The 72,089-nt window shown below is 40.4% G+C and overlaps 3 protein-coding genes and 1 pseudogene across 3 annotated transcripts; 3 read left to right on the forward strand and 1 right to left on the reverse strand.

Annotated features, from left to right (window-relative positions):
- Positions 1-285: 285 nt before the first annotated feature.
- LOC131219902 (probable beta-D-xylosidase 5) lies at positions 286-5,198 on the forward strand. The gene is made up of 6 exons (XM_058214895.1): positions 286-911; positions 1,675-1,980; positions 2,228-2,397; positions 2,897-2,997; positions 3,104-3,445; positions 3,882-5,198. Exons 1-6 carry the CDS (start codon positions 297-299, stop codon positions 4,910-4,912), a joined length of 2,565 nt encoding a protein of 854 aa, XP_058070878.1. The 5' UTR covers positions 286-296; the 3' UTR covers positions 4,913-5,198.
- Positions 5,199-9,761: 4,563 nt separating this feature from the next.
- On the reverse strand, positions 9,762-10,106 carry LOC131221790 (acid phosphatase 1-like). Its single transcript, XM_058217093.1, has one exon. It carries the CDS (start codon positions 10,104-10,106, stop codon positions 9,762-9,764), a length of 345 nt encoding a protein of 114 aa, XP_058073076.1.
- Positions 10,107-12,004: 1,898 nt separating this feature from the next.
- LOC131221792 (probable beta-D-xylosidase 2) lies at positions 12,005-17,450 on the forward strand (annotated as a pseudogene).
- Positions 17,451-63,773: 46,323 nt separating this feature from the next.
- On the forward strand, positions 63,774-68,766 carry LOC131221796 (F-box/LRR-repeat protein At3g48880-like). The gene is made up of 3 exons (XM_058217099.1): positions 63,774-64,087; positions 64,319-64,408; positions 68,298-68,766. The coding sequence occupies exons 1-3, from the start codon at positions 63,774-63,776 to the stop codon at positions 68,764-68,766; spliced, it is 873 nt and encodes a 290-aa protein (XP_058073082.1).
- Positions 68,767-72,089: the final 3,323 nt, after the last annotated feature.

Genomic DNA, 72,089 nt, shown 5'->3' on the forward strand with positions numbered 1-72,089 from the left:
CATCCCATTGGTTTTAGTGGAGAATCAGACTAATGACATGGGTGGTTCTGATCAACGGACCATCTCTGCTTGTGGGGTTCATTGAGCAGTAAGTGAATTAAGCTTTTGACTGGGATCTGTTGGAGTCGTTTGTTTTGGACCATGTCTACATTAATCTCTTATCACCGTTTTTTTTTTTTTTAAGACAGAGGCCGTTTTTCTGTTTTGTGTTCTTATAGTAAATTGTTATTGTAGGTAAGCTTGAGATTTATTTTTATAGAAAAAGCTTTTAGAAAAAGTGGCATGTCCATGCATGCATGCATGCTTATAAATACATGAACTTACTCCTTGTAAAGCCATATCGAATTCTCTCTTTCTCCTCTCACTTGCTCCACATGAAAATGGCAGCCATTACTCTCTTTTCTCTTCTTCTTTCTGTTTTAATCATCTCTACAAATTCTAGAAACATACCTCCAATCCATTCTCATTCTCTAGCACCATCAGATTCTCTTTCTCCTCCACAAGACTGGACGACCACCGAGGCCCATCGTCATCATCATAACCCTCATCGTGACCTTGCTAGCAGTAATTTCACCCATGTTTGTGACTCTTCAAGATTCGCTTCTTTAGGTCTTCACATGGCCGAATTTGCATATTGTGATAAATCACTTCCATATAGTATCAGAGCAAAGGACTTGGTTGATAGCATGACAATTTCGGAGAAGGTGGCTCAACTAGGGAACAAGGCATATGGGGTGGCTAGGCTTGGACTTCCAATGTATGAATGGTGGTCAGAAGCTCTCCATGGTGTGGCCAACACAGGCCCAGGTACCCATTTCGATAATAATAGCATCCCGGGGGCCACGAGCTTTCCAACCGTTATTCTCACGGCGGCGTCATTTAATGAGTCACTATGGAAAACCATAGGGCAGGTAAATATGTTAAGAAAATTTTTTTTTTGTAATCTTAGAAATAATATTGGTTAATACAAAGGTGTATTATAAGATTCTCAATTTCATTGGACCCAGCAATGGTGGGGCCAGGGCTGGCCATGGGCTGATCAGTTTAGCCGCGATTAGCATGAGCCTAGCACAACAAAAGGAGATTGAAAATTAAATAATTGATTGGGCTCGAACCCGACCCAACCAGCTTGAAAAGTGATAAAATCTTTATTTTCCACTTGATTGTTCTTAATATTTCTATTGATCAAGTAGATCACACATGCACAAAGAAACGGAGAACTTAGAGGTATGGAACCAATGGTCTACATTGAAGATGGATAAGTTTCCTAACCAAGAATTGGAATGGCATATTGATGGGACATAAGACATACATTTTAAGTCAGGTTGGGTCGGGCATGGCCAGGCCATGTCTGCAGACACCCAAGCCAGACCACGGGCCAAGCTAGTAGGACCAAGCCCAGTCCATAAGTTGGCGGGCTTGTTAGATGAGACCTTAATTTGATGGTCAGCAATATCTGATATCGGGTGTGAGATTTTATGTACGTACCTCCCATCACTTTTGAACTGTTTGGATAACTAGAAAGTGGGTCCCACATGTACAGTTTGTTGGGCTGAACAAATGGAAGATGGAGCACTACATATTTCATGAAATATAAAATAATGAACGTTTCCCAAATAAGCTACTGGAGTTCTTATGCTAATGACTTTGTTCTTCTTTCCTTGCATATTGAAGGTTGTTTCTACAGAGGCAAGGGCCATGTACAATTTAGGTTTAGCTGGATTGACATTCTGGAGTCCTAACATCAATGTTGTTAGGGACCCCAGGTGGGGTAGAATCACAGAGACCCCAGGTGAAGACCCGTTCGTGGTGGGCCGCTATGCTGTGAATTACGTTAGGGGCTTGCAAGACGTCGCGGGGCACAAAAATCCTAAGGACTTGAACTCTAGGCCACTGAAGATTGCTGCATCCTGCAAGCATTACGCTGCTTACGACGTCGACAACTGGTTAGGCATCGACAGATACCACTTCGATGCAAGGGTAATCACTACTCAATCTAAGCTCTTCCCTTCACTAGTTGGTCCATATCATGAAAATAAGGCATGCCGTTCAATAAGTGGGCTGCTGTCGAATGATAAAAGATAGGCAAGAAAAAGAAACCAATTGCCCTAATTCAATGTGGCCCACTGATGAGCTGACTTGGCCTGGGCAAGTTCATGATGTGGTATCCTTGATTAATGTCCCGAATCTTCCTCATACATGTATCTTTTAAATATTTTTTCTGAAGGTGACTGAGCAAGACATGGTGGAGACGTTCCTTCGTCCATTCGAGATGTGTGTGAAGGAAGGAGACGTTAGCAGCGTCATGTGCTCTTACAACCGTGTCAACGGCATCCCCACATGCGCCGACCCAAAACTTCTATCTCAAACGATAAGAGGAGAATGGGATCTTCATGGGTAATGTTGTTTTATTTATTTATTTTTAAACTTAAAAAAAACAAGAAGCTATGTTGGTATTTTCTTATTTCAATCATATAAATGAAAATGGTTTTGAAGTATCTACATACAGCAACGAAAATCAATAATTAATTTTTTTCCACTTAGTTAATTTAACTTGTAAATTTCTACTAGCGATTTTGTTAATCATTTCCCGATATATTTTGCATTTCTTCGCATGATCCAATCATTGTGATTTTTTCAAGAGCATTGCCCATTGTTGTATGGAATGAATGGAAAATCCAGATCGAAGATTGGGTCACCCAAAATGCTCAAATCAACTAGTTGAATCGTGGGTTCAAGCACATTTTACCGTTAAAAAAAATCTGTAAAGGAAAAAAATTAGTTGCATCGGGGATTCGAGCCCAACGCGCGCACACACACACACACACATTTATATAAAATAGTTACACTGTAACCTACCATGCAACTAATATTTAAATCTTAAAAATTTTCACAGGTACATTGTTGCCGATTGTGATTCAATCGAGGTCATTCATCATGGCCATAAATGGCTCAACGACACAGCAGAGGATGCAGTTGCTCAAGTACTCCAAGCTGGCAAGCTCCCAATCTCAATAACTCAAATTGCATTCAAGATCTTTTTTTAATTATATATATTAATTTTCGCTTTTGGTTCTTTGCATTTTTTTTAAAAAAATTTCAGGGATGGATTTGGACTGTGGAACCTACTATACTAACTTCACCGAATCAGCAATCTTGAAAGGAAAGGCCAGAGAGAGTGATGTGGACAAGGCATTGAGGAATCTCTACGTCGTGCTAATGAGGCTTGGATTCTTTGATGGAAGCCCAACATTTGCTTCGCTTGGAAGAGATGATGTGTGTTCAATGGAGAACATGGACTTGGCAGCTGAATCTGCAAGGGAAGGGATTGTTTTGCTCAAGAATGAGGGTGAAACTTTACCTTTGAGATCCAACAAGTACAAAAAGCTTGTCCTGGTGGGCCCACATGCTAATGCAACTGCAGCCATGATTGGAAACTATGCCGGTAATTTTATTTTATTTTTAATTTTTCGTTTCCATGATTTAGATCTTTCCCAACAAGAATTTCCCATGTTCCATGTAGTCCAAACATCAGGAGACTATTTCAGTGAAATTGAATTGTCATGAGCTATCCCTCCAAAAACCCTAGTTCCTTTGGGATTTCCTTCTTGGTCAATGATAACTAATTGGTCAATTACCAATGAAGTGTCCATCACTGTAGGGTTGTGATGGGCCTGATTGGGCTAGTTTAGGTCTATCTTCACTTGGTCCCATTAATTACCATCCAGTCCATTAAAAGCTTGGAAAATTCCCTAGCAAACCATCCGTATTAGGAGGGATATTTTGTTCTTCCCGTACTAACCAACCTTGCTATAATACCATAGTGTGGAATGCACCACTAACGCATCACACATTCATATGTTGGTTTGGTATTACTACAGGCATTCCATGCCACTATGTGACTCCCCTGGACGCCTTCTCTGCACTGGCAACAGTTCATCACGAGATGGGGTGTGTTGATGTGGCATGCAAGAACCAGTCCTTCATCAATCAAGCAGTGGCAGCCTCAAAGGAAGCAGATGCAACCATCATTTTTGCTGGGTTAGATCTATCCATCGAGGCCGAAAGCTTGGACCGGACTAATCTCCTCCTTCCAGGTTACCAGACTCAGCTGATCCTTGATGTTGCCGATGCTGCCGCAGGCCCAGTCGTACTCATCATACTTTCTGCTGGAGGCGTAGACATCACGTTCGCTAAGACCAACCCTAAGATTAATGCCATCATCTGGGCTGGGTACCCTGGCCAAGAAGGCGGTCGGGCAATCGCTGATGTTGTATTTGGGCATTACAATCCAGGGGGGAGGCTACCGATCACTTGGTACACTGCAGACTATGTAACCAAGCTTCCAATGACATCCATGCAAATGAGACCAGTTGATAACTTGGGCTACCCTGGGAGGACCTACAAATTCTTCGATGGTCCGGTGGTCTACCCATTTGGCTATGGGCTCAGTTACACTCAGTTCAAGTACAAGCTCACATCTGCGCCATCATCCGTTACAAAGAAGTTGAAGGCGCACCAACATTGCCATGACATTAGCTTAAAACCCAATGCATTTGTGCCATCATGCCCGTCTGTGTTGGTGGAAGAGACAAGATGTGGCGATGCAATCAACGTTGAGATTGAAGTGAGTAACGTAGGGCATCAAGATGGGTCCCACGTCATCTTGGTCTACTCTAAGCCGCCTGCCGATTTGGTTGGAGGCCCTGCTAAGCAAGTGGTAGAGTTCAAACGGGTGTTCGTACCTACTGGTGTGACCAAGACGGTGAAGTTCTCGATTGACGTCTGTAAGAGCTTGAGTGTGGTGACAGATACAGCTTACCTTGTTTTGCCAGCAGGGGAGCACACGATCATGGTTGGTGATGGAGATGAAGCTGTATCATTCCCAGTCCATGTTAACCTGTACTCTTAGTTATGAAGGGAAATGTGAATATACTCCTCACAAACAACTTCCCCTACCCTAGCATTGCATATGCAAATCTATAGTTGAATATTGTTGAGAGAAAAGGTCTTCTTGTTAGGGTACTAAACAAATAAAGGCCTCTTTTGCTAACATACATCTTCTCCACTTACCTTTATGTGCATCACCTATTGACAACGTGGCTAATGTATAAGACCTCTGATATGAATAGATGATGATTTATTTTTTAACTAACATTAAAGTATTTTGAGTCGATTTTCTTTAAACTCCATCATGGCCACCTCATGATGATCCCAATCTTAGTTATCCACTGTATATTTAAAAAGAACACTCAAATAATTGGTAAAAGCTAAGTAATCAACTCGTTGAAATCATCCTATCTAATAGACTATTTGAAAGCGGTTAATTGTAATCAACCTATGTATCAGCCTAGCACATTCTGTTAGAGGGAGTTTTGTACTCTCATTACGGATTCCTAACTTGGATAAAGGAGGAGGGTTATATCAGATTGGCAATTGGTTTGAAACTTATACTATGGCTTTTACCATGAATCTGAAAACCTAACATTCCCATCTCACATTAAAGCATTCCCTGTATGTAACGTGCGACAATAAAACCTGGGTGTAGTGACAAATGGGCAAAAGTTGGCTAGAGTGTCTGGAAGTGACTCGTCGCAACAATAGCCATTTGTTAAGAAAAACAAACAAGGATTAATTTCCACACCACTCTAAATGCGAGTGGGTAAAGAAGCTAGCCTAGGAGAATTGTATTTATCTTGCTACATGGAATTTAAAAACACTGATGGGTAAGAGACATGTAGTAAGTAGATACAAAGAAATGAAGAGAGTAAACATAGGGGGCCAATCAGGAGAGAAAGTGAAAATGAGTCCGAGAGAAATTGATGGATAAAAACTTTGATATATAGGAGGAGAAAATAATAAAATGGGATAAAGATTGTGGTAGAAAAAATATAAATAAAAAAGTTGTAGATGATAGGAAAGAAAGTGATAGAATTTATTAATAAAATTTGTATTAGGAGAGGAGACGATCAATGTTATTATTATATTTGCATATTAGGCCTTATTTCTTTTGTTTCCTTCATCCCGGCCTGCATGGCTGATTTCTCTTGATTTTGCTCCTCTTTTTTTTTTTTTTTTCAAAAGCATGGCCATGCCCCTAAATCTTTGTTAATAAGAATAGATGATGTACAAGCTACACTTTCGAGTGGGCTCCACACAAAAGAGCAGGCCTCACCTATCATATCGGGAAATCAGAAAAACTAAAAATAGAGAAAAAAACTAAGAAGAAAGCTAAAGCTACCCTTTCTTCGTATCACAACAGGGCTTTCCAGCATGACATTTGATGCCAAGCAGCCACTCAGAAGGTAGAAATAATTTCCAGAACATCGCCGCCTTGCGAACCAGCAGTAAGGGGACATTTCCCAACTCCTCCGCTGCACATGCTACAATCATACCCACAGCCAGATGCTGCCACCCTTCCTGCATTTACAAGCTATTACCTTTACAACAAACCAGTAGCCTTATCCTCTGAAACAACTAGTCCAAATCTGGCTAGCCATTCCACCCAAACGACTGACCTTAGAACAAAATCTGCTATATTCAAACAATTCAGATGACCCACTCTCAATGGCCCACACCTGTATGCAGCCTGCACCGATCGTCACCAACATTATAATTGATGCCAAGCAGCCACACATTAGCCAAATATCACTTCTAAAACATAGCCACCTCACGAACCATCAGCAAGAAGAAAAAACCCGACCCCACAATGCCCAGAGATAGACACCCCTTGGATAGCCTCACTATATATTTTCCAGCATCTGCCCCAGAAAGAAACTACCTTCACTTCACTTTCCGTTCCAGAAACCTACTTCTTGTAAAGATCTAAAGCTGAAGCTGATTTGAAGTTGAGGCAGCACAAAAAAATCACAGATTGAACCACGGACAGCAGAGAACGTAGCATCTGCATGCGAGGACAATAGCCATATCATATGATTGCCCTTGACTTGCCATACATCGTAGAGGCACCAACATTCCAATAATGTTATTGTGGTCTTTAGGAGTGGTGCGCGCTCGTGCACAGAAAAAGGAAGAAAAGCCCAACAATGTTATTGTGTAGAAATTAAGCCAGCAAGCTTTTAATGTAGCAATCGGGATGGATCGGGCCTTAACAAATTTCAAATCCAAATAATTTAGCACACTTGTTTTATGCAACTACAAAAAAGATCTCAACTTTGTGGGGGTAAATCTATCCGCTCATAAGGAGAAAACATATATGTTAACCATATGTACCAAGTATCAGCCCATGAAAGCTATGATAAGCTAGACCAATGTGATGACATAAAACCATTACGGTGTGGCCTGCTTGATATTTGTCTTAGGGTGATTTTTGTATTTGCACTACATCCTGGTGCATTACATCTAATTAATAAGATAATATCACAACACAAATTCAGTTATTAGAGGTCTCTTTAGATTGAATTGCAATTCAATTGAATTGCATTTCTTATCGACCTTAATCAGTTTCCTCTCGACGATCGGCTACAGCTCTATCACATTGTCGACGGAGAGCACAGGGCACTCCTTCTTGAGCTTCTTCGAGTCCCATACGATATCAACGCCTATGAATGTGATCTTCGGACAATAGAGCTGGCGGACATCGCGCACCCACATCTGGTCATCAATGTCACTTTCGGCGACGGTGGTGAGGATCTGACGGTCGCCAATCTGGATTGTGTAGTCCATCTCGCACGGCCCTAGGAGGGGGCGGATCGAGACCACTATGGCTAATGCTTCTTCAACAGAGAGAGAGAGAGAGAGAGAGAGAGAGAGAGAGAGTGAGAGAGAGATTTCTTAGCTGTACTGAGGATTGAAAAAAAAAAGAAGGGGAGAAGGGTGAGAAAGATTGGGGATTTTGGGGATTCCAGGAATTTCTTCAAAATGCATGTTGGAAATATTGGCATTTTCTAGATTTGGCTGGGGAGAGAGAGGGTTGAGATTGGGAGAGGGAGATCGAAAGAGAGGGAGAGGGGGAGGGACAGGGAGAGGGAGATCGAGAGAGGGAGACGGAAATGGACGCGAAATAGGGTTTGAGAGCTTTTGGCGTAAGAAAAGGCTGAAAACGAATCGGTAATCCGTGGCAGATATTAACCAATGTGCCTCTCGAGCTTTGTGGTGTCCACTCAGAGGTTACTAATCGAATCCATTATGTTCATCTGTTTCAAAATAAAATAATAAAACAATAATAAAAGAAATAAGAAGATCCAACACTCAATTGGGACACACCAACAAAATAGTGGAAATACTGTATAATAGTAAGGAATTTGAGTACGGTTCATTACCATGTAGAATCAGGAACGGCTTAAAGCCGTTTCTGAACCAAAATCCTAACCGTTCCAGTTAAGCGATTTTGGTGTAGTACATTAGCACTAGCATTGGCGCCGGCGCCAATGAGGGCCCTGGCTTCAAAGTTAATGTTTGCGAGTGAGCACTGGGCTGTTGATGCGAGTGGCCCCACTAGATCAGCGGTGCCCAACAAGTGCTGGGCTGCATGGCACACATCATGGCTTAGGAAAGACATGACAAGGAGCACCCAAAAGAGGAAACGAGCCAATTGGAGCCATGCTTGAACCAAAATCATGAGAAAGATGTGGAGAGGAGTGGGCTTTTTATTGTGGTGGGATGGTGGGCTTTTATCAATGCGGCCCACTATGTAATAAATACTGACCTTTCATTTGGCGTGCCCTAAACTCAAAAGTCAAACTGGATTGAAGGGGAGTTTCACTACTATGGATATAAACATCTAATTGGTGTGGCTTTTGGCATGTGGCCTATCCACAGAAGGGCCCATTAAATAAACGGTAGTGATGTCGTAGTATGCCACGTGTATGAAGATTGATTACTTTATAACGTAGCACTGAATACTTTATCATACAAAATGATGTTTAAAGAGAAACGTTCACACATACTATGTTGCATGGGAAGTCTAGCATACAAAGCCATTTTTGAAGGTAACGTGCTACTTGTTTATAACATCCAAGTCGTGCAGATGGTGGCAAGCTTTATGAAGAGCATCTTGGGCAGAAACCATGATGTTTCACCGTACAGATGGGCTGCACCGTCAAAATCAATGGAAAGCCTACAATCCAACTCAATGTACTTTTGTTGTCTAGATAATCAATAGATTACTCCAATTTCTGCATAGGTGATCTGTATGGTAGGATCCAATGCTTTCACGGTTCTGACATTCCAACGAAATGACGAATTCATAGAAAATAAAAACCTTATACGAGAACACTTTTCATACCCCTACGCTTCAGGAAAAAAAAGAGAGGCCTGGGTGGGGATTTCTAAAGTGGTCCACTGGTGCAGCATCAAGAAGGGGTATTTGTCTCCTAATTCATGACACATTGCATGTGATGTGATCAATCTAAACCAGCCATCCAGTAGATCCTCGGTGGGGATGCCCGACTGGTGAAAATTACTCCAACTGTTATTCAATTTTCAAAAAATAATAATTCAAATGAAATACTTTTGTTATGAATTAAATCACTTGCACCGAAAATGTAAATCATGTGGCATGATCATTGGATTGGTCAAATAGAGCCCGCTAGCTAGGTGGACGGTTCAAATTTATATGAGAATTTTCCTTCTAGCTTGGCATGCTTCCAATTTTATTTTATTTTATTTTGCCTTGTTCCTCACCACGAAAACTAGACACCTTTCGAATTAGCTAGGTTTATCTAACCATCACGTGGTTCACCAGTTGAATTAACAGCTCATGGATACTGTTTTATGTGCTAGGGTTATAAGATTATTTTTTAGACCATCCCACCATCATCACCATTATCATGGAATAAGGAATTATCGTACAGCTCAGCCCCAAATCCTTGTTGAGCATAGTACAGTATGTTAGAGAGCACGGTTTCATCAACGACGAACACCCATATCTCCTTTCCATCACCTCCTAGCGTAAGATTAGCAGCGTAGGTCGCTGCGGTGTCAGCAACCTCGTTGGAGTCCTCACCGTATAGATGACACAACATGTAGTGGCCCACGTAGTCCTTGCAAGATTGTGGGACCGTTATCCAATCGCTGATATTGTTAGTCTCCACCGCTAGCCTCCAGCTCGTGCATGAGATCCCATGGACACGGAGATCCCCCATCCAGTGAGTGGACGGTGGAGATGAATTGGGAGGGCTAGTCCACCCCTTCCCATGTCTGAAGCGTGGGAAGTTGCTAGGAAAGTAATTTAAATCCACAATTGGTGGACCTTTAATCTACAGCTAAAAATGAAAATAGTCAATCATCCCATTAAAAAATCAATGTTATATTGGATGATGATCACCCCAGCAATTTGGGTAGTTTAATTTAGGAACGAATTGGCTATTCTCCCTGATGGTCGGTGCTCTGTAGGCCCCACCATGATGTATGTGTTTCATCCAAACCATTCATATATTTTTTTTCATATCATTTTATGATATGAGACCAAAAATGAGGTGTATTCCAATCACAAGTGGACCACATTACAGGAAACAGTGTTTAATGAGCGTCAACCATTAAAAACCTTTTAGGGGTCATAAAAGTTTTAGATCAAGCTGATTTTTGTTTTTGCCCTTCATCTGGGCCTGTATGACCTAATCAACAGATTAGATGTCAAATAAACAATACAGTGGGTCTTATGCGATTTTTAATGGTGGATATCCAATAACTATTGTTTTCCTACGGTGTGGTCTACCTGAGATTTATATCCCTCTCAATTTTGGGATCAAGCCTAAAATGATCTTTAATAATGGATGAAGGGAATGGATGAAACACACATCATGTTGGGGCCCACAGAACACCAACCACTAGGCACCGAGCTGATGGCAGGGGGAGTAGCCAATCTGTTTCCTTTAATTTATGCTCATATGTATGGGTACAGTTTCCGTGGGGACCGTCTATCAACATCATGATACGCTAGTGTATCAAATAACTCACGTGGATTTTTCTCCGCATTTTCATCCACATGGGTTTCGTCAATTTAAAAGGCTAAATCACCCGAGCTTGGTTCCCCTGTGCACACCATTAAAACAAAACATAGCCTGCCTGGTGATATTAAATCTAGAAACTCAAGTTGAAGTGGAGAGTTCCATCAAAAGAGATATTGGGGCCCACCATTACGTCATTTTGATTCTTATGTGGCCCACTGTTGCATCATGCCATTCTCATGTGGCCCACAATTCCATGAAATTTTAGTGAGAATTCAGCTGCGGAATGGTATGAGGATATTATACGAGGATTGCTCACGATATTTAGGTGAGTTGGATGATGAGACAAGCTAAATTTAAAAAGACAGACAGCTAGAAAACTATTAGAATAGTATGTATGATCGAGTTAGATATTTGGGGTAGATTGGGAATGTTCATGGTGGGCCCACTTTAAGAACAATGCAGATCACATTTAAGGTGGGTAATTAGGATTAGCATGATAAAATTAAGGAAAGCTCTCCTCACCTGTACGTGTGTACTCGCTCCTGCAAGTGCCAGCATGGTGGCCACCTATCATGGGTAGTTATTCCCAATGTCATATATGAACCATCCATATATTGTTCTGGTTGCATGAGCCAAAAAAGGAACTTACACCGAGTGTTGTATATGTATAGGATTGAAAGGAAAATTTTCGATGGATCACATTCAACTCTAAAAATCATTTGTCTAAAACATCCCATTGGTTTTAGTGGAGCATCAGACCAATAACATCGATGGTTCTGATCAACGGACCATCTCTGCTTGTGGGGTTCATTGAAAAGTAAGTGAATTCAACTTTTGACTAGTCTGTTGGAGTCGTTTGTTTTGGACCATATCTACATTAATCTCTTATCACTGTTTGTTTTTAGCCGGAGGCTGTTTTTCTGGTTTGTGTTCGAATAGTAAATTGTTATTGTAGTTAGGGATAAGATTTATTTTTAGAGAAAAAGCATATAGAAAAATGGCATGTCCATGCACGCATGCATGCCATGAACTTACTCCTTCTAAAGCCATATCGAATTCTCTCTTTCTCCTCTCACTTGCTCCACATGAAAATGGCAGCCATTACTCTCTTTTCTCTTCTTTTATCTATTTTACTCATCTCTACAAATTCTAGAAACATACCTCCATTCCATTCTCATTCTCTAGCATCATATTCTCTTCCTCCACAAGACTCGACGACCACCGAGGCCCGTCATCATCATCGTAACGACCTTGCTAGCAGTAATTTCACCCATGTTTGTGACTCTTCAAGATTCACTTCTTTAGGCCTTCACATGGCCGAATTTGCATTTTGTGATAAATCCCTACCATATAGTATTAGAGCAAAGGACTTGGTTGATAGCGTGACAATTTTGGAGAAAGTGGCTCAACTAGGTAACAAGGCATATGGGGTTGCTAGGCTTGGACTTCCCATGTATGAATGGTGGTCAGAGTCTCTCCATGGTGTGGCCAACACTAGCCCAGGTATCCATTTTGATAATAATATATAGCATCCCGGGGGCTACAAGCTTTCCAACAGTTTTCTCACAGCAGCGTCATTTAATGAGTCACTATGGAAAACCATAGGGCAGGTAAATATGTTAAGATTTATTATTTTTTTATTTTGTTTGTAATCTTAGAAATAATATTGGTTTTTAATTAATTAATTTATTTTTTATTTTTTAAACAACTCTCGTATTAGATTTAAGATATGAAACGGGATGTACAACCTATACCTATCAAGGCAGCCCAGCAACAAAAAAGAACAGGCCACCAAACGAAACAACACCTATGTACATCGAACAAAGGAGAACAAAAAGGAAGGGAAATGGAGAGATCTGAGAAGTGTTTCGCAGCGTTCCAAGCCCAACCTTATTGAAAAAAAATCAAACCCCTATTCTCCCTGTGGAGGGAACCTAAGTGACCATGAAGAACTGACGCCTGTGTCCCACACCCTTCCTTTGCCAAACTGTCAGCCGGTCTATTACCTTCACGAAAAATGTGATTGAAGGAAAAGAAGCCAGATTTCTTCAAAGAGATGATTCTGTCTACCCAAGGTTTCCATTTCCATGGGCACCTTGTATTGCCCAGGAGAATGCCTTTAGCCAACTTTGAATCCGAAAAATAATATTGGTTAATATAAAGGTGTATTATAAGATGTTCGATTTCGTTTAGCCGCGATTAGGTCACTCATTGAACACACATTAGTTTAGCCGCGATTAGCATGAGCCTAACACAACAAAAGGAGATTGAACGTGAAATAATTGATTGGGCTCTGCCCGATCAGGTCATGCATCAGACACCCAAGCCAGACTCCCAGAACTTGGTCGGGCTTGTTAGATCGGGCCTTAATTGGATGGTCAGCAATATCTGATATCTGGGGAGATTTTGTGCATCTCCTATCACTTATGAATTGTTTGGATAACTAGAAAGTGGGTCCCACATGTACAATTTTTTGGGCTGAACAAAACCTAGATGGAGGACTATATATTTCATGAAATATAAAATAACTAACATTTCCCAAATAAGCTACTGGAGTTCTTATGCTAATGATGTTGTTCTTCTTTCCATGCATGTTGAAGGTTGTTTCTACGGAGGCAAGGGCCATGTACAATCTAGGGTTAGCTGGATTAACATTCTGGAGTCCTAACATCAATGTTGTTAGGGACCCCAGATGGGTTAGAATCACAGAGACCCTAAGTGAAGATCCGTTCGTCGTCGGCCGCTATGCTGTGAATTATGTTAGGGGCTTGCAAGATGTCAAGGGCTTCAAAAATCCCAAGGACTTGAACTCTAGGCCACTCAAGGTTGCTACATCTTGCAAGCATTATGCTGCTTACGATGTTGACAACTGGTTAGGCGTCGACCGATACCACTTTGATGCAAGGGTAATTACTACTCAGTCGAAGCTCTTCCCTTCACTAGTTGGACCATATCATGAAAATAATGCAGGACGTTCAATAAGTGGGCCGCAATTGAATGATAAAAGATAGGCAAGAAAAAGAAACCAATTGCCCTAATTCAATGTGGCCCACTGATGAGAAGACTCGGCCTGGGCAAGTTCAAGATGGGGTATTCCTGATTATTGTCCTGGATTGTGCTATGTTTTTCCCCATAAATATATCTTTTAAATATTTTTTTTTTCTGAAGGTGACTGAGCAAGACATGGTGGAGACGTTCCTCTACCCATTCGAAATGTGTGTGAAGGAAGGAGATGTTAGCAGCATCATGTTCTCTTACAACCATGTCAATGGCATCCCCACATGCACCGACCCAAAACTCTTATCTCAAACTATAAGAGGAGAATGGGATCTTCATGGGTAATAATCTTTTCCTTTTTTTTTCTCTTGAAAAAAAGAAGAAGCTATGTTGGTATTTTCTCATTTCAATCACATAAATGAAAATGGTTTTGAAGTATCCACATATAGCTACGTAAATCAATATTTTAAAATTTCCCACTAACTTAAGTTAATTTAACTTGTAATTTTCTACTTCCTATATATTTTTAATCATTTCTTGATATATTTGGCATTTCTTCGCATGATCCGATCATTGTAAGTTTTTTTTTTTTTCCACAGTGTTTACCATTATTGTATGGAATGAATGGAAAATCCAGAATGATGATTGGATCGTTCAACATGTTCAAATCAGCCATATTATGCGTAAAGGGAACCGCATGCCCCCAGCTCTTGGCACATATGGTATAAGCTGGGAGTGATCCAGCATTTCCGCCAGGCCCTGAACCTCTCCTTCAGCCATATTATGCATGAAGGGAACTCAATGGCAGATGCCCCGGCTAGGATGGCTAGCGAAGGAAGCCCAAATAGATTGTTTACTTCTCACCCCGCTCTTCCGAGGCTAGTGCGGGGTGCTCTCACCTTGGATAATGCCAGCATAGGGGCCATCAGGAGGGAGTAAGAGGAGCAGTTTTTTCTGGTTCTCTTCTGGGATTAAGGGGGCTTCTTTGTCTTGTTCTGTTAGTGCTTTCAGGTTTTTTTTTGCAGCTAGAGTTATATGATAGGAATGGTTAGCTCTTTTTTTTGCTGGACCCTCCTGAAAGGCTTTAAATTTCAGTTGGTAATGAAAATTTTAAGGTTTTTGATATATGTATAAAATAAAATAAAATAAATAAATAAAACATGTTCAAATCAGTTGAATTGTGGGTTCAAGCCCAACTTACCTACTAAAAAATAAAAGGAAAAAAAAAAAAAAAAAACTAGTTGCACCTTAGCCTACCATGCAACTAACTAGTCTTAGAACATTTCTCATGCACGTAAAATGGACTGTTGTTAAGGAAATCTATTCTACTCATTAGTACACAATACACTGCATTAATGCTTATTAAACCGGCAATGTAGATGATATTTTAATCTCAAAAATTTTCACAGGTACATTGTTTCTGATTGTGATTCAATCCAGGTCATTCATCATGGCCACAAATGGCTTGACGACACAGCTGAGGATGCAGTCGCGCAAGTACTCCAAGCTGGCAAGCTCCTAATCTCAATAACCCAACTCGTATTCGAGCATTTTTCTCTCTTAATCGTATATTAATTTTCTTTTTTTGAATTTTTGTTTATTTTCAGGGATGGATTTAGACTGTGGAACCTACTATACCAATTTCACAGAATCAGCAATCTTGAAAGGAAAGGTCAGAGAGAGTGATGTGGACAAGGCATTGAGGAATCTCTACGTCGTGCTAATGAGGCTCGGATTCTTTGATGGAAGCCCTACCTACGCATCGCTTGGAAGAGATGATGTCTGTTCAATGGAGAACATGGATCTGGCAGCTGAATCTGCAAGGGAAGGGATTGTTTTGCTCAAGAATGAAGGTGACACCTTGCCTTTTAGATCCAACAAGTACAAGAATCTTGTCCTGGTTGGCCCACATGCTAATGCTACCATGGCCATGATCGGAAACTATGCAGGTAAATTTATTTTTTTTTGACATGATTTTGATCCTCCTCAACTAGAATTTCCCATGTTCCCTTGTGGTCCACTTAGTATACTATAGGATCTAATGAGACTATTTTAGTGAAATTCGACCGTCTCGGTCCAAAAACCCTAGTTACTTTTGGATTTACTTCTCAATCAATGACAACTAATTAGGTAATTACCAATGTGATGTCCATAACTATACAGCTGTAACGTGCCCAATTGGTTAGTTTAGGTCCATCTTCACTTGGGCCATTACCAACTATACACATTGCTTGTAGCTCGGCCCACTCAACCCATTAGAAGCTTAGAAATTTCCCTACCAAACCATCCATATTAAGAGTATTTTGTTCTTTTTGTACAAACCTTACTATAATGCTATAGGGTGGAATGCACTACTAATGCATTATACATTAATATGTTGATTTGGTTTTATTACAGGCATTCCATGCCACTATGTGACTCCCCTGGATGCCTTCTCTACATTGGCAACCGTTCATCATGAAATGGGGTGTGGCGACGTTGCATGCAAGAACTAATTCTTCATCAATAAGGCAGTGGCAGCCTCAAAGGAAGCAGATGCAACCATCATTTTTGCGGGGTTAGATCTATCCATCGAGGCCGAAAGCTGGGACCGGACTAATCTCCTCCTTCCAGGTTACCAGACTCAGCTTATCACTGATGTCGCCAATGCTGCCACAGGTCTAGTCATACTCATCATACTTTCTGCTGGAGGCATCGACATCACATTCGCAAAGACCAACCCCAAGATTAATGCTATCATCTGGGTTGGGTACCCTGGCCAAGAAGGTGGTCGGGCAATCACAGATGTTGTCTTTGGACATTACAATCCAGGGGGGAGGCTACCAATCACTTGGTACACTGCAGATTACGTAACCAAGCTTCCCATGACATCCATGCAAATGAGACTAGTTGATAACTTGGGCTACCCTAGGAGGACCTACAAATTCTTTGATGGTTCGGTGGTCTACCCATTTGGCTATGGGCTCAATTACACTTAGTTCAAGTACAAGCTAACATCTACACCATCATCTGTTACAAAGAAGTTGAAGGCATACCAACATTGCCATGACATTAGCTTAAAACCCAATGCATTTGTGCCATCATGCCCGTCTATGTTGGTTGAAGAGACAAGATGTGGCGATGCAATCAATGTTGAGATTGAAGTGAGTAATGTGGGGGCATCAAGATGGGTCCAACATCATCTTGGTCTACTCAAAGCCGCCTGCCGATTTGGTTGGAGCTCCTGTTAAGCAAGTGATGGAGTTCAAACGGGTGTTCGTACCTACTGGTGTGACCAAGATGGTGAAGTTCTCTATCGACTTCTATAAGAGCTTGAGTGTGGTGACACATACAGCTTACCTGGTTTTGCCAGTAGGGGTGCACACAATAATGGTTGGTGATGGAGATGAAACTGTATCATTCCCGGTCCACATTAGCCTGTACTCTTAGTCATGAAGCGGAATGAGAAGATACTTCTCACAAACAATTTCCCCTTCTCGTGCATTGCATATGCAAATCTATTGTTGAATATTGTTGAGAGAAAAGGTCTTGTTATGGTACTAAACAAATAAAGGCTCTTTTTCTCACATACATCTTCTCCACTTACCTTTATGTGCAAATTGTTGAGAGAAAAGATCTTGGGTGAGTCTCGCCTCGCGGTACGAATGCTGTAGCACTGTCGATGGGACCTCGGTGCGAAGCCGTCCAGGTGCGCAGGTGGGGGATACCATTCACGCTTCATCAAGCATGCAGCCGGCTGCAGGGACCAAGATCTGGCTAATCAGGCCATCTCAGGGCTAATTGGCCGTCGTCGTCCCAGCGAGGTAGTGCTTCCCTACCTACGGGATTCACCATCACCCTCTCAATCGCAACAGTCTTCTGCCTGGTCCCAGTCGGATTCCCATCAGGCCCACATCCCCTTGCCGAGTCAGGTCGCCAGCATCCAAGCTAACAGGGGTAAGAACCTGTATCATTTGTTCTGCCTGAGGTCCGTTGCCATTGCTGTTTGGGCTCACCTCCACTGTATTTTTGATGTCCCTCTAATCCTATCCCACACTATTCAGCAGTGAGTCTCCTTTTGGTCTTCGAAAGCCTCCTCTTCATCGCGCCTCAAGCACTTGCTTGGGTTGACCCCTGCGCTCATTTCATGGGAGCTGTGGATTAGTCGTAACGCCTCACGCTTCGATGGGATTAGAATGTCGGCCCGTCAGGTTATTGCCAGGGTCATAGGCTGGTTGCGGGAAATTGGAAATTCGTTGCTTACCTCTATATCGCCTTCTTTTACAGAGTCAGCTTCAATCAACACTTTGCACCTTCGGACTGACAGAGACACAACTAGCGACAAACCTCGTCTTGTCAAGTGGCTGCCACCCCCATTGGGGTGGATCAAACTGAATATTGACAGCTCTTCTCGAGGTAATCCAGGTAATAGCAGCGGAGGGGGAGTTTGTAAAGACTCCCAGGGCCACTTCATTTTCGCTTTTCACAGGTGGTATGGGACCACTACAAACACAACGGTGGAGGCTCAAGCCATGTTGGATGGGATAATCCTTTAGAACCGCCTAGGCCTCTCGAACATCGTAGTTGAATCGGACTCGAAGATCGTTGTGGAAGCTGCAACCAACCCTGCTAGCCATTGTCCATGGAACATTTCATATCATATGGGGACCATCCACCATTTCAGCCATGTTATGGCCCTTTCCTTCTCGCATATCTACCGTGAAGGGAATGTCGTGGCAGACGCGCTAGCCAGAGCAGCCTCTGAAGGATGCGCTAACTCTCTTTACCTCTCTACCTCGGAGCTGCCAAGGTGCATTAGGGGCTGCTTAGTCCCAGATAGGGCCAGCCTGGGAAACCTGAGACTTTGAGAGCGGGCGGTTCTAGTCTCCCTGGCCGTCCCTCTCTTGGTGTCCCCTGTGTGTCTCGTTTCTCGTTTGTCTAGTCTGTATGTGAGTATATGATAGGCAGCCTCCCAAGATTTTTGTGGGAGGAGGTCCGAAGGGCTGTACAGGTTTTTGGTGATATTAATAGATCGATGGCATTGCCTTTTGCTTTTAAAAAAAAAGGTCTTGTTATGGTACTAAACAAATAAAGGCTCTTTTTCTCACATGCATCTTCTCCACTCACCTTTATGTGCATCAACTATTGACACGTGGCTGATGTATAAGACATCTTATATGAATAAATGATAATTTATTTTTTAACTAACATTAAAGTTTTTAGAGTGGATTGTCTTTAAACTCCATCATGGCCACCTCATGATGATCCCCAATCTTTGTTATCCGCTACATATTTAAAAAGAATACTCATATAATTGTTAAAAACTAAGTAATCAACTTGGTGAAGTCAATCTATCTAATAAACTATTTGAAAGCGCTTGATTGTAATCAACCTAGTAAGAGCCTATCACATTCCGCTAGAGGTAGTTTTTGTACTCTCATTACGGATTCCTAACTTAGAGAAAGGAGGGTTATGTCAGGTTGGCAGCCGGTGTCAAACTTATGCTATGGTTTTCATCATGAATATGAAAATGTGACTTTAATCTCATTCAAAAGCATTCCCTGTAAGTGACCTGCTACATTAAAACCCGGGTGTAGTGAGAAATAGGCAAATGTTAGCTAGGCTTTTTGGAAGCGACGCGTCATAACAATGTCCAATTGTTAATAGAGTGGCTGATGGGCTGGCTCACTTGGGTAGTGAAAACCAATTGGACAGGGACTTCGAGCAGCTTCAGGACCTGCTTATGATCAAAGGGGAGCTTCTTCTCGACCGAACGGACGTAGGTATAGTCAGATAATCAAAATGAGGATTTGTCCAGAATTCAATCTTCAATACGATAGGCTGCCTCCTTAAACTTTTTGTATTGGAGGTCCAGCCCAAATTGTATGTCTTCTATAAAGCAGCTCTTTAATTAGATTAATGAAACAAGAGCTTCCTTTTTTAAAAAATAATGTAGGCAAGGGTTTCCACAGTATCTGGACATGATCAGCCAGTAAAAGAGGCAAATGTTGGCTAGAGTGTTTGAAAGCAACATGTCTCAACAATGCCTAGTTGTTAAGAGAAGCAACCAAGGGTTTCCACACCACTCTGGACATGAGCAGGTAAAGAAGCTAGTTAAGGAGAATTAGATTCATCTTGCTACATGGAATATAAGAACAACGTAGATAAGAAGAAACGAAGAGAGTAAACATAGGTTGTAGTTAGGAGACCAAGTGAAAAGGAGCCTTAGAGAAATTAACAGATAAAAACTTTGATAAGTAGGAAAAGAAAACAATAGAAATGAAATAAGGATTGTGGTAGATAAAAATATAAAATAAAATTGTATTTGTTAACGAAGAAAGTGATAGAATTTTATTAATAAAACTTGTGTTAGGAGAGGAGATAATCAATATTATCGGTATATATGTAAATTAGGGCTTTTTTTATTGTTACCCTCATCCTGGCCTGTCTATATGGCTAATTTCTCTGGATCCATAATGTTTGCCCTTGACTTGCCATACATCATAGAGATACTGTTCACATCCCAAGTATAGGGTTATGATGTAGTAATAATCTCGGTAAGACCGAGGTCAAATCCATAGGGACTGAACCGTGCACGTAATCTAAAAGTAACTTGAACTAGAACTAGGGGAAGATGTAATCTAAATCAGGAAATTTTAAAGGAATAATGGTGAAACATTTTTAACTAAAATTTGTAAAATTCAAAGGTGGGAAACTAGGGTGCTAAGGATCTACTTGAAGAGATCAGGGAGATCTATGTTTGATTTATGAACACAACTGGAATTAGAGTCTCATCTTCATCTAGTTGGAGGATATAACCATAAACATCAAATCTGAACTTCTTTTGATCCAGTTTTCAAGATGAAAGGTAAGAGGATTAGAAATGATTCCATTACAAAACCATGCCCATGAGACAAAGCAAACAAGAAAATTTAACCAATCTACAACTAATCTAAGAGAGTTATGAATGTTAGGAACGATTCCATCATCCAACCATGCCCATGAGACGATGGTGAACAACAGGGCTTCCCATCTTCACAATCTCACTAATGCAAAGAACATACCCAAAGCTATAGCAGATTCATTGTAATTTAAGTCACAACAAACAATTAAAAACTAAAGGCATTCCTTATAATCAAACTAGAATCAAAATCAGTTTAGTTTAAACATGAATCAAAAGGCATAAATAAAAAGTCTCCCATCATACTACAATCTTCACCTCTTAGCCCTAGCTAAGAGGCTTAGCCCATCATAGACATGGTAGGGCTAAAGTCTCTAAAAAAAATAACATCAAAAGGAAGAAAAAAAACCGATGAAGAAGGAAGGAGTGGCCGCCACAATCTCCCTCTCTCTTTCTTGCTTTCGTTCTCCACATCTGACCGTCAAAAGATCCAAGGATATCTCTCCCTCTCACGTTCTTCGCCTTTTATAAGGACAAGGGGTGGTGGAATGAAGTTGGTCGAGTGAAGTCGGTCGTTGCGGCTTACGCAGCAACCGTGCGCAACGAAAAAATGCAAATAGACTTGCGTTTTGATCAGTTTTTTGGCCCATGGATGCTTCACGTGCGAGATCTGAGATGTTCAGACTTCTTGTCCCTGGCCGGCACCACCTTGGTGATGTTTTGGACGGTTTAGATCGTCAAACCGATCATGATCTTCGCCACCGAACGGCCATGAAGATCTGATTTTTCCAGACGTGCGTAGACCTTACGCAGGTTGTGTTGAGGTGTTCGGTGGGCCCACTGATGTTTTCATGGAAATCCACCCCGCCATTAGATTTCTGGTGAAAAATAAGTAGGAAAGGAGTAGTTTTGGTCGAGTTTTGGTGCGGCCCACTATATCATCTTACTTCGCCGTTCATCCTGCATTTTTCATCGATCTACATGCGTTCACATGCATGGGGCCAAAAGGAAAGCATGTACAGGGTCATGGACACCCTCCGGAGTAGATGGACAGTTCATATAGTCCTTTGGGACGATGGGTGTGGCCCACTGAAAATGTCTGGCCGAACGTGGTGCGTCCGCTGGACGCCCTGCGCGAGAAGGGTCGGGTCAAACGACTTTGACCAGGACGCTCAGTTCGGTGTGGCTCGATCGTGTACATGCTGTGCACACGCATCACGTTTTTGGGTCCCATGGTGATGTATATGAGAAATCCGCTTTGTCCATCCTCCCTCTCATCCACTTTAAGGGTTTGAGACCAAAATTGAAGCATATCCAGATATCAGGTGGGCCCCAAAGTGATTTATTGGCTAATCTATCCATTAAGCCACTTCCGCAAGGATCCAATGACCGAAATTCTACATGTACGGTTAATTTAGGGTCCTTAGGCCAGATATAAAGTTTCAAGCGGAACGGATGGTGGGAACCTTGTGATCTTGTATTCTAAACAATTTTCAGGTCTCTTTGGCATGAATTGCTTGATTTTCTCGGATCTCTTGCATGTAAATTCTTCGATCTCAGTTCCCTAAGATCCGTCCCTTGTCTTGTTAATTCTGGAGCATCAAATCCATGCATTTAACACCCTTTTTCAGTCCAAGCTCATAAATTCACCTTGCAGCACAAACATAATTAAAATAGAGTGTTAAACATTATCATGTATGTAAAATCAGGTAATAACTGGGGTCTAATATGTTATATTTGACCCTCAATAGATACCAACCTTCTAATAATGTTATAGTGGTATTTTAGGAGTGATATGAACATTAAAAAAAAAAAGCCTAACAAATATTGTGCAGAAATCATGCCACCAGCTTTTGATGAGATAACCAAAATGGATTAGTCCTAAAAAAATTTTAAACCCTGATAATCTAAAACACTTGTTTTATTCAGCTACATAAAACGCTCAAGCTTTGTGGTTAAATCCATCCACACACGAGGTGAAAATCATTATGTTAACTGTACCTCCGATTTTAGATTGCTACTACTGCTCTTATAATGGCCCTGTCTGTAGGCACTGCTATTGGCTTTGCTTAGACAGGAAGATAGGATTTCTCAATTGCTGCTACTGTAGCATGCACAAAAGGAAGGATGTTGCTGGCTTCAGCCAGTCACACAGAGAGAAGCTGCCGAAAATTTTCTTTTGCAAAAGAAGTCACTGGAATTGATTTTTTTTATTTATTTCCTTGCTATAATCAGATATAGGAAAGCCAATTTATAGGCATTTGGAGTCATTGTGAAATTACAAAAATATCTAATCTAGATGCATCTAGAATTCATTAGGTGCATGTAACAAAACTTGGGAATTCCAAAAGCTTGAAACGGTGGAGTTGGAAGATAATGCTGGAAACGTTCAGGGTAGTCCAAACATTTGTTTGGGTTTGACGTTTCCAACACTCCCCTTCAAACCAAAACAGGCTTCATTCCAAGCATCGATCTTAGTCATCTGAATGAATCTGTCGATAGTGCCTTGGTGAAAATATCTGCCACCTATTCAATAGTATAACAATACTCCAATTTCACTGTTTTTTGCTTTACTTGATTTCTTAAGAAGTGATACCTAGTATCAATGTGCTTGCTCCTTTCATGCTGCATCAGATTTTTGGCAAGTTCAATTGTCGATTTGTTATCCACATATATAACGGTGGATTCCTCCTATGGATGTTTTAGCTCCTTTAGCAGGTTCTTTAACCATATTGCTTCACAGACTGTGGATGATACTGCCACATACTCTGCTTCACATGTGGACAAAGCAACCACACTTTGCTTCTTTGAGTTCCATGTGAAGGCAGTCAACCCGAGATAGAATACATAGCCAGTGGTGCTTGTCCTTTCATCTTGGTCACCTCCCCAATCACTGTCTGAGTATCCATATAATATTACTTCATCATTATATGGATAGAAGAGACCAAATTTCATGGTTCCTTTGACATACCTGAAGATTCTTTTTGTAGCAAGCTAGTGTGACTCTTTTGGTGCTTCCATGTACCTACTTAGAAGGTGTTGTGGACAATATCTGCCTAGTGATTGTGAGGTATCTGAGACTTTCAATCAAACTCTTGAATAGAGTCGAGTCCACGCTTCTTCCTTCTCATTCTTTTGTCAACTTCAGGCCCGTTGCTATAGGCGTATTTATGGTATTGCAGTCAGTCATCTTGAATTTTTTAAGAAGTTCCTTTGCATACTTCTTTTGAGATATATAGATGTCATCAGCTTGTTGCTTCACCTCGATGCCGAGAAAGAAGGACATAAGTCCTGCATCAGTCATTTCGAATTCCTGAAACATGGCATGCTTGAATTCTTGGAACATCTGCTGAATGTTTTTTGTAAACAGCATATCATCAACATATAGGCATACTATGAGGATGTCGCCATGAACATTTTTCTTGATGTAGACTACATGCTCATATGGACATTAGACGAATCTATTTTCTTGAAGATAGTTGTTGATGCATGCATTCCAGGCACGTAGAGCTTGCTTCAACCCATAGAGAGCTTTCTTCAGTCAACACACCTTATGTTCCTCCCCTTACATGACAAAGCCTTCAGGCCGGTCAACGTAGACTTCTTCTTTTAGTACTCCATATAAGAATGCAGATTTCACATCTAGTTGGTAGATCATCCAACTATGATGAGTTACAAGGGAGATAATCATCCTCACAATGTCAAGGCGAGCAACTGGGGTAAAAACTTCTTCATAGTCTACATCATATTTCTGTTTGTAGCCGTTTGCTACGAGCCTTGCCTTATATCGTTCAATACTACCATCGGCATTCCGCTTGATTTATGCACCCATTTGAGACCGATGGTCCTTTGGCCTTTAGGGAGTGAGATCAGCTCCCATGTGTGATTCTTCTCGATGGCATAGATCTTTTCTTTCATTACCTTTCTCCAACATTCTTCATTCACGGCCTCCTTAAATGTGAGAGGCTCATGGTCCGCATATAGGCAGAGCAAATTCACTTCCTTAGTTTCTGTGTAGATGTTGTTGAGGCTTCTCATTTTGATAGGAGCCAAGGGTGAAGGAGAATTAGATGAAGATGTGCTGGCTAAATTCTAATATGATGAAGTACTTCTAGGGGAGATGGAACGTACTCCCGGATTTCTACGATCTGAAGGGGGTGATGTGGGTGTCTGCTACTGATTCACATGCCTTTCTTCTTCATATTCTTCAGCCTCGACCTGATTTTCTTTGGCCGAATCTTCTTAGTTCTACTTCCAGGCTTCTTCCTCGCAGAACACCACATCTCTACTTACCACCACCTTGTTAGTTAGTGGGTTGTAGAGCTTGTACGCCTTCAATTCTTCACTGTAGCCAATGAAGATGCACTTCTCACTATGATTATTAAGTTTTTTCCTTCTCGTTTCTGGAACTTGAGCATAGGCGACACACCCAAAGATCTTAAGGTGCACCACGCTCGGCTTGTATGACTCCATGCTTCCTACGGTGTCTTGAATTTGACACTCTTGGTTGGACACTTATTGAGCAAATAGGCAGTACACGCAACTGCCTTTGCCTATAAAATCTTTGGTAGACTTTTCTCCTTCAGCATGGTCCTTATCATGTCGAGAATGGTACTGTTTTTTCGTTCCACAATTTCATTCTGCTGTGATGTGTAGGCTACAGTGTGTTGTTGCTTAATTCCTTGATCCTTGCAATACTCTCGAAAGGGATTTGAGGTGTACTCTCCACTTCTGTCAGATCTAAGGGTTTTGATTTTAAGACTACTTTCTTTTTCAATAAGGGTTTTAAAATTTTTAAAAATAGTAAAAGCAGCAGACTTCTCTTTGATTACATACACCCATAATTTTCTACTGAAGTCTTTAATAAAGGTAATAAAGTATTTATTACCTCCAAGAGACATTGGCTCCAATGGTCCATATATGTCAGTGTGAACCAACTGCAATGGTTCTCTTACTCTTCGGGATACTCCACTTGGAAAGGAGTTCCTTTATTATTTTTCAAGTGTACACGCCTCACACACTTGTTCTGGAACTTTAATGGTAGGCAAGCCATGCACCATGCTTGATGACAACAGAAGTTTCAGGTCGCTAAAATTTAGATAGCCAAAGTGAAGATGCCACATCCAAGAATCATTCTTTGCTTTTTCATAAAAATACTTCTCGAGCATTGTATTTATATGGAGTGGAAACATACGATTCTTCACCATCTGAACTTTCACAATCAAATGTCCATACATATCTTTTATGAAAAGAGAAGAATTCTTCATGTGTATGACATACCCTTTTTCGAGGAGTTGTCTGAGACTCAGTATATTACTTTTCATGTTGGGCATGTAGTACACATTGGAGATGTAGTTTAGAACACTATTCTTCTGAAATATTTTGATTTTGCCTTTACTTTTCACTAGCGTCTTTGACGAGTCACCGAATGTTACATCACCATGAACTCCTTCTATAAGTTCCTCAAATAGACTTTTATTCGTGCACATGTGATTGCTCGCACCTGTGTCGAGATACCATACATTTGGTCGATCACAGCCTTTCTCTTGTGCAAGGAGCACTGTGGAGTCTTCCTGGTCATGACTCGATGCTTCAACATAGTTGGATCGTTCATCGTGATCCACTGGCTTGCTCTAACAATCTGAGGCATAATGGCCGAATTCGTTACAATTCCAGCATTGAATATTTCTCATATTTCTGCGACCGCGTGCGGATCGGCCTCTACCATTTCCTCTACCACGGAAATTGGTAAAATTTTATTGATTTTGTCGATTGCTTACATTTTATCCACATCATCTTCCTCTTATATGATTGTTAGTGCCACAGCCCCCACGATGTGCATGGCCACCACTTTGTTCATTTAGAGTTAGCTTAGACTCTAAGGCATGTTCAAGCATCGTTCTTGCACTCTTTTGTATTTGTTGCTCATACACTTACAACAATCCCATCAACTCTTCAATGAACAGTTTTTCCAAGTCCTTTGAATATTCTTCGATCGCCACAACCACCTGCTCAAACTTGGTTGTCAATGCCTTTTCCATGACATGTATGTCTTTGAATTTTTCACCATTTCTTTTTAAATTGTTAATAATAATAAGTAGATGTGAGAAGTAGTCAGAAATACTTTCACCTTCTTTCATATGCGCCACCTTGAACTCGGCTCTTAGTGTTTGAAGGCGAACCCGCTTCACTTGATCAACACCTTTGAAGATGGTGCTAAGGGTATCCCAAGCTTGCTTGCTTGATGTCACTTCGGCGATCTTTTCAAAAGTTGAATCATCCAACCCATGATAGATAAGGAATAGGGCCTTCTTGTCTTTCTTCTTTTGATCTTTGAGGGTGGCCTTTTGCTTGTTGGTATATGCCGCTTTTTGCTCTGTTGTGGGTTCTACATACCCATCGGTGATGATCTCCCATAGATCTTGAGATCCGAACAAGGGTTTCATTTGGATGCACCAATTTTCGTAGTTATCCTTAGACAACTTGAGTATTTGGGGCTGTATTGTACTTGTCATTTAAAAATATTTCAATCCAAATAAATATTTGAATGATATATGCTGCTAGAACTTGCAAGAGTTCAAAGAAAGTCCACCACTTGAGATGATGAAAAGAGAAAAAGTGACAGATTTTAGAAATCTAAAAATCTGGATAGTTTGATGATGGTGATGAATATGAATTCTTAAGGCTGATATATTAACAACCTGCTTCTGTTGGAAGATGCTGCTTCTTTTGGAAGATACTGAGACTGATAGTGATGGGAAAAATGATGAAGAAAAATTCAGCCTCCTTCTCATGGTTGAAATTTTTTGCTATTTGTTGGGTATTTGAGACGCAAAACAAGGAGTAGAAGTTGCTGGTGTAGGGGACCCGCTTCTTACTGATAAGGCTCAAAGATCAGAAAGCTCTGATACCAATTTGTAGGCATTGTTATTGGCTTTGCTTAGACAGGAAGATAGGATTTCTCAATTGCTAGCTGTAGCATGCACAACAGGAAGGATGTTGCTGGGTTCAGCCAGTCACAGAGAGAGAAGCTGCCGGAAATTTTCTTTTGCAAAAGAAGTTGCTAGAATTGATTTTTTTTATTTCTTTGCTATAATTGGATATAAGAAAGCCAATTTATAGGCATTTGGAGTCATTGTGAAATTACAAAAATATCCAATCTACATGCATCTAGCATTCATTAGGTGCATGTAACAGAACTTGGGAATTCCAAAAGCTTGAAACGGTGGAGCTGGAAGATAATGCTAGAAACGTTTAAGGTAGTCCAAACGTCTGTTTGGGTTTGACGTTTCCAACACTATCTTCAGGCCTTATCTAGCGGGGTCGCGTGATTGGCTGGCTGATCAGAAACCATTGTTGTGGATGGCTGATGCTAGCAGTGTTCTGGCTAGGCTGATGTTTGCTTGGGTGTGTGCTGCAAGGCTAGTGGATGATGGTAGTTGGTTGAGTCTGATGGTTGATGCGTGATGCAGTCTTCTATGGCTAGCTAGCGGCTTGATGATATGTGGCTGTCAGCTGTGTAGCAGGGTCGTGCGGTTTTCCGAGTTGATTCAGTTGATGTCTCTAGGTGAAATTCAGATGTTCTATCGTCTTGATGTCTGAAGCAGTTCTTAGGGCCAATTTCAGTTTCGACGCCCTGTTAGCTTCTCTTCTTTCTAGCAGGAGAAGCTGATCTGAAGCATTGTCTTCTCAAGGGTGGCTACAGCCTCCTGTTCTTTTTTCTTCTATTTTCTATTTGCTGATTAGGCAATATGATAGGTAAGGCCCAGGAGCCCACCTGAAAGTTCCGTTGTACATCCTTGGCTCTATTTATCAAAGATACAGCGGGTGTGTCCCCACTATTTTTATTTTTTATTTTTTTTTTTATTTATTTTTTTATTTTTTAAGGTAGACCAACAGGACAACATAAAACTACGCCTAAATCCTCCAAGTTCACACGGTATGGCCTGCCTGATATTTAAGTAAGGCTGATTTTTGTATTTCGAGTTCATCCTGGGGACTTATATCTAATCAACAAGTTTGATAAAAGATACACAAATTGGTGACCCCAAACACAAACCTATGGTTTGCATTCTGTCTCCATTGTTTCCTATGGTGTGGCCCACCTGAGTTGTGGATCTCACTAATCTTTTGCTCCAGGTCCTAGAACCAATGATAGAACCGATGGGCAGAAGGTATTTTTCATATACAACGAAGTGGATCACAAGCTTGGGTGCTTTACCATTCCGGTCCAAAATTTGCTTATTAAATCCCAAAGGATATGAAATTCTATTAACATAAAGTAGTGTTTTTTTTTCTTTCACGAATGGCAGTTGCCGGTCGTTAAAGGTTCTCAATGATTTCCTTTGCCCGTTTCATGCCGTTTCGGGTCTCAAAGCAAATAGGGGAAAGAGTAGCCTACATACTTCCTCCAACATGGCTAAGGGGCGTATCAAGCCGTAGAAATGCAGTTACAGATCAACAGGTCAGCCTACATATACCTTGGTGTGTCGATATACATTTAAAGGTAGAGTAAGGTTCTCTTTCTTTCAACCTGTTGGACTGGATGCTAGGGAGGATTTTTGGGTCGAAAGTGACACAGGGAGGGACATGATGAGGTCGATCACCACGTTCCTCAGGGATAACTACTCCGAATTCATGGAGCTCTCTGGACTCCTCACACGACTAATAAATTTGAAATAAATTGATTGATTATTTTTAAAAAAAAATGAAATTACAATCCTTTAAATAGTGTACTCAAACCTAGGACTCAAGCTCCAACTCAAACTCCCTAAAAACGTGACTTACTATAAATAACATTCCTACTAGACTTCATGCAGGTTTTCGGCCAAAAAATAATAAGTTTCCAAATTGGCCTAACCACGTTATTCTCCTAATTTTTCTTAACCCTTTTCATTTGGGCACGACTCCTACAACTCAAAGGATCAAAAGTTATTATCAAACTAAAACTTACCAATTATAGTAAAAGAGATAATAAAATGGACTTTTGACCATCGATCAGATGAAATCTCACAAATCCAGCATGGGCAACCTAGCATAGCGGGGTTGGTAGGCTAAAGTAGCCTCTCCTACCCAAAATCATATATGATATATCCAAAAATTCATTGTGATTTGCGAGATATGACTGTTTTAAGGTTTTGACGGCCATGATCATTTCCACCTCTGATCGAGCCTTCTCTGATCCATCTTTGCCATGAAAGTGTCTGCGACCCACTGTACATCAAAAAGGGAGGTGCCTGAACCAAGCTGGTAAAGCCACCCTTATTAACCATGTGCTTGGTAGTGTTCCCATTCTTACCCTAGCGGTAGTAGAAATGCCAAAGACGGCCCCGTTGGATATTAAGAGATATTTTTGTTGAGTTCTTCTGGAGGTGGAACAACGATAAGAAGAACCTTCACTGGATCAATTGGGATCAAATATCTTTAAAGCAAAGAGTGGCTAGGGAATCAAAAGGCTTCATGATGTGATGAAACGGCTGGCCTGGGGTGTCGAGTATGCCGTTTATCCCAACTTGTGGAGGGAATTTATGAGGGCAAAATATGAATCAGATTTCTCAGGGAAGTCCTAAGATCACATGTTTGGAGCAGGAGAGCTAGCGACAGAGGTATTGAAGTTCATCTCCTCTTTGTTTGATATCACCTTGTTGGAGGGTCAATTGGTAACATATTGAGTTACCCAATGGTGAAGTGTGGCAACCACGATAGGTGGTTTGGGCCAGCCTTGCAGCCTTGTCCCATGCTTTGTTTTGTGGGAGATTTGGCTCCCCTAAAAGGGAAGGCGATTTGAGGGTGTTTAAGAGGACGTGAGGAAAATCATTCATCAGGTTTGTAGGTAGCTACACATCATCTTTCCCCTCCTTCCTAAAGCTTCTCAAAATCCTCGTTCCCTTAGGTCCTTCCTTCAAACTCTCTTGGATCACAAGAAATCGCAAGGTGCATAAAGGGCTCATACGGAAGTATGATTGGACTTTCCAAGCAGCTGGGAGGGATCTTTCAGCGGGAGTAGTTTTTTTCCTCGCAGATCTCGTCGTGATTGCCTTCCTTTAGCCGCCCAGTAGAACAAACACAACCCCCCCCCCCCCACAAAAAAAAAAAAAAGAACTCCTAAGGTGATTATAGTACAATGGGCTAAGCAAAGGAGGGGTGGATGAAGGTCAATGTAGACTGATCAACGTGTGGCCACCCAAGGCCTTCGGGAAGAGGGGGAGTGTGTAGAGGAGCGCAAGGTGATTTTCTTTTTGCCTTCTCGTCTAGCTATGTTTCGGGGTCAAATGTTCAGGTTGAGGCAAAACCCTTGGCTGAGGGCCTTGCCCTATGTGTGGCTCCACATGGTCTTCCTTGATTATAGTGGAGAGCGATTTGCAGACAGTTGTTGATTTGTTCAACAAAGATAGCCATTGCCATTGGCATTTGTGGTATTGGAGAGCTAGTGTGGGTTTATTAAGGCAAGCAACCCAAGTCCAGATTGTTTATGCCCCAAGGAAGGCCAATGTAGTTGCTGATGGCCTAGAGCGGTTGGGAAGTTCCTCCCAACCAAAATGGTTATTCCAAACCTCCTTAGACCTTCCTCCAACTTACAGAGGAGCCCTCTTCCTTAATCGTGTTGACCTGGGATCTCTTAGGGAGGATAGAAGGCATTTATTGATTTTTATTTTTATTTTGAGGGGTATACAATAGGTAGGAGGGCTGGAGTCTCTAGTCCACCTGAATTGCTTTGTATAACTATACAGTTTTTCCCTCTTTTAATATATTTTCCTTCTCTGTAAGAAAAAAAAAATTTGGTGTTGCCAACATTTCAAATTCGTAAATATCACAACACAAATTTAGTAATTAGAAATCTCTTTAGATTGAATTGCAATTCAATTCGATTGCATTTCTATCGAGTCTTCCCAATCCAAATCTAACAAAAAAAAGAAAAAAAAAGAAAATGAACATACACAAGACCAACAATCACCCTAGAGATGTTCACTAAGAATGCTTTACCTTAACATACAACACATTCTTCCCCTCCAAATGTGTCACTTGTTCATAACATCCCCAATGGAACAAATGGTAGGATGCATAATAAAGATCATCTGGGCCGAATATCAGGATGGTCCATTCATGGATCAGGCATGCTACACCATGAAAATAAATGGACAGTTGATATTTGACGCAGATGTTGAACCCAAGGGATACATCAGAAAATGGCAACGTTGTATGTTAAAGTTCCTATACAACTAATGTTGTATGCATACATTTATTAAAACCATCCACGCAGAGAGGGTGGGCCATTGGACATGCCATATTGCAACCGTCTTGATCATGGTGCATTGGCATGAGCATCAGCGTCTGTGTTGGCATCAGTGTCAACATCGCTAGCAATATCAGTCTTCGCGCTTGGGAAGGCCCTGGCTTCAAAGTTAATATCCACGAGTGAGCTCTGGGGTGTTGGTGCGAGTGGACCCACTACTTCATCGCCAACATCAGCCTCCTCCGCTCCTGTGAGGCCTCAAAGTTAACGTCAGCGAATGAGCTCTGGGCTGTTGGTGTGAGTGGACCCACTAGATCAGTGTCAACAACAGCCTTCGCGCCTGTGAGGGCTCTAGCTTCAAAGTAGTCAGCGAGTGAGCTTTGGGGTGTTGGTGCAAGTAGACCGACTAGATCAGCGCCGACATCAGCCTCCGTGCCTATGAGGGCCCTGCCTTCAAAGTTAATGTCCATGAGTGTGCTCTAGGGTGTTGGTGCGAGTAGACCCACTAGATCAGCGCGAACATCAACCTCCCCGCCTGTGAGGGCCCTGGCTTCAAAGTTAACATCTGTGAGTGAGCTCTGGGGTGTTGGAGTGAGTGGACCCACTAAATCAGCGCCAACAACAGCCTTCGCGCCTGTGAGGGCTCTGGCTTCAAAGTTAATGTCAATGAGTGAGCTTTGGGGTGTTGGTGCGAGTAGACGCACTAGATCAGCGCCAACATCAACCTCCGCACCTGTGAGGGCCTTGGCTTCAAAGTTAATATCCGTGAGCGAGCTCTAGGTTGTTGGTGCGAGTAGACCCACTAGATCAGTGCCAACATCAACCTCCGCACCTGTGAGGGCCCTGGCTTCAAAGTTAACATCCGTGAGTGAGCTCTGGGGTGTTGGCGCGAGCGAACCCACTAGATCAGCACCAACAACAGCCTTCGCGCCTGTGAGGGCTCTGGCTTCAAAGTTAATGTCAGCAAGTGAGCTTTGGGGTGTTGGTGCGAGTAGACCCACTAGATCAGCGCCGGCATCAACCTCAGTGCCTATGAGAGCCCTGCCTTTAAAGTTAATGTCCACGAGTGAGCTCTGGGGTGTTGGTGCGAGTAGACCCACTAGATCAGTGCCAACATCAACCTCCGTGCCTGTGAGGGCCCTGGCTTCAAAGTTAGTGTCCACGAGTGTTGGTGCAAGTAGACCCACTAGATCAGCACTAACATCAACCTCAGTGCCTGTGAGGTCCCTGGCTTTAAAGTTAATATCCGCGAGCGAGCTCTGGGGTGTTGGTGCGAGTAGACCCACTAGATCAATGCCAACATCAACCTCCACGCCCGTGAGGGCCCTAGCTTCAAAGTTAACATCCGTGAGTGAGCTCTGGAGTGTTGGCGTGAGTAGACCCACTAGATCAGCGCCACCATCAGCCTCCATGCCTGTGAGGGCCCTGGCTTCAAAGTTAACAACTGTGAGTGAGCTTTGGGGTGTTGGTGTGAGTGGACCCACTAGATCAGCGCCAACATCAACCTCCGCCTCTGAGGGCCCTGGCTTCAAAACTAACGTCCACAGGTGACCCTTGGGGTGCTGGTGCGAGTGGACCCATTAGCTCAGCGACTCTGGCTCTAAAATTAAAATCAAGTCTGCGAGTGAGCTCTGGGGTGTTGGTGCAAGACCCACTAGATTACCGGTTCCCAACAAGTGCCGAGCTGCATGGCACCCATCATGACTCAGGAAAACCATGACAAGGAGCACATAAAACAGGAAACGAGCCATTGAAGCCATGCTTGAACTAAAATCCTGAGAAAGATGTGGATACGAGTGGGCTTTTTATAATGGAGGGATGGTGGGTTTTCATCAATGGGGTCCACCATTTAATACTGACCTTTCATTTGGCGTGCCCTAAACCCAAAAGTCAAACTGGTGAGGTGATTGGAGGACGGTCTGGATTATGAAGTGGAATTTCACTACCATGTATATAATCATTTAATTGGTGAGGATTTTGGCATATTGCCTATCCACGGCAGGGCCCATTGAATAAACGGTAGTAACGTCGTACGTGTATGCCGCATGTGTGAAGATCTAGTCCTTGATAACGTAGCACTGATGTTTAAGAGAAACGTTCGTATACTATGTTGGATGGGAACTCTAGCATACAGAGATATTTTTGAAGTTAACGTACCACTTGTTTATAACATCCAAGCCGTACAAACGGTGGCAAGCTTCATGAAGAGCAACTTGGGGGAAAACCATGACGTTTCACTGTCCAGATGGGCTACACCATCAAAATCAATGGAAAGCATTAAATCCAGCTCAATGTACTTTTGTCGTCCAGATAATCAATAGATTGCTCCAATCTTTTGCATAGGTGATCTTTATGGTAGTACCTACTGATTTCACGGTTCTGATACTCTAACGAAATGACAAATTTACATAAAATAAAAAACCTTGTATGTGAACATTTTTGATACCCAATATTTCATAGTAAAAAAGTGTGCTTGTGTAGGGATTTCTAATGTGGTCCATCAAGAAGGGGTATTTGTCTCCCAATTCATGACATGTGGCATGTGGTGTGGTCAATCCAAACCATCCATCTTGTAGATCCTCAGTGGGGATGCCCGGCAGGTGAAAATTGGACCAACTCTTATTCAATTTTCTAAAAATAAGAATTCAAATGAAATACTTTTATTATCAATTAAATCACTTGCTCCCATAATGTAAATCATGTTGCATGATCATTAGATTAGTAGATAGAGCCTAAACATGAATTTATATCTAAATTTTCCTTCTAGCTTGCCTAAACATGAAAGCTAGACACCCTTAAAATTAGGCTGCCATAGGTCACCAGCTGAATTGAAGGTTTATGGATCCTTGCTCTTGCTCGGGTGGTGGACTCTCAGGAGTTTCAACAATCGGTCAAGGGTTTAGTATCCATAGGTGGTGAAATTCCACTAGCGTGAGTGTGTGGGTGAAGTGTGCGTGTTCTTTTTTTCATTTTTTTTTTTTTTTTTTAAAGGGCTATAAAACTATTTTTTAAAGCATCCCATTGTGATGGTGGGGTTAACTTAAAGAAATCCGTTGAATGGCATATAAACAACAACATAGTCCCACGAGGTAGGGTTGCCAAGTTGAAATGATTTATTAACGAGGGACAGAGATTCTACACTCCCAAAACTTGAGTTGCCAGCATTGCAAATCCCGCTTATTAGAACCTGTTATAAGTTATTTAGACTACAAATACACATGTAATTCAACCATGTGCTCCATTTACAAATATCATAAAACAATACTAACCCAAGACCAGTAATGGCATTCACAAGCAAATGCCAACCAAGCATATACCAACATAGCTGGTGGGAACTTCCCATCAGGTCAAGCTGTGTGGGCTCCACCGGAATGTGTGTCAGACATTAACACCGTGCATTTGTATAGGTTCCCATTAGGCTATGGGATATTCAAAAATCAGTTGTATACGGAACTTAGGTGGGTCATATTATTTAAAAAAAACATGTGAAGACGTACCTAAAACATATAAAGCACTTGCTGGGGCTCACCTGAGTTTTGAATGAGGCTGAAACTTGATTTGGCTCCTCATACAAGTGGGACACACACAATGGATGCATTGGATTTGTGAACCACATCTCGGTAGGGCCAATTAATAATCGTGAAGGTTTTAATGGGTGGGTAACCCCTCTCAATTGTTGTATGTAGTGTGCACCCACGCACACTCGGGCGTGCATGTGCACGGGCGCGGGTGTGTGTGTACACATGCCATTGAAGTCTCATCGAATGTGCCATCGAACTATCAAGAAGAGTTACACAAAGTCATGTATCTATGAAATTTATTTCTGATTCCGATTGTGATTCTCATAGAAGCTATAAATATGGGTGTAATCAGGATTAGAGTGTATCTAAGAGCTTTCTAATTCATTTCGAAGGTTTTCAATGGTTTATAAGAAGAGATTCGAGGCTTGTTTGAATCGGATATTCTCTTTATCTCTTGTCATTTTTGCTTTCATAATGATATCGGTTACTTTGTGCAGTAGTTTTTTCTGAAAGGATTTTCACACATTAAATTTGGAATCTTTGTGATTGAATTTGATTGTGTGGTTATAATACTTAACTTGATTCATCTTTGTATGCTTACCGTGTCCCCCAACACACATAAAAAAACAAAAAACAAAAAACAGGTGAATGTTTATCTCAACTTCATTCCATTCAACAACGCATTATTTGTGTGGTGATTTAAAAATCATGAAGTCAGTATGAATCTTTTCGCCCAATCGAATTTAAATCGTGCGTTGTGATTTAAAAATCATGAAGTCAGTTGGAATCTTTTCGTGGAATCGAATTTGGATCATGTGGGCCACCATTACATCACTTTGATTCTCATGTGGCCCACCATTACAGCACGAAGCTTCCTGTCCGACCGTTACAGCGAAAATTTAATGACTATGCAGCGGCTGAAACGCGTGGGAATACTAATATTCAAGGATTACATCCGATCAGGACAGGAATCCTCTACGTTTTAAGTACCTGCCTAAAACACCCAAACTCTGTGGGGGCCACCATATCGTTTTGTAAAAATCCACTCCGTTCATTAGGTGAGAACCTTTATTTGAAACATACTTACCAAAGATCAGCCTGGTAAACATACAGATGGGGTACGTTATTTGAAGCAATGTAAAATTACTCCTGAAAACTCTAATTTCAAACGGTGTGGCCCACCTGCATTTTGGATCTAGCTGATTATTTTAAAATATTTCTCTCTTCATCCTGAAGAGTTACAACTGTCAGGTTTGATGAAAGATACACACCATGGTGATCCCACGTGTAAACCTATGATTGGTATCCTATTCCCATTGTTTCCAATGGTGTGACTCATCTGAGTTGTAGATCTAGCTGATATTTATACCCAATGGCTAGAACCGAGGATATAACCTGATGGACGGAGTAAATTTCACACATACAACCAATGGGCCCCACAAAGCTTTGGGTGTTTTAGAGCTGCATGTATAAAACCGGTGCTCCACATGATTTGGGTTCCGTTCATGGCGGACATTTGCACACGTGGCTGGCGTGGGCAGATAAATTTGGACACGGCTTGGGTGGATCTCTGACTGTGGAGCCCAACGTGTTGTATGTGTCTTATATCGATGCCGTCCATCCATTTTTCAATATCTTTTTAGGTCATGAGCCTAAAAATGTAGTGGATCCAAGTCTCAGGTGGACCACACCAAAGTGGTGATTGAACACCCACCATTAAAAACTTCTTGCGGCCACCCGAATGTTTATTTTCCATCAAATCACTTGAGAAGGTCACTGAGTCCTGGATGAAGGGACCATACAAATATCAGCTTGATCCAAAAAATTTGCAGTCCCAAAACGATTTTAATGGTGGGCGTTCACTAACCACACTTTCTTGTGATGTGGTTCACCTTAGATTTGAATCTGCTGCATTTTTGAACTTATGCCCTAAAATAATCCTCTGACATGAATGGACACGTGGACATAAGACACATACATCATGGTGGGACCCACACTCAGTGATCCACAATGGATCCGGGGGATCCGGGGGACCGAGCTAGATTACTTGCCACTGCCTGTCTCATGAACTTCCGGCTGCTGGAAGCTATGTGGGGCCCGCTGTGATGTTTGTGAGAAATCCACCAGGTCCATCCATTTTGCTATAAAAAGCCCACCGTGATGTTTGTGAGAAATCCACCGGTCCATCCGTTTTGCTAGAAAATTTTAGGACGGACTAAAAAATGAGGCAGGTCCAAAAGTCAAGTGAGCTGCATCACTTCCGGTCAAGGGTTCGAGTACCCATAGGTTGTGAAATTCCACTAGCGTGAGTGTGTAGGGGTGTGTGTGCGTGTGTATAAAATAAATAAATAAATAAATAAATAAATAAAAAGAGAAGTGAGCTGCATCACGGGAACAGTCTAAAACATTCGCAAGGCATAGAACTTTTGGACCATGTTAATACTTTTGTTTTTTCCCTTCATCCTAATAAGAATGACCTTACGAAAATAAATGCAATGTAAACATCCAATGGTCCCGGGGAAATTTCTGCCTAGGAAAAACGGATGGATGGGGTGGATTTCTCATAAACATCCCAATGGCCCCACCTAGCTTATGAGTCCAAGAACTTTCTGTGACACCCTGTCACAGGCAATTCCATTGGATATATTAAAACAAAATTCACAGCTATAAAGTTACCAACATTCTCATTGGATGACTAGTTCAGATTGTAAGGCATAGGAACGTATGTTATGGGATACTACGCCAAACAACAAATTTATCTAAAAGCACGAGCGATTAAAGGTTGGTGTATCAATGTATATCAATGAATTTAACACTCCAAGAAAAAGGATAGAGAGCGTGGATTTCACCACTCCTGTCCAAATTTTCCTTTGGACAATAATAGTCTTTTATTTTGTGGCTGCAAACAGAGTTAAAAGGGACAGATTGGTGGGACCCACCACATCATGGGAACTATGTCTCATGATTGTAAATAATGAAAAAGGAATAGCACCCAAAAAAAAAAAAGAAAACACTAAAAATGTCCAAACCCAAATCTCAAGGGATATGAAATTCTATTAACATAAAGTGGAGTAGAGCGATGTCCAAACCCAGCACCCAGATCCATAACTCAACTGGCGGACTGAGTGGAGATACCTCGTTTCAACACTTGAGATCTTGGCATCGATCCCTAGCGGGGGTGGCTAACATGGAGTGTGTGTACTGACATGGGGTGGCTAACATGGAGTTGTCAACATTAAAATCCTCCTAAGGCCCAATGTATTGTTTATTTGACATCCAATTTGTTGATCATGTCATACAGACCTATGAAGGGACAAAACAAAGATCACCTTGATACAAAACTTTTATGGGCCCCAAAGAGTTTTTAATGGTCAATGTTCATTCAACAGTGTTTCTTGTCATGTGGTCCAGTTGAGATTGTAATATACCTCATTTTTGGTCTCATATACTAAAATTATCTATAAAAATAGGCGGACGGCATGGATGAAACACATACATCATAGTGAGGCCCACAGAGCACTGACCACCAGCCACCGGGCTAGCGGGGGAGCAGCCAATCCGTTTCCGCTATGCCCCCGAACCCAAAAGTAAAAGTTCTCAAGTGATCCTAGCCACTGAAGGGGTGTTCTGTTACCATCGATGACCAATGGGAAAAAGAAATTCTCCCATAGATGGATATGATTATCTGATTAACGAACAATGGGCATATCCACAGCTGGGCCCATTAAATAAACGGTAGGGATGTGGAAAATTGAGTGCCTGATAACGGACGCGGATCTCCTGCAAAAGCCTTTAGCACAAAGTTCCTGTGCTAGGATGCTAGGTGAGCCCACCGTAATGTCTGTGAGAAATCTACCCCGTTCATCTGCTTTGAGAGATCATTTTAAGACATATAGCCGAAAATTAGGTGGATAAAAAATCCAAGTTAGCCATATGAGAGGGAAAACTGGGGAAAGAGTTTCCTATGGTTGAAACCTTCCTGGGCTCCAATTTGATGTTTATATTCCATCCAAACAGTTTATAAGGTCATTCCCACTGGGATGAAGTGAAAAGATGAAAAAATTAGTCTCATACGAAATTTTTGTGACCATAAAAATGTTTCAAGAATGCTCACTGAATCCCCACAGCTTCCTCTTGTGCATCCCACCTGAGTATTGGATCCACCTCTTTTCATTCACCTGTCCTAAAATGATCTCTCAAAGCGGATGGACGGGGTGGATATCTCACAAACGTCAAGGTGGACCCCACCTACATCCCAGCGCACCAACTTCCTTTGGCAGGAAATCCGCGTCCCCTGATAACTTAACGCTGAATCCTAAATCAAACCAAAGAGAAATTCACCACTGCGTAGGCCACCTTTTAGCCGGCGTCTTTTCAATACGTTTCCAAACTTTACTTTCTTAAAGTAAACCATTCTGTACGGACACACTATTTGTAAACGTAAGTACCCTTGGGGCTTTATAACAATAGCTACAGTTATAATCCGTAGCTGTAGGTTGTTAATGCAAGGGTATCTCAACGGTAAATAGTGTGTCCGTACAGACTGGTTTACTTTGGGAAAAGAAAGTTTGGGAACGTATTAAAAAGACGCTGGGTAAAAGGTGGCGTTTACAGTGGTCGATAAATGATGTTCAAAGGCTGTAGCATGGGAACTCTACCATACAATGCTATTTTTGTAGCAAACGTGCTACCTGTTTATGACATCCGAGCCGTGAAAATGGCAGCAGGCTTTACAAAGAGCAGCCTGGGAGAAAAACAGGACATTCCAATTTCCAGATGATCTACACCATCAAAATCAATGGAAAGCCTGCAATCTAACTCATTTTACTTTTGAAGTCCAGATAAGCAATGGATTGTTCCAATTTTTGCACTAGATGATCTTCATGGTATGGCCCATCACTTTCACGGCTCTGATATTCCAATAAATAGACAATTTTGCAGAAATTAAAAACTATTGTATAGTTCCTATTGTACTACATTGTTTGTGAAGTTTGTCCTACCTAATACTTCAAGGGTTCAAAAAAGAAAAAATTAGCACCGTAGAGGTTTCCCTTTTATACCTTTTGTTTTTTTAACGACCGAAAACTCATGTTACGAAAGTAGATTTTTAGGGTACGGAAAGAGGGTTTTGGACAAAAATACCATTGGTTTTTAGAATAAAGCAGCTGAAAAAAAAGACAGGGCCTAAAATTTAAAATAAACTAATTCCCACGCAGTTTGCGTGGGGATTTCTAAAGGGAGCCCACTAGTGCATCACCAAGGAGTGTTAGTCACCCATACCTTTGAATGTAAATAATTACAATTAAGTTTGAGCTGTGTTGGCATAGTTTTCCAGCAGAACCTTCCTGGTTGACCCTTTGATACCTGCACAGATAGAAACAAGAGACAAAAGAGACCTTGGCTTGTATAGAGGACTCTTCGATTCCTAAGTTAGGACTTTGGGGTCTTTTATAGTGTAGAATCTCTTTAGGAAAAGAGTCATCTGTCGAGTATTAGGGTATGAATGTGCATACCTTACATTGGCTGGGGGTACCTCTATATATAGGAGAGAGAAGGCGATGTTGTAAGGAATCTTCCCTGACACGCTGAAGACGAATCTGTTCAAAAATTAGAGGTTGTTCCGAGCTATTTCTGAGCTCTGGATGAGTAATGATAGAGCTATGGTCGATCTATAGCCGATCTATGGCCGACCTATAGCCGAAATATGACTGAGCTATGGCCAACTTATATCCGAGCTATGGCCGACCTATAGGTTAGGTCGGCAATTAGCCATATAAATGGTCTTATAGTTACATCCTCTTTGAGTGTCCTTATAGTCGCATCAACCTCCTGAAAGGTCGGCCTGTTTTTGGACGTAGGCGCCCCTTAGGACTCGGAACTCAAAGAGTCCGTGCTGGTAAGTAGAGTTGGTCCATTCCGTTAGTCGACCTAGCAACTTAACTATTTTTTTCACCCAACAAGCTGTGTGAGGCCCACCTGTGATGTGTATGTCGAATCTAAACCGTGAATCTTGTTCATCTTCTCATGTCCAGTACATCCCATAAATCATCCCATCAAAAACTCAGGAATGAGAAAGACGAAGATCAATGTACAATCACAACATGGCAGCCTGTTTCCATGGTGGCATGCTTTCATAATTTGAGGTACTTCCTCTACCTTGATGATTGGACCACCGTTGTCGTACTAACGATGCAAGAATTAGATGCCCAGGGTTGGGCGCTCTATTTATACGATAAAGAACACATACTTTGACTTAGAAAATATTACCCTTTTGTATTTTTTTAGTATGATGTATTCTAAATATATAGAGTTATAGTAATAACCTTTACAATTAAAGCCACAACTTTTTCTTTTTTTTTTCTTTTTTTATGATGGGCTTTCAACTACCATTGTTTCTTGAGTTGATCAAGTACCATTAATCTAGTATAAAGAAGCTCTATTTTCGACTCGATGAATGTCCTCTTGGGTTCAATCAAATTAGGGGTCGATTCTTGAAGAACACATTGTCCCATTTTGCATGTTTTTGGTTTGACTGAGGTCTGTGAGTCGGTTTGGCTTGGTCTAACTGATGGTCTCTTGGTTTGACCAATGAAATATGTAAATGAGGGTTGTATTTTATAATCTTCTATAAAAGTGTATAGCCTTTTAATTACGATTAGCATGAATAGAATGTCAGATCCAAATCAAAGGTTTAAGGGAAAGTTAGCGTTTCTATCGGTAAATAGTTTCACCTCTGGTATTCTCCTGATTATAGTGGATTGATCATCTTTTTATGCTGTGGTTTTTTCCCTTGTCGCTTTGTGCCATCGTTTTTTCCCACAAGGGTTTTCCACATAAATTTTGTGTGTTTTCTATGTGTCCTTTGATTTTACTTTTTTTTTTTTTTTTTGATTCATATTTAAGGTTTCTTTCATGCCCAATAATGGGTATGCACCTAATAAATGGTATTAGAGCTTAAGGGTGTGGTATTAGTTTGAATCTTGAAACATAACATTGAGGGGATCGAATGTGAAATTTGAGACAGAAGTTCATATGAAAAATAATTTTAAACTATAGAGGTCAGAGATGAAAGTCATCCTAGTTCAATAAGGGTTGTAGCATACACTCATTAGTAAAGCGAATCATCGGAATATATAAAGAAAGAAGATTGGGATGAACTTAATCAAAGAGTGATTATAAAAATTCAATTATACATAGCCGATGAAGTCCTTTATAAAGTCATCGATGAGATGACTACCATGGGCTTATGGACAAAGATGGAGAGCAACAATATAACAAAGTAGCTTACCAATCGTCTATATTTGAAGAGACAAATTTTATACTATGAAACTGGTGGAAGGGTCAGATCTCTCTAAGAACATTAATGTCTTCGACAAGCTGATTTGCAAGTTGGTAAGTATGGGGTGAAGATCGATGAAGAAGACAGAGCCTTAATTTTGTTGACATCTCTCTTAGAGTCCTGGTTGATACTTTGTGCTATAGTTCAAATATCTTGGACTTCGAGATTGTTATTTCAGCACTTAAGTCAAAATAGTTGAGAAAGAAGAATGGAAACAAAAATACTTATACAGATGCATATTTGCTTCGGGAAGACCATTTGAACAAGAGAATGAGAAGTCGATATTTATATCCAAATCGAAAGGAAAAGACAAGTAAAAGTGTTGGAATTGTTAATTTGACAACCCAAGTGTGCTTCAAATATAAGCACGTACAATCTCCTCCTTTGTTAATTTCATGACAAAATACATATACATACATAGAGCTGGGCAGAAACCGACCCGATCCGGTGGATCCGACCCAATTCAGCGGATCTGACCCGATCCGAACCGATTTGAAGGCTTGGATCGATGCAGTTCGAGTATGGATCAATCAAATCCGATCGTTCATCAGATCGAGTTTAGATCATGGTCAATTCGGACCGATCCAATCCAAAATCCGATCCAATCCGACCTGACCTGATCTGAATCTATTATCAAGCATATATATTTTAAATATTTTTAGTATTTTTAGCCTAAGTATATGTATAGCTTTTTTTTTATCCCTTTTACTTTTTACCCTACCCAGCAGCACCCACACCCAAATGACTGAACCCAAAATCCCTAAAATCTCTCCCTCAAATATCCAAAATCCATAAAATCTCTCTCTCTCTCTCTCTCTCTCTCTCTCTCTCTCTCTCTCTCTCTCTCTTTCTCTACCTGAACGAGCAACCATCTCAATCCGGCTACTTTCATCTGTCTCTACCCAAACGAGCTTCGACCACTCAATAGCCCGTCCCACTCATCATCTGTAACACCACGACTTTTCAAGACCCGAGTATATGACTCGTTTTCTAAAAACCCGAGTGTTAACCTTAAAGGAAGGTCAAATTTGAGTATATATATTTTTTTCTTTTATTAGAGTAGGCAGATGAGCGTATGATGGACAAATCATCATAAAGGAAAATTTCATTTACATTTGAAATATACAAAAACTGCCCATAATGACTTATACAAACCAATGTTCCTATTCTTACAATTACAAAATGAAATAATATTACACGTGAAATAAAGTAAATTACAACAAACTGGGGATATGAAATCTTGTAGCAACCCTTAGCAATTACAATCATGCATCCTTGTCAGATATAGTTTGCTCCTCTTCAATATAGACATGAATTTCACTTGGGTCACTTGTGCTACCTATATGGTTATATATTTGATGAATGAGTGGTCAACTAAGTGTGAATTTTTCTCAAGATTACACACAGTCGCATTAGGTAAGAAATAGTATAAAACATCCAGACAACCAAAATAAAGTAAATGTAGTCTTATTAGATGCATCGATGCGTGAATGCAATTATTGTCCCAGGTAAAACATCCAGACAGACATTAGGGTTGTCATCCATGTAATTATTAACTCGGGTAAAACATCCAAACGGTCTGTGCCCATGTAAAACATCCAAACAAGCATTGGGCTCGTCACCCATGAATATGACTGGTTATAACGTAACATTCAGCGTAATTGCATGGGCATGATGATCCAAGTCACTATCATAAATCGAATGACTGGTCATTAACACAACACTCAGCGTAATCGCATGGGCATAATGATTCAAGCCATTGTAAATATGCCATGTATACATGATTAGCCAAGTCATTATTAGTTTATTTACAACCAGCCAATTTAAATAAGCTCGAAGGTCACTATGGGGAGCACATGCCCAGCGTAAGTCGATAGCTCGGGCATAGTGTCCCATGACCACCATCCCCGGCTTATGAGACTACCATCTTAGAATGTTTAATGGAAACCCATCGACTAGTAGCTAATCATATTACAGTATATGGGGCTTACCATTGTATGGTTACACAGTATAAAACATCGAACCTATATAGGAAAAATGTCAAAACAAAACCACGTAGGGCGAGTATCAAAATATGCCACATAGGGCAAATGTCAAACCATACGATAAAGATCATCCTTAAAAACCATTAAACACAACAACTCTAGATGGTAGGACCACATCAATGATCCATCTAGACCACCGCTCAATAACCACTATATCGAAGGTCCATTGTAATCACCATCAATCAAGTTACATATCAAGTATGGGTGTACATTTATAGGTGGGGGTTTCCCACTAATGTACCAATTTATATTCCATAAGCAATCCACAAATAGTCCACAGACATGAAATAAATATGCAAGATAAACATTAAGCATGTAATATAACAATTCAATTCCAACAGTTAACATATGTGATTATAGAATGGAGATATCAATTATAAATTTTAAGAAAAACTATAACTTAAGCTAATGAGAAGATGGAAAGCTCAAGGGGAAGAATCATCACCTTATACTTTGAATCGCCTTTTAATGTCGCTAAGTGCTTGCGCCCTTAAAATTTTATCATACCACAAATTATGAACTTGTACAATTAAGCCCCAATTCTAATCACTACCTAGGGTTTAAGATCATAGCCTAGGGTTAACTTTTAGGGTTTTAGTGTAGAATTAGGGTTTTATCTTAAAGTCTAGCCCCGTACTTAGATTTTAGAATTTGACTCCTAACTTATTATTATTAATGTTATTATCATTATTATTATTATTGTACAATGAGTCAAATAATATTCATAGTAGGAATATCAATACATTAATATTAGTAACGATGGTTCATAAGTTTATATTTAAACGTACCGATATTATCTAATTTACTCATAATGACTAATAATCTCTTAGATAATACAGGTCATAATGATAGGATATTTTCTAATGATAATATAGTAAGGACTAACAGTAATAATTATATTAACAAGTATTTGACTAATCCCATAAGGAGAACGATAAATATTTTCTAATGATAATAATAATAATAGCTATCCATAGTGGATAGGCATTATGACCTACTATTATTATGAATTTCTACAATTACATTCATACTTTAACCTACCATTTATGTCTTAAGTATATGCCTAGGGTTTAAGTTACTCAGATCTAGAATTTTATCTTAGAGTCTAGGTCTAGGCTAGATTATAGGATTTAATATGCCAATTAATTGTACGATAAAACCACAATTCTACTAATATTAATATTCACAAAGACCGCCATAGATACTAGCGATATGCGATTATTATTATTAGCTAACATGACGCTAATAACCATTGTGATGAAAATACGTAGTATGCTCTCAACATCAATGCTAATCTTTAATAACGACAACATGAAACACTAATATTTAACAAATTGAAATTTAACTGTAGTAGCTAACATTAGTATAGGTAATTTACTAATGGTTAATCATGCTTAATATTAAAAATCCCATAAAAGTTAATACTGATAACATTGATAACTATAATCGAAAATTTTCAATATGGAGGGAGAAGGTGGGCTCACCTTAGTCGACTCAGTTGAGTCAACTCAGTTTCAGCCGGGTCATCTCAGCGGCCACCAACATTTCTCCTCCTTCTACATCCTTCCTCTCTTTCCTTTTCTTCCCTACTGGTTATCCACCAATGTCTAGACAGCCCAACCCAACCCGACTCGGCTGGACTCGGTTCCAGCTGAGTCAACTCAGCAGCAACTCGGTACAAACTCCACTTTCTTCTTTCTCTCTTTCTGCCTCCTCTGCTCTCTTCCGTATCATCATTTCTTCTACTGGAACCCCATGAACGCCCCGACCAGACCCAACTCGAACCAAACCCATCAGCGAGTCGAACTCGGCTCGGTTCGAGTTGGCGCAATTACGCACCTACTCATTCCCCTCTTCTTTCTATTTCTTTCTCCCAGCTAAAACGTCCAGTAATGGACGTTAGGCCCGGCCTAGACGCAACCATCTCAAGACAAGACTCAGCCTGACTCGAGCGGGGCTCGATGATGCAACGTGAGCAGCGGCTGGGTGTGGCAACAGCACCCCACTCCACTCTGTCCTCTCTACTCTCTCCTCTCCTCTATTTCTTTCTTCCTCCTTTCTTCTCCAAAGATGTCCATGAGTGGGACTGGTCGTAACCAGGGTCGAACCACGTCGACCTGGTGCGGTAGAACGTCGGAGAAGATGGCAGCCATTAATGGTGTTTCTTCCGTCAGTGCCTCCTTTCTTATTTTCTTTCTTCCAAACACTTCGTATGGACAGTAGGGAGTTCCTAGACAAGCTTTTCCGAAGCTTGAGATAGTGTTAATGGGTGGGTTCGAAGATGGCAGCCGACGCCCTGTTTTTGGGGCTGCCGCAAGGAGAAGAGAAGAACTCCTTCTCTGTTTCCTCATTCTCTTTATACGCAACCCTAACTCGCCCTGCTCCGTTGGATGATATTAAACGGTGGAGATGAGCCCTTGCTGGCTCACGCGGATTGCCCTGCTGGTGAGCAGACAGTTTCCATTTTCGGAAACTAGTGTTTGCAGCGTCCGTTTGTTCTGGTCCTCGTGTTCCCACACGTGCGAATTTTCGTGTGGAATGACCATATTTCTGGTCAGACCCTAGCTATGCACGATATTGACGGATCAGATCACCCTTCTGATCATCTATGGTGGGCCATAGTGCGTCCCAAACGGACGCTGTCCGTCGGCCGCTGGAAAACAGAGAGAGAGAGAGAGGAATCCATCCTCTTTCGGGAGAACCCGGGTCAGCCCGTGGTTGACCACCACAGAGGTCCGGTGTGTAGTGTACACACCGAATTCGGTGCACATGCACCCCAGTGTGGGATCCATCATGATTTTTTCGACCCATCCACACCGTCTATTTCGCTTGGAGGTCCTACGAGGGCTCATGAACAGAGTTCAGACCGATGAAATGCCCAGGCAAGGCCCACAACATGATTTGGATCCCGTTTATCGATTTCCCGCTGATCTGTTGGTCGGATCAGTCCAAATTTGAATATGAGCGGTTAAAAGGTTCTAATGGCTCATTTCATAACAGGTTATTAACCAATTACTAATATTAATATAAGTTTTACTATCATCACTATCTATTACTATCTTTGTTTTATATTAATAGAATTACATTAAATTAATAAGTAGGAATGAAATTTGTTACATATAATTTATATTACCACCGATTGTTAATATGTTTTATTTATATGAATATTACTGAGAAAGAATTAATATGTATTATTTGGGTATTATTTGTATACTCGTATATGTTTTAAGTTTTAATTTTATGTAAAATGTTAAATAGTTTGAAATATGTCGTTTATCACACCTATATGTAAGATGTGGGCTACTCATTGTGCATCAGTTAGTTATATACCCTATTATTTGGGTTATCTGCATCCAAGTTGGCCACACCACATGAATGTTTAGACACCAATTCTTGCTTCCTTGGCCATTTCAACAATCCAACGGTTGGATTGACTCTTACTTAGCCATCGGTAACCTTAGAGACCCTAAAGAATGTTTAGGTGTGATTCGGTGAATGGTGGACTTCATGATTTAGGGTTGTAAATCCACACTGGTTGGCTAGATTTGTCCATTAATGAGATTGGGATCCTAAGGATAGGTCTCTCTAGTGGCAAGATGATCCATCTTGGAAATCGTCTCATGCATAGCATAATATACGGATGGAAAATGCTCCTGACAGTTAGATTTAGCCTAGAGTGAGGGTGAGCATTTAAGTAAGCTAGGTTAATATTCATACTAAGTTGGGTGATACCGTAACACTCGAATACTGAAAAGTATGGGGTATTATATCATCACCGTTCATCATCTCCATTCATCAGGTAAGTACGTACATTTCAATTTTATTTATTTATATTTTTTAATTTTAGCCTGTATTTTGGACTATTTTGGAGCGGTGGCCCACCATTTTTATGTATAATTTTTTTTAAAAATAAAAAATAAAATCAAGATCGATTTAAACGGTACCCAATCCAATCCGACTCAGTTTCCTTAACCGAGTCGGATTCGGATCGGATTAGGCAAGCAGTGGTCCAGATCGGATCGAGTTAGATGACCTGGATTCGGTCCCCAATCAGATCGAGTTCCGGTCAGGCCATATAATTTTCGGACCAAGTCGAGTTGGACCCAATCTGATCCGACTGGGTCCGATGCCCAGCTCTATACATACATACACATCACATCATACTATACATATACAAAACATACGTATCTCACCGACTCATCCATCAATTTGAAGCTTTGGTCCAAAAAATCATTTGTACACTACCTGTAGATTCAAAACTCATTTGTACACCGCCTGTAGCTCCCCAGTGAAATATACCAAATTGTTTCCCACGTATTCACAAGATATATCTATGAAAATTTTTAATTTTAAATTTTGCAAGGAAGCGTCCATGCATCATCATGTATATCAAAACCTTTCAATTTTCAAATTTATAAGTATCACATGCATCATTATGTATATCATCACTTATGACATCCAAGCCGTGAAAATGGCAGCAGGCTTTACAAAGAGCAGCTTGGGGGAAAACCAGGATGTTCCACTGTCCAGATGGGCTACGCCATCAAAATCAATGGAAAGCCTACAATCCAACTCATTGCACTTTTGAAGTCCGGATAATCAATAGATTGTTCCAATTTTTGCACCAGATGATCTTCATGGTATGGCCCACCACATTCACGGCTCTGATATTCCAATAAAGTGACAAATTGGCAGAAATAAAAACCATTGTATATAGTTCATGGTATGCCCCCACCTTCATTGTATCGGAACGTTTCTGCTACCTAGACTGGCACTCACATATTAAATCCCTACTTGATGAATGACCTAGAGCTCATGGCATACAAAAAAGTACTATTAGAAAAATTGAAAGTATTTGATTTCCATAGTGTGTTTTTTCTTTTCTATCTAGTGAATTAAATTGTGATTTAACTGTACATTATTTTTATATATTATATTCTCAATTACATTATTTTTATGGATTATATTCTTTCTTGACTGATTAATCAAATTCATTTTTTCAAGTACACCTGTTCTAAAATAGTTTAAATGGTAGCATTTACATGAATGGAAAGTGTTTTTTTTTTTTTTTTTCTTCCTTCTGTCCCTATCTTCATGACCAAAATGCAGCATTATTCAATAGTTGTTTGCGACCATCTCTTTGCTTACACCATTTTGCTAATGCCTCCAAACCTTTTAAACAACGCATATGGGGACCTATTGGTGATCTGAACAGCTAGTGTGCCCACCTTCATGGGAAGATTAGCAACACCCTTAAACCTTTTAAAAAGCACAAGGTGACTTATCGTTGATAAGAGCCATTCATTCATTCATAAAATTAGGAGTAAGCCATGGTGCAAGAATCATGCGGATATGATGATCCTAACCCTTTGAATATGACTAATTTGTTATAATTGTCCATTATTGTTTACCTGCCATAAATCAAATGGATAGAATCGTCAAATCAAAGTGTTACCTTATAAGAAATATGGAGTGGGATATATCAACTAAATGTTTAAGATGATGATTAGATCTTTTCTTCTTCTTCTGCTTCTTTTTTTATTTTTTATTTTTTATTTTTATTGAGGTCATTTTTATGCTATTGTTTGGAAGCTTAAGATCAGCCAATTGGCATATTTTCGCACTATGGCTTCATCTAGTTGTATGTTTGAAGGAACGGTTGAGATCGATAATGGACCACCCATGTGCTATTTAAAAGGTTTGGGAAGAGAGATTCCTCCTGGTTGAATATCCTGAGGGTTGATTTGGTGGCCCTACAAAATACAATAAGAATCCACGTTGAGGAAATGTCATGATTGTATGTATGAATATATTAGAGCTAAACTTCTATGTTAGTTTTGCATCATTTTAAAGATGATGGTCACTCTTCAAACACCTACATATATGGCACGCATCTACGACAATCTAGACTGTTGGAGTAGCTGGTTCAACTGCAGATTGAGCATAACCATAAAAAATTCACTGAGAAGATAAAATCATTCATCTAATTATTCCCTTTTAGTTTAGACTTCTCACCATTTTACTTTTAACCATCCATTTATTACCCATCAATTGGATGGTATGGATTGCTTAATGATCAGCTTAATATTGGATAGTTTGGATAGCTCTAGACCAGTGGTACATGAGAGGAGGATGACTCACTAACTCTTTTAAGAGGGTGGAAAACTAACAAAGGAGCTTTGTACACCTACTAGAATGTTGGGGGAGAGCTTTATATTCGAGCAGCAATAAGAAATTGCAAACGTGCCATGCATGTTACTTAAATTAGACTATTAAAATCACACAGTAGGGATTTGATTACTACTGTAGATATCCTGAAATACGAACATCAGAACATCATAGTGATTTGATTACTTAAATGGACAATTGGTGGACATTTAATGGACGGTCGAAAATGAAAAAGTCAATCATATCCCAGTTAAAAAATCAAATGCCCATTAATTAGAGTTTAAATGATTAAATCATATCGGATCATCACCGTCCATAGAAGTCCCCAATATTTGGGGAGTTTAATTTATGCACCTACATATATAGTTAGGTTTTTACAGTTTCCAAGTGCCCGCATATCAACCATCATTTACGCCAGATCAGCATCAAACGTGCCATACTTGGATTATGAATGCCTGCCGCAGCTTCACGAAGGTGGAGGTGGACAGCGATCCAAAATGTGTAGTCTCCGCCATCTCCAAGAAATCCCATCCCTCTTGGTCCATGTGGTATTGGATGGTTCGGATCATGGATACCACTGGCAACATGAATATTTGCCTCGGCCACACCCTCAGGGAAGCCAACTCGGTCGTAGATGGCCTTGCCCGCTTAGGGAGATATGAGCAACATCACCGGATCTTTAACTCCTTGGGAGACCTCCCCTCCTCCATTCACTGGTCGCTGTTTCTGGACAGAGTGGGCTGGGCAACCTTCAGGAAGCCTAATCTCTTTTGTCTTTTTCAGTTTTCTTTTCTTTCCAGTTTTTCGATTGGTGGGCCTGCTTCCTTTTGTCAACTGGTCTGCCTGAAAAATTTTCCCTGCTGTATATGTTTAATCCATGCAATGAAAAGGTTCAAATATTAAAAAATAATAATAATAAATAAATAATAAAATAATAATAATAACTCACCCAGATTTTTCTGAGCATTTTCTATCAACGTATAGGTCCCACGGATCCCGTGTGCACACCATTCAAGCAAAACATGGTTTGCACGGCGATATTAAAATTATAAATTCAAGTGGAAGTTGAGTGACGTCCTATCAAATGAGATATTGGGCCCCACCATTACATCACTTTCATTCTTGTTTGGCCCACCATTGCGTCACGCCATTCTCGTGTGGCCCACAATTCACTAAAATTTTAGTGAGAATTCAGCTGCTTATCAAAGGATTGCACCAATATTGAGGTTGGTTGGATGATCTGAAAAGCTAAATTTAAAAAAGACAGAGAGAGATAGAAAACCATTAGAATAGTATGATCGAACCTGATATTTGGGTCAGGCTCGGATTGAACACTACAGAACCCGACCCACCCATATAACATATCAATCGGTTGGGCTAAATGACCAGATCCGACCTGGTCCAAAATCCAAAACACACATGGGTCGACGTGTTTATGTTTTTAGAGTGCGGATCCTCTGCCTCCCGGAGGCAGGAACTCCCTGCCTCCCGCGTTTTCATTGGCCAACGTCAGTATAAGCGCCATCTAATCAGATATTTTAAATATATTAAAAAAATACATTTAATAAGAAGTATAACGGAGACGTTAAACAGAAGCGGTTTTTGTGCCGAGTAAATCAGTAGGGCAAGCGTACTGAGTAAAGTCAGTGGAGCCCACAGTCGTCATTCGTGCATTGTATCAACTCCATCCATCTCTTTTATCATCTACTTTTACGGTTTTATAACAAAAATTAATCATATCCAAAGATCAAGTGGACCACACCACCTGAAACAGTGTGAATTGAATTCCAATGTTTAAAAGTTGTTGGGGGCCCACAGAAGTTTTATATCAAGATGATATTTGTTTTTTCTATTCATCCATGTCTTTGTGATCTTATGAACAGTTTGGATGAAAAATAAACATCATTGGGAGCTTAGAAACATTTCAATGGTGAAAATCAATACTTCCACTGTTTCCTTTGGTATGGTCTACTTGAGCTTTTGATATACTTCAGTTTTGGGCTCAACCCCTAAAATGATCTGAAAAAATGGATGGACGGCGTGGATAAATGACATGAATTCACAGTGGGCTCAATAGAGTTTACTCAGTATGATAAGACTCGTATGCCATCTGATTTCACGTGTATAACGGGGACGCGGATTTCTTGCCAAAGCCTTTTGCAGTAAAATCCTGCGCAAGGATTTTGGATGGGCCCACTGTGACATTTTTGATAAATCCAACTCGTTCATCCATATCATTTTAAGACATAATACCAAAACTAAGGTGTATACAAAACTCACATGGGCCACACGAGAGGAAACAGTGGGGATTTAGTGTCTACCATTAAAATATTTATATGGCCACAAAAGTTTTGCATCGGCCTAATATTTTGGTGTTTTCACTTCATCCTAGTAAAAATGACCTTATAAACAGTTTGGATGGCATATAAACATCAAGATGCCTAGGAAGGCTTCAACCGTAGGAATTTCTTTCTTCACCGTTTCATCTTATATGGCTTAGTTGAGTTTTTGATCATCCTAATTTTTAGTTACATGTCTTAAATTGAGATCTAAAAATGGATGAATGGATTGAAATTCTTATAAACATCATGGTGGACCCCACCATACATCCCAGTGCTGGAACTTCATGCAAAAAGCTTTTCCCGGTGAATCTGCGTCCATGGTTTTCATTGGAAACGGACTGGCTACTCCCCTGCCACTCGGTACTATGTGGGCCCACCATGATGTATGTGTTTCATCCATGCCGTCCATTTATTTTTCTAGATCATTTTATGATCTAAGACCAAAAATGAGGTATAACCCAATCTCAAGTGGACCACATTACATGAAATAGTGTTGAATGAACGTTGACCATTAAAAACTTTTTCGGGGCCATAAAAGTTTTAGATCAAGCTTTTCCCTTCATCTGGGTCTTTATGATCAAACCAACAGATTGGATGTCAAATAAATAGTACGGTGGGCCTTAGGAGGACTTTAATGATGGATATCCAATCACCATTGTTTTCCTGTGGTGTGGTCTAGATGAGATTTATATCCCTCTCATTTTTGGGGTCAACCCCTAAAATTATATGTAAAAATTAGTGTTGCAACCTCGTCATTTTGTCTAGTGAACCCCGTCACTTTGTACTGCAACCCCGTCACTTTGTCTACTGAACCCCGTCACTTTGTCTACTGAACTCTGTCACTTTGTACTGCAACATCGTCACTTTGTCTATTGTACCCCATCACTTTGTGCTACAACCTCGTCACTTCGTCTACTATACCCCGTCACTTTGTGCCGCAACCTTGTCACTATGTCTACTGAACCCCTTCATTTTGTACTACAACCCCGTCACTTTGTCTACTGAACCCCTTCATTTTGTACTCCAACCCCGTCACTTTGTCTACTGAACCCCGTCACTTTGTACTGCAACTCTGTCACTTTATCTACTGAATCCCGTCACTTTGTACTGCAACATCATTACTTTGTCTACTGTACTCCGTCACTTTGTACTGCAACCCTGTCACTTTGTCTACTGAACCCCGTCACTTTGTCTACTGCAGTACAAAGTGACGGGGTTCAGCAGACAAAGTGACGGGGTTACAGTACAAAGTGACGGGGTTCAGTAGACAAAGTGACGAGGTTCAGTAGACAAAGTGACAGGGTTGTAGTACAAAGTGACGGAGTACAATAGACAAAGTGACGGGGTTGCAGTACAAAGTGACGGGGTTGCAGTACAACGTGACGGGGTTCACTAGATAAAGTGACGAGGTTGAGGCACAAAGTGACGGGGGTATAGTAGACAAAGTAACGAGGTTATAACACAAAGTGATGGGGTCCAGTAGACAAAGTGACGAGGTTGTAGTACAAAGTGACGGAATTCAGTAGACAAAGTAACGGGGTTGCAGTATAAAATGACGGGGTTCAGTAAACAAAGTGACGGGGTTACAGTATAGTAAAACGGGGTTCACTAGACAAAGTGAAGAGGTTGCAACAGTAAGTGACAGAGTTCAATAGATAAAGTGACGGGGTTGTGGTACAAAGTGACGAGGTTGCAGTACAAAGTGACGGGGTTCAGTAGACAAAGTGACGGGGTTTAGATTGGATTCAGTCGTAATAAATGGTGGGCGTGACTCTCTCCACTATTTTCTGTGGTGGGGTCCACTCGAGTTTTGGATCTGATTCATTCTTTGGCTCATGCCCTAAAATGATCTCTACAAATGGATGGACGGTGTGGATACAAAACATATATCATAGTGGGATGCATATAAATAGGTGACATCACTTCAGTAGCGAGTCTCACTGCTCATTGTTGCACTGAATCCCAAATGAAAATGAAAGCGGATTGGCTACTCCCCCCACCACCAGCCCGGTGGTGGTCGTGGTCGGTACTCTGTGGGCCCCACCATGATTTATGTATTTCATCCATTCCATTAATCTATTTTTACATATAATTTTAGGGGTTGATCCCAAAAATGAGAGGGATATAATCTCATATGGACCACACCACAGGAAAACAATGTTGATTGGATATCCATCATTAAAGTCCTCCTAAAGCCCACCATATTGTTTATTTGACATCCAATCTGTTGGTTTGGTCATAAAGACCCAGATGAAGGGAAAAGCTTGATCCAAAACTTTTATGGCCCCCCAAAAGTTTTTAATGGTCAACATTCATTCAACACTATTTCATGTAATATGGTCCACTTGAGATTGGGTTATATCTCATTTTTGGTCTCAGACCATAAAATGATCTAGAAAAATAAATGGACGGCATGGATGAAACACATACATCATGGTGGGCCCACATAGTACCGAGTGGCAGGGGAGTAGCCAGTCCGTTTCCAATGGAAACCGTGGACACGGATTCACCGGGGAAAGCCTTTTGTATGAAGTTCTAGCATTGGGATGTAGGTGGGGTCCACCATGATGTTTATAGGAATTTCAATGCATTCATCCATTTTTAGAGCTCATTTTAAGACATGTAACCAAAAATTAAGATGATAAAAAACTCAACTGGGCCATACAACATGAAACAGTGGAGAAAGAAATTCCTATAGTTGAAGCCTTCCTAGGTGTCTTGATGTTTATATGCCATTCAAACTGTTTATAAGGTCATTTTTACTGTTTCCTCTCGTGTGGCCCATTTGAGTTTTGTATACACCTTAGTTTTGGTATTATGTCCTAAAATGATATCTAAAAACGGATGAACGGGTTGAATTTATCACAAACGTCGCAGTTGGCCCATCCGGAACCCTTGCGCAGGATCTTACTGCAAAAGGCTTTGGCAGGAAATCCGCATCTAGACATGTGAAATCGGATTGCGTACGAGTCTTATCGTGCTAAGTAAACTCTGTTGGGCCCACTGTGAATTCATGTCATTTATCCAGTCCATCCATTTTTTCAGATCATTTTAGGAGTTGAGCCCAAAACTGAAGTATATCAAAAGCTCAAGTAGACCATACCAAATGAAACAGTGTAAGTATTGATTTTCACCATTGAAATGTTTCTAAGCCCCCAGTGATGTTTATTTTTCATCCAAACTGCTCATAAGATCACAAAGACATGGATGAATGGAAAAAACAAATATCATCTTGATATAAAACTTCTATGGGCCCCCAACAACTTTTCAACGGTAGAATTCGATTCACACTGTTTCAGGTGGTGTGGTCCACTTGATCTTTGAATATGATTATTTTTTGTTGTAAAACCCTAAAATTAGATGATAAAAGAGATGGATGGAGTTGATACAATGCATGAATGATGACGGTGGGCTCCACAGACTTTACTCAGTGTGCTTACCGTGCTGAGTTACTCGGCACGCAAACCGCTTCCGTTAACGTCTCCGTTATACTTCTTATTAAATGTACTTTTTTTAATATATTTAAAAATTTTAATGACGTGGCACTTATGGTGACGTTGGCAAATGAAAACGCTGGAGGCAGGGAGTTCCTGCCTCCGGGAGGCAGAGGATCCGCACTCATGTTTTTAATGTAATCACCTAAGAGGGCAGGCCACTCACCCTGACAATGGCTAGTGGTCGGTGCTCTGTGGGCCCCAAAATGATGTATGTGTCGCATCCATGCCGTCCATCCATTTTTCCAGATAATTTTATAGTATGAACCCAAAAATGAGGTAAATCAATATCTCAAGTGGGCCACACGGTTTTTATTGAACTCTCACCATTAAAAACTTCCTGGAGCTACAAAAGTTTTGGATCAAGCTGATATTTATTTTTTACCTTAATCCAGGTTTGTATGACCTAATCCACAGGTTGGATGTTAAATAAACATTACAGTGGGCCCTAGGAGGTTTTTAATGGTAGATGTTCAATCACCACTTTTTCCCATGGTGTGGTCCACCAAAGATTTTGTTCTGCATCATCTATAGGTTAACATATTAAAATGATGTGTAAAAATGGATGGACAGTGTGGATAAAACATATAGATCATGGTGTGGCCCACAGAGCACCGACCACTAGCCACCTGGCTAGTGGCAGTGTCACTAGCCAAATCGCGTCCCTTTAGCTCTATTGTCTATTCGTAAACCCAAGTGCTGTCATACTGGATTGGGTTGGGCAATTGAACCGGACCTGATTAAAATTAAATGGGTCTGTTTGGTCTAGGATTGGGCTTGGTGAATTTTAAGTGGGTCCGGTCAGGCCACAGGATAATGAGTTGCGGGTCGGATTCAGATCAGATTTCTTGGCCTGTTTTGTAGACTAATAGGCTTGGGTTGACAATGACTTGTACTGCCCAGATGGACTACACCATCAAAATCAATCCAACTCATTCTACTTTTGAAGTCCAGATAATTATTAATTGTTCCAAATTTTGCACCAGATAATCTTCATGATATGGCCCACCAAAATAACGGTGGGAAAATCAATGTCCACCGTTGAAACCTTCCTGGAGCTGACCATGATGCTTGTATGCCATCCAAACTGTTCCTAGAATTATTACCGCCAAGATAAACTGTAGGAACAAATATCATCCTGATACAAAGCTTCTATCACTGTTAGGCATTCAACTCCCACTATTTCGTATGGGATGACCTACCTGGTTTTGTACCTGCCTGATTTTTATTTTTTATTTTTTAAATCCCATCCGGATTTGTCATGAACATCTCCATGGGCTCCATAGAGCCCTGGGCCCGGGTCACTAGCAATCCGCTCTCACACTTCTAGGGAAAAAAAGGTCCTAATATTTAAGCTAAACTAAGCCCCACACGGTCCGCGTGGCAATTTCTAAAGGGGGGTGTAAGTAGCCCATGCCTTTGAATGTAAGTAATTACAATAAGTTTGAGTTGTGTGAGGCCCATATGTGTCGTGTATGTCAAATTGAAATTGTGAATCTTGTTCACCATCTAATCTACATTTCATTAATCATCCTATCAAAAATACAGAAATGATATAGACACATGATAAATGATGGAGCCATACCAATTGATTTCATTCGATAAAAAAATAATTTGGCATATCCTTTGAATAAATGTCTATTTAGAGGATTAGTCATGAAAACATTAAAGAGAATGGGGTTGAACCTAACCGAATAAGCTATCCATATTAACAACCTAACTTATACATACAATTGGAGATCACATGCAATATGTTCAATGAGTAAATAAAAAAACACTAGGAAACTGTAAATAATTGTAGAGAACTTGTCCCTTCCTATAGTGTAGACAGTACAAACAGTAACGTGTCTCAGTATGAGTTTTTAAACTCTTAATGAATACATAAACAGATGTGGTGGTGTGTCCAGTTGTTGTATACACTTGACAGAATTTACTTATATGAGTGTGGAGTGCAAACAGTAACGTGTCTCAGTATGAGTTTTTGAACTCTTAATGAATACATAAACAGATGTGATGGTATATCCAGTTGTTATATACACTTGATGGAATTCACTAATATGAATGTGGAAGTGGAGCCGCATCCTATGAAAATATATATACCATTTTTCCATAACGCTCATGAAATTTCAAGTAAAGTACATGCCCAAAAGATACCAAACCATATAATCAGCTATAGTAAAAAAGTTGTGTGAGTGGTATATATAATCATTTATGCTTAAATGGTTAGTTTAAAAATCAATAGTCACCTGATTCCTGTAAACTTGTCTTTCTTACTCTAAATGTCAATCAAAATTGGATAGACATCGACACTATTACACAACTCTTCTATTTTATACCAAAGTGTTTTGAATTTAAAACATGAGGGAGATTGGAGTATTTTAAAAGGATTTTCAAATAAAATGTTTCAAAATACAAAATTTTCTTTTGTTTCTTGTTTTGAAAAGTGTTTTATTTTTAGTGTATCTCTTATCTTACATTAAAAAGAACTGAAGAAAAATCCAAGTATATAAGAGAGAAATTTTATATGGAGCTTAAGCCCCTTTTCAAGGGGTATGTGAATTTGGTCCAATGAGAATATTATGCCATTAGCCCGAACCTATGCCATTGACCATACACATGTGCGCACATTGAACTGAGCCACGGAAGGCTGTGGCCATGGATGTGGACGTGTGTGCACAAGCGTCGGGCCGGGTTGGGTCTGGTCCGAGTCTGAGTCTAGGTCTAGGTCTAGGTTTGGGTCTATGTGAGGATTGAGAGTACACTCACTATAACGGTTTTGTTCCGTATTCCGTGAGCATACTTGCACCTGTCGGTTTTGCATAAATTTCAAACCAATGACATGTATGTTTGGGTGATCGCACCAGTTGGGTTCAAACCCAACAGACCTAACCCATTTGAAATAATGTTTTAAGTACCTAATTGTGGTTTATATATAAACATACTCTTTTTCTTAATAATTCATTAAACCAAAGATTTCTTCTTGTTTCTTCCATCTCTAGTTCAGTGTTGTTTTGCCAATTGAGTTAGCTGGTGAGTCATCTCATTTCGGTTAAGATCTGTACGCTGGTTTAAGCTCGTGTACAACGAGTGCACGTTGGGATGGGATAATAGTCGTTGTATCTTGGAAGCCAACTATCCAATATTCTTGTTGCACTTAGGACGCGGTCTAAACATAACAGATTTGGTTTCAAGTTGAGTGACCTAGTCACGCCTCAACTCAAACAAATAAGTCATTTTTTCTTAATTTATTTTATTATTTAATTTTCTATTGTTTTGAATATTATCTATTATTTTAAACACATCATTTTCAACATAACATCCTAATGTATCTCTCATTTCATGTGTAAAAATAAATTCCAAACATTCTCTTTAAATTAGCCTCTCATTTGGGAGACCCTATATATTGCTATGAGGAGGTGTCAAGTGTAACCTGTCGGATTACGAGTTATATTATACCTAGATGATAACTTCTGAGCTATTAAGTACATGTGACGTCCAACCTTTGCAATAAGATCATATTGGCCCCACCATGAAGATTACCAAGTGAAAAATAGCAAAATACACTCGAGCAACACCATATTAAACAATTTCCCACCATTGATAAATAAATAAAAAACACAAGTATGGCCCACTCAATAATTGATTGTTGCTGAGTTTTTCAGAAGTAGCCTCACAATGAGCCAACCTACAGGATGAGTTGAATGTCATATACATATGAAAGATTGTAAGTTTTCCCTTTGGGTAACTTATAGTCTAATTGGTTGAACAAGCTGAATTACAACAATGATAGTAAACCGGATTTGGCGTGGTGAACTCTGAGTTCTATGAGGCCCTAGCATGGCAAGATTTGATTGATCCAGCCCAATGTGATGAATTCATTGATGAGTTGTTGGTGCAGCTGCGGTGGACCCTCAAGGTGGGCAGGATCCCCGACCTTGTGCCTTGCATCCACATTGTCCATTCATTTCGAAAACTCATTTTTGGGTATGATTCCAAAAATGAAGTAGATTCAACTATCCGGCGGACCGTAATACATGAAACAATGGTAATCTATCATTCAATACTTTGATCGAGCTGATATTTGTGTGTTCTCTTATTCTAAGGTCTATGTGACCTTATAAACAGGTTGAATGGTAAATAAATATTCCAGTGGCCCCACGAAGTTTTTAATAGTGGGGATTCAATTACCATTATTTCATGTGGTATAGTCCACCTAAGATTTGGATCTACTTCATTTTTTGGAATCATTCCCTAATATGATATGTCAAAATGAATGGACGATATGGATGTAAGGCACATACATTATAGTGGACCTTACAATTAGGAATCCACTCAAGTCTGTGGATCCCAAACCTTGCTGGAATCAACCACTTTCAAACATAATTTGCACGGCGATGTCTGCAGCTCAATCAAAACTTACCAGGTCATGGCCTCAAGAAACTCGGTTTTTCCGTAGCATCACCAAATTCAGTTCTCACTAATAGGCAGGAGTGAAAAACCCCGGGCTGTTGTAGTTCCATAATGAGATCGATCATGTACCATCTCTGGATATATATCACGCTAACAGCAATACATGTAACTTAATACACTGGCTTTTTGCGCAATGTGATCTTCATGACGGGGCCAATCTATCGAACGGTTTCGATGTCTCATGGACATGAACAGTTGAAGTTATACAGTGGGTACCGACCGTAAAATTTATTCCAACCGGCTGGACGGTTTATCTTATTTAAGACAAGATTTCTCGATAACTTGTAGGGTGGGGCGTCGAATGCGACGAGAAAAAGAGCGACGGCCGGCGGAACCGGATTGGCTGGTGTACCACACGCCAGCTACATAGCTCTTGGGACGCGGATTAGCTACTGTCAGGGTTGAGTAACGACTATGTGGGCCCCACCATGATGTATGTTTTGTATTCACGCCGTCCATACATTTGGAGAGATCATTTCACGGAATCCATTGAAAATTACTTCTTAAGGCCGCAAGCATATTCCCTTCTTTCATCTCTTTGTTGACTTGTGAAAAGGTTGAATTTCAAATAAACATCATGGTGTGCCTTGGGAAGGCTTCAACGGTGAGCATCAATCTCCCCACCGTTTTTCTGTGACGGGGTCCACTAAAGATTTTGATACGACTCATTCCTTATCTCATGCCTTCAATTGATTTCTCCAAATGGATGGACGGTGTGGATACGTCACATAGGAGTCTCGCTACTCAACCTGTCAGTAGCTAATCCGCGTCAATAGCGAATGCAGGTATGTGTCGTGCGAAGACAAGCGCTGACGCTCCTCGTGCTCCGAGTTGTACGCACGGTTCAAAGTAGATCAAGGTTACATGACCCCACAATGATGTATTTATTATATCCACACCGTTCATCCATTTTTCGATATAATTTTAGAGTTCTACCCAAAAATAGAATTATAAACAAGATCAAATGGACCACACCATAAGTAGCAGCTGAGATAATGATTTCCACCGTTAAAATTTTCGTAGGGCCCACCATAATGTTTAGTTTCCATCCAATCTGTTCATAAGGTCCAAAAGACCTGGATGAATAGGGAAAGAAATTTTCATATTGATCCAAAACTTCTGTGAACCCCAAAAGGGTGTCAATGGCAGACGTTCAATCCCCCACTGCTTTTTTCAGTGTGGTCCAATTAATCGTTAGATATGTCTTATTTTTCGTATCAAGCTGTACGAATATCTCAAAAAATAGATGGGCGGTTTGGATATAACACATACCTCATGATGGAACGAACAGAACTTGCTGACCTCAATACATCAGCTATATAGCTGGTGTGTGGTACACCAGCCAATCCGCTTCCACGGCCGGCAGAGTGTTACGAACTTGATACAGTGAAGGAGTATCACTAAAATACACAGGCACTTAGATATTGCCCACGTGGCATGTGTTGATCCCAATCAATGCTGTTCAAATAATGGGTCCCAGTGTACATAGCTAATGCCGAAAAAATATCACTTCAGGGATCAATGTAACGGTCATCTTACTGCCGATGAATGGACGGTGGAAAAGAAATCGATCAACGGTCAAATCAGTAATGAATACCTTTAATCAGATATCTAGATCATTCGATCAATCTAACTTATGGTTTATGCCCATCTATAGTGGGTCCCACTAATTGAGCGGTTTGTACCTCTGTCCATTTGGACTAAAGCTGAGTTCATACGTACGAGTCTCCTGGGCGCGGTTTGGGTGCATTCCCGGATCCACCGAGGTCGGTAGATCCATACTGTGGGGCCCACTTTGATGTATGCGGCTTAGATCCTCACGGTCCATCCATTTTGAAAGATCATTTTAGGGCATGATACTAAAAATGAAACAGATATAAAGATTAGGCGGACCATACCAAAGGAAACAGTCGCGATTGAATATCCACCATTAAAAACTTCATAGGATCCACCGGAATGTTTACTTGTCATCTAATCTGTTAATAAGGTCAAAATGACATGGATGAACATACCACACAAATATCATCTTTATCCAAAATTTCTGTGGCCCACGAGAAGTTTTTAATGGTCGATTTGAACTGTTTCCCGTATAATGGTCCACCTGAGATTTGGATGTTCTTCATTTTTTCCATAATAGCCTAAAATGAATTTTTATAACGGATGGACGGCCTCGATATAAGTCACATATATCAAGGTGGGCCCCACAATCAGGGATCTCACCCACCTCGGTGCATCTGGGGATACACCGAAGGCGTGCCCTGAGCCTCTACTCAGCCACCTTAATTAATCATATAGCAGAGAGAGAGAGAGAGAGAGAGAGAGAGAGAGAGAGAGAGAGAGTATGGAGGAGAGGAAATGGGAAGGCATACAAATGGATTGTTTGGTCCACATTTTTGAGAGACTGGGATTGGAGGATTTGGTTTTGGGAGTGCCTTTTACATGCAAGTCTTGGTACAAAGCTTCTCTCGATCCTCTACCATGGAAAGTACTCAACTTCCGTTGGCTAAATCTCCACCGTCGGATCTCTTTCCAGAACAGATTCCAGCGCGAGTACCGTTTAGACAAATTCTCCTTCTTGGGCCTCCTACGATTCGCAGTCAATCGTAGCCGTAGATCTGCTGTGGAGATCACATTTCCTTCTTCGCATTTCATCTCTTTAAACGAGTTGGCGTATGTATCAGACGAGTAAGTGCCCAATATACCTTGACCTTTCTTTGATTTATCTTATCCGGACCGTTCATCTAGTGGGCCCTTACGAGGATGGGCTATGCCAAGAAAATCAGTACGTTAGATAATCGTAGTCACTGACTGAATGATCTTTGACCATCCATTTCAAGTAGCCAGAAGTCCTCCTTATTGATGGCTAGGATAGTCTAAGCATTTTGTTTTTCTTTTTGGCGAATGGATAATCCACAGCTGGGCCCAGCAGATGAAAGGTCAAGATCCTGTGTATGGGTCACAAGTAAGGAGAAAGGATGCTGGAAATCTTGTATATAGGCCTGACTTGTATGCTAGATTTGCACCACTTAAAAATAGTGGAGACCCTTCTCCTCACATGTGGCACTGATGGGTGTACATTGAGTCGAGCTGGCCTTAGCTCGACTCGGCTCGGTCATCGAGCCTAACTGGCCAGCTTGGCTTGGTTCAGTTAGTAGCTCGGGCCAGTTCAAGCCAAGTTCAAGTCAAGATCGAGCTGAGTTCGCCTATACAGTATTTTCACAAACACCTGGACTGCACCTTCAAGATCTCACTGTATTTAAGACAGCAGCAATGGTTTTACAGGTATTTTATCAAACACCTTCTAAGCAACATAAAAATCAAGAAAAAAAGGGTATTGGTTTCATATACATACCTTCCTTGCCACTAGCCACACTTCATTGGGTCATTTCATCAAACACTTGGTGAACAACATCAACATCAAAGGGAGGAAGATCGAGGTGAGCGCCTGAGAGAGGAGGGAGAAACTAGAGAGAGGGGGGAAGGAAGACCGAAAGAGGGGAGCTCGAGTTCGGGTTAGGGTTTAGAGGCGTCAGGTAAAGGAAATGGGTTAGGGTTCGTGCAGTTGTGCAGTCGTGTGAGAAAGGGAAAAGGAGTAAAGGTAAAAGGTGTATTTTTTTTTTTTAAAAGGGTATATATATCCTTGCACTGAGTCAAGCCGAGTTCGAGCTGGATTTGATCCAAGTCGAGTCGAGCCGAGGTAAGCTCGAACTCGCTTTCGAATTCCAAAAATCAGCTTAACTCGGTTTGAACTCATCTTCAAACCGAGTCAAGTCAAGCGAGGCAACTGAGCTAGTGCAGTTCGTGTACACCTCTAATCATAAGTTACTTAAGATAACCTACTTATACCTTAAGTAGCTTATCTTGATTTCTACTTATTAAGCTAGAGTAATTAAGTAACTTTAAGTAAGAAAGCTACTTATAATTTATCCTAAACCAAACTTACTTATCTCTAATAAATTACTTATCTACTGCTGTAAGTAGAAAAAATAACTTATTTGGTGGTATCCAAATGGTCCCTTAAAAAACTAAGGTCACAAAGACTTTCAACACTAAGGGGGCGTTTGACACCAAGGATTTGGAAGGATTTAAGGGGATTTGAGGGAATTTCAAATCCCTACTTGTTTGGCATCATAAAAGTAATTGGGGATTTCAAATATTAGGGGTTTCAAATTCTCTGTGAGAGCTTGGATTACATCTAAAATGCTTCCAAGAGTTGCATGTATAATATGTGTTTCACTAGACTATTTAACTATTGGGCACATGGCCCACTAATGATATCACAAAACAAGTAGATTATCAATTGCATCACTATAATTACTTTAATATGATGAGATCAGCATCGTCCAAACATTGTCCATATAAATCAACAATTAAAAATAGCTTGTTAGTCACTTGTACATGATCTCTTGCTTGTGGCTCATCTAATACTTGGAATTTCATCATTTTCAAGCAAAATATATATTTTAGTGGACTTATTACAACCAATGTGTCAAACATTACATACGTTCACTAATTAGAGATATTAAAGTTGGATTAAAGTATTCCCAATTCAGGGTGCCAAACATAATAGAGAATTTCAAATCCAGGGTTCCAAATCCAAGCTCCGAAATTGGCCCTAAGGTCATGAGTTCTAGCTAGTATCCACTATGATGGGGGTGTGAGGGGGGTGTGCTTAGGAAAAAAAAAAAAAAGTAGAAAAAGAAGTTATAGCCCACTCACTGGTAACTTCCAACTTGTGTTAAGCTCTTGTGACACCTAATGCTTCCAATAGTACCCCCACTATGAGGATCTCATAGTGCAAAAATCAGCCTTGTCTACTCATCAGGTGTGGCGCATTACAGAAAACGATTTATGTAAATGTTGTCCACTGGATGAGTAGATGTGGATGATGTTTGCACAAGATGGTCCTGCTAATGGGGCAACCAGTTGGGTGAATTGTCTTTGATCAGACATAGATCTTATAGTCCAACTGGTTGGACTTGACACCTTCTCATTCACCATTAATTAGCCTGAAGCCAACCCATTGGACCAGAAGGTAAGACAACCCGTTGGACCATAAGTTATGGTCCATCCAATAGATAATGTCCAACCTATTAAAAGTGTGGTCCACTCAATAATTAGATGTGGAAAATGTTCGTGAAAGAGTACTCTTGTGATTGGATGCCTCACACACATTAAAAGTAAGAAGTTATCAAGTGGGTGGACCACAACTTATGGTCGAATAAGTCTAGATAATTCAAATCAAAGCTGTTTGTTGTTCAAATCAGGCTTATATTACATGACCGATCGGTGGAAATACTCCAACACTGCACCTTTTTTGAACTTCTCAATATGTATTTGTTAACGGTCTAGTTGAGTTGGGTTGAGTCTTTGAGTCGGCTCAACATGTATGAGTCTTGAGTAAAGTGCAGTTTTCTGGTTTTTAAGCTATAGTATAGCTATACGGCTCATCCTAGGGTACAATTGTGAAATTCCACCAACCCAAACGTGCCCAAATCAAGATGTAGTAGAAACAATGTTGATGATTCCACTAGGAAAATAATGATTTCATGGAATGAGGTGTATCTCAAACAATGCTGCGTATTTGATCTTCAACTCTAAGCGAGGCATTTGGATATGACCAAAGAAGTTACTTTTTCTACTTACAACAGTAGAGAAGTAATTTATTTGAGATAAGTTTGGTTTATAATTTTAATTATAAGTAACTTTTTCACATAAAAGTATATAATCACTTTCGTTAATTATTTTTTAGCTTTTCTACTTTTTATAAGTTTTTGAAGAGAGGCATAGAAGAGAAAAGAGAGGAGAAGTTGATAAGTAAGTTGTTCACCCGAGTACTTATCTTCTTAGTACGTAGAAAGTAAGATAAGTTAATTGTGACATAAGTAACTTATCTTTAGCAACTTAAAGATCCATACATGCCCTAAGTTTGTAAAAGTGGGACCAATGCTTTAGTGATAAAAGTGGTTGCTATCAGACGGTTTGGCTAGTGACCCAACACCAGCCAACTAGCTGGTATCAAAGCTTTGTGAGCCCCACCATATGTATGTATGTGTTTTATCCAATCTGGCCATCCATTTTTCTATCTGATTTTTTATTATGATTCCAAAATGAGGCTGATCCAAATCACATGCAGGTTGACCACACCATAGGAAAATAGTATTGATTGAACATCCACCATTAAAAGCTTCCTAGGGTCCGGTATAATGTTATTTGCCATCCAACCTGTTGATAAGGTTACACAGATCTAGACGAAGGGAAACCACAAATATCAGCTTGATTTTCAATGGAAGCGTTCAATCACCACTGTTTCATGTGGTGTGGTCCACTCGAGATTTGGATATGCGTCATTTTTAGGCTCATGCCCTAAAGTGAGTTGGAAAAATGGATGGCCAGTGTGGATAAAGCACATACATATGGTGGAGGCTAGCTAGTGTTACAGGCAACAGCCAAACCGCATCCGCTGCTACAATGGTGTCAATAACTCGTGCACCAAAAATCCCCAAGATCCAAAATCCTAGATCCTGAAAATTCTGCTTTTCTTTCTTAACCGTTTATCTATATCTTGGTCACCTATTCAAGGGTTAGGAATTTTACAATATTGATTATTTTTATTACCACGCTCGACCCATTGTATCAACGGTTTGGATGACTGAACCATGTGCTGGGTACAAACAAGAATGCCCAAACATACTTTTAAAAATGTTCCTTCAAGCAATGTATGATGCCTCTATGATATGACCAACGGAATTAAAGGTTTAAACTATGAGATGGACAACAAAAACACACCAATCAGAACAGTCTATTATGTTCTGATCTATCTAATCTTATAATATCATTCTTCGTGACATACTCAAAACAAGGATTGCATCTGAATCAACTAAGTTTATTGCAGATGCCCGTCGCTGAAAATCCTTTCTTTGCCTTACAAACGGTTGCTTGAAGTTGATAAACAAATTGCTCAATTCATGCCCAAATGGAAGGATCTTGAACACTTGAACATGTATGTAAATCCAAGATCGTTCAACCAAATCATTAAGCAAATTGGATTTCATTGCAAGAATTTTGTGGGCCTTAAGACAAAGGGCCCCATCAGCAGACAAGAAGCATCAGCAATTGCGACATGGCTTCCGAAGATCAAGTACTTAATTCTCAACTATTCATATTTGTTCAAGGAGAGCTTGATGATGATACTGGAGGGTTGTAGAGAGCTGGAGGAACTGGATGTGACTGATTGTAGAGGTCTCGACGTTGATGATGACATACTGAAATTGGCTTCTCACATCAAGACCTTTCGGTATGGGTGGGTTTCTCCCATGAAGACCATTGAGTATGGGTGCTCAAAATTATCTTATTTTGTATGATGGTCCATTTGATGGGCGGTTGGATGACGATTATTACCATGTCGATGACATTTGATGTGTACAAATGATGCAGCATTTTGGGATCTTCCTTTGAAGATAAGTGCACTGTTCTCTGGTTTTTAAATTTATATGAGTGGGGTTTGTGATATAGGACGCTAGAGGATGACTCAATGGATGGCTCGATCACATAAATTCACATTGGAGAGGCATCGATTGGAAGAAAACTACTTAAATGCACACCATAGCTTTCAATGGCTATAACTTTGAAACTGAATATTCATTTCATGCATATGGTATATTGTTGGAAAGCCATTAACATGCTATATGTCCTTGCAGATACCAAAACATGTTATATATCCTTGCGGATGCCAAATACAATAAGCTCTTGAACGGATTTTCAAATATAAATCATTTTAAAGGTTAATTATAAGTTTTTAGTTAAAATTTATTATTTTTAATAAATTACATATTTATTTTTAAGATATTTTAAGATATAGAGAATGGCAAAATAGCTTAAAAGTCTTTATTTTGAGTCATGTGAAAGAGTTTAAGTTAATTTTAAAATTATTTATTGTTTTTTTAATAAATTTATAATTTTAAGAAAGTTTGATATTTCAGTAAAATTATGATTAAGGGTGTGAAACTTATATAAGTGATGTTAATTGCTTTATAAAGAGACTTTATTTAGTCTTTTCATCAACCATATTAATTTTATCTCTTGTTTTTTTAAATTTCTCTTAATTTCCTTGTATATTTAATGACTATTCTTGAGAAGAAAATGGTAATTTCTTTTTTTTTTTTTTTATTATTACTTGATAAGCTCATCGGGCAACATTATTTCATATTAGAGCAAAATCTTGGAATAACTTAATCTCCGGAAGAGTTCAAATCAATTTAGAAGTCATTGACCATTTTTGTAAATTAACTATCTAAAGAAAGTCTTTTATTTTAAAAAGTTACAAACTTGTTAAGGTTTAGTATTTATAAAAGTCAAGTTTTGCATTTAAGATTAGTGCGTATATAAGTCATGTTAATGACTTTATAAAGAGACTTTATTTAGACTTTTTATCTTGCTTTAGAGATTTTCACCATTCCTACTGATCTCTTCTTTATCCACCCGCATTAAATGCAGTGCACGGTGATGTAGCACAATTAAATTGTAACAAGTAGGATTTTTCCGCTTGCTACAAGCAGAAAATCACGATTCTTACTTAGAGGGGTTAGAATAGTACCATGTTACTTTTGCACAGCTAAACAAAAGGTGGTGGCTCGGCCTCTCAGATGTGGCACTGATATACAGCCATTCAGATTTTCCCCATCATGGATCCCATTATGGATGTTAAACATCTAAAATCGCTTGGATTGATCAATCCTAGCCTTCCATTTATGGCTACAAATGGATGGTTAAAAGTAAAATAACGAGTGGTCGAAATTTAAAAGAAAATGTTAGACGGTTAATATTGCTTTCTAAGTGCGACTCCATTTGCAATTGCGTTAGAGATTTTGGATGATCTAAGTTTTCAAACAGCTATGCCATGTGTACGTTTGAAGAGGGGGACGCTTAGGTGGATCCCTGACCATGGGACTCACCCTGATGTGTGTACCTTGCATCCACGCCTTCTACCCATTTTGACAAGATCCAAATCTCAGGTGGACCACACCATAGGAACAGTGGTGGTTGACCATTAAAAACCTCCTGTGGCCTACAAAAGTTTTTAATCAAGCTGATATTTGTGTGATCCCTTCATCCATATCTTTGTGACCTTATCAATAGGTTGGATGGAAAATGAACAATCCGGTGGCCCCAAGAAGTTTTAATGGTGGGTATTCAATCATCATTGTTTCCTGTGATGTGCTTCCCCTAATATTTAGATCTCCTTCATGTTTGGGTTCATGACCTAAAATGAGCTGTCAAAACCGATGGACAGCGTGGATGTAAGGCACATACGTCCCGATGGCCGCACATTCAAGGATCCACCGAAGCCATGCCGGTTTGAAGCGTCACCATGCTTTTTAATACTGCTAAGCTAACGTTGGTACTTTGGCCTTTTCATCATCTATTTATAACTGGCTTTTACCACTAAGCTAAGGATCCAACGGTTGGGATTTTTGGTCACACGATCATAGAAATTCCAAATGAAAGCATAACACAATCTGACCGTACATTTTCCTTGTGCAGTGTATATTAACAAAAATATAGGAAGCATCAATCTAGAAATTCCACTGAGGAACCTGTGTAATCAAATGTCTTGAGACCAGCAGATCTTCTCAATATCTCACCGTTGATCGTAAATCCAGCACAAGATCTCACGTGTAGTTCCTCGAGCTCTTTGCAACAATCCAATATCAACAACAGATTTCTATTGGATAGAAATGAACCGCTGAGATTCAAGTACTTAATCTTTGGAAGCCATGTGACAATGGCAGATGCTTCTTTGTTAAGGACCCAACCCCTGATGTGGAGCCCAGCAAAGCTCATGCAATGTTGGCCGATTGCTGTAACAATCTCATTAAAAGATGTAGACACGAAGGGTGTAGATAGCCATTGAAGATCCTTCCATTTATGCATGAGTTTTGGAATGAGTTTCTCTTCTTCTTCTTTCAAGAGTGGCAGAACAAGGACCTTTAATGTTGGGCACCTGTGATCAACGGTTAGAAGCATAAGTTTATGTTGTTGATGTCTTAAATCGGAGAGCAATAGAGTGTATCGATGCCATCGACTTTTCAACACTATCCAGCAGAGTTCAATGCCATCGAATAGGTGCTCGATGCCATCGGAAAAATTTGAAAAATTCATGTTTTCTTGTTGGAATGTTTTGGTTATTTCTCGATGCCATCGAAGGAGTTACATGCCATCGATAGTTTGTTGATGTCATCAAACTGCCTTCGAAGGTGTCATCGAGCACACCCGCAGAATTGTGTAAGTGAAGGATTTGTCTTACACACACACACACACACACACACACACACAGGTGGGCACCATACGACTCGATTCGGCTAACTCAACTCGTCCAACTCGTTTGGATCTGACTTGACCCGAACCGAATGAGTAAGTCGGTCTGAACCGAGTAAGCTTCGCCCAATCCGAACCCAAATCGAGTCAAGTTCGAGTTACCTAGTAATTCGACCTGACTCGATCCGAAACTCGATCCAGCTAGACCCGACTCAATTCGAAACCTGACTCTCTTTAGCCTACCTGCCACACCCTACCCCAATCCAATCCCAAAATCTCTCTCCCTCCCTCATCCTCCTCATCTTCCAAGCTCGGCCTCTGTCTCTCCCTCTCTCACCCTCCTCCTCCTCCTCCTTCTCTTCCTCCTCTC

The sequence above is a fragment of the Magnolia sinica genome, chromosome 12 (assembly GCF_029962835.1).
Source record: "Magnolia sinica isolate HGM2019 chromosome 12, MsV1, whole genome shotgun sequence".
Lineage (NCBI taxonomy): Eukaryota > Viridiplantae > Streptophyta > Magnoliopsida > Magnoliales > Magnoliaceae > Magnolia > Magnolia sinica.

Coding starts and splice junctions, on each gene's coding strand:
- LOC131219902 (XM_058214895.1), top strand. CDS start 297: ATGCATGCTTATAAATACATGAACTTACTCCTTGTAAAGCCATATCGA. Junction 1,981..2,227: donor GATACCACTTCGATGCAAGG/GTAATCACTACT, acceptor TTTTTTCTGAAG/GTGACTGAGCAAGACATGGT. Junction 2,398..2,896: donor GGAGAATGGGATCTTCATGG/GTAATGTTGTTT, acceptor AAATTTTCACAG/GTACATTGTTGCCGATTGTG.
- LOC131221796 (XM_058217099.1), top strand. CDS start 63,774: ATGGATTGTTTGGTCCACATTTTTGAGAGACTGGGATTGGAGGATTTG. Junction 64,088..64,318: donor TTGGCGTATGTATCAGACGA/GTAAGTGCCCAA, acceptor GATAATCCACAG/CTGGGCCCAGCAGATGAAAG. Junction 64,409..68,297: donor CTTGTATATAGGCCTGACTT/GTATGCTAGATT, acceptor AGTTTATTGCAG/ATGCCCGTCGCTGAAAATCC.
- LOC131221790 (XM_058217093.1), bottom strand. CDS start 10,106: ATGGGGGATCTCCGTGTCCATGGGATCTCATGCACGAGCTGGAGGCTA.